The 72,089-nt window shown below is 35.7% G+C and overlaps 1 long non-coding RNA gene and 1 pseudogene across 1 annotated transcript in view; both read left to right on the forward strand.

The window, feature by feature from the left end:
• The first annotated feature begins 5,401 nt into the window (after window positions 1-5,401).
• LOC141419730 (eukaryotic translation initiation factor 2 subunit 3, X-linked-like) lies at window positions 5,402-42,154 on the forward strand (annotated as a pseudogene).
• Window positions 42,155-72,080: 29,926 nt separating this feature from the next.
• LOC109678984 (uncharacterized) overlaps window positions 72,081-72,089 on the forward strand; it is a 23,530-nt gene continuing 23,521 nt past the window's right edge. Inside the window, exon 1 of the long non-coding RNA XR_002211726.2 lies at window positions 72,081-72,089. This exon is cut by the window's right edge and continues 761 nt beyond it. This is a non-coding gene — a long non-coding RNA (uncharacterized lncRNA).

Consider the following 72,089-nt stretch of genomic DNA (forward strand, 5'->3'; position numbering starts at 1 on the left):
GTTGAAGGGGCTGTCTTTTCTCCATCCTATCTTTTTTGGCCCCTTTGTCCAAAATAAGGTTGGCATAGCTGTGTGGATTCATATACGGGTCCTCGGGTCTGTTCCACTTGTCTTCATATCTGTTTTTGTGTCAGTAAAATGCTTTGCTATTGCTCTGTAGTATAGTTTGAAGTTGGATATTGTGATATCTCCAGTTTTTCTCTTTTTGCTCAGTTTTTCCTTGGCTATTCATTGTCTTTTTTGTCTACAAATGAACTTCAGGGAAGATTTTTCAATCTCTGTGATGAATGTCATTGGAATTTTGATGGGAATTGTGTTGAACATGTATTTTACTTTTGGTAGTACAGCCATTTTTACTATGTTGAGTCTGCCAATCCTTGAACATGGGAGATCTTTCTGTCTTCTGTAGTCTTTCTCAATCTCTTTCTTTAGCGGTTTGTGGTACTTCTTGTGGAGGTCATTTACATATTTACATTCAGATTGGCCTGTAGTTCTTGTTTTTAGATTTTTGTCCTTATCCAGTTTTGAGATGAGTGTAATACTGGGTTCATAGAATGAGTTGAGTAGTGTTTCTATTTGGTTTTGTGGAAAAGTTTAAGGAGTGTTGGTATTAGTTCTTTTTCGGAGCTCTGGTAGATTCAGCTGAGAATCTGTCAGGTCCTGGATTTTTGTTTTTTGGGAGGCTATTGTTGCTTCAATTTCATTAGTTGTTACAGATCTGTTTACATTGTTAATATCTTCTTGGTTCAGTTTTGTGTGGTCAAGAGCATCTAGAAATTTGCCCATTTCTGCAAGATTTTCCAATTTATTGCAATATAGTTTCTCATAATAGTGTCTGTTGATTCCTGGATTTCCTTGGTGTTTGTTGTTATCTCCGCTTTTCCATTTCTGATTTTTCTAATTTGGGTCTTTTCCCTCCTCATTTTAGTCAGTTTGCCAGGGGCTTGTCAAACTTGTTTATTTTTTTCAAAGAATCAGTTCTTCATTTCTTTAATAATATCTGCCCTTGGTTTTATTATTTCTCCTCTGCTTGTTTTGCATTTTGATTATTAGTGGTTTTCTAGGAGTTTGAGATGTAGCATTAGGTTGTTTATTTGATATCTTTCTGTCCTTTTAATACGTGCACTCATGGTATAAACTTTGCTCTTAGGACTGCCTTTACTGTGTCCCATAGCTTCTGGTAGGTTGTGTTTTCATTTTCATTACTTTCCAGGAACTTTTTGATTGCCTGTGTTACTTCTACTCTGACTTACAAAGATTGAGCAGTGTGTTATGCAACCTCCACTTATTTTCATGTTTTCTGCTGTTGTTTTTGTTGTTGAGTGATAGTTCAAATTACATTGTAATTCAATTGGACTTAATGAACATCTACTGAATTCTGTAGTCATGGAATGTACAGTCTTCTGAGTATCCCATGGAATTTTCAAAAACTGACTTTAGCCTTTTTTTTTAAAGTAAATTTCAACAAATGCCAAGAAGAAAAAGATGAAGAATTATTTTCGTGCCTCTTGGCAAATCATAACAGAATGAAAGTAGGAAAATACCAGAATTTACAGAACAGTTGGAGATTGACTAATATATTTTCTGAACCATGGGCCAGAGAAGAAATTCAGGGTGGTAGGAAGTAGAAATTCCCAGAATCAAATGGAAATGAAAACACAATCTATGAGGCACAGTAAAAGGAGTAGTAAAAGTTTGTAACTGTGATCATTTACATTAATATTAACAATAGAAGAAATAAAGAGCCAGGCCCCAGTAGCTCATGCCTGTAATTCTAGTTAGTTAGGATGCAGAGAGCAGGAGGATGATCATAGATTGAAGCCAGCCAGAGGCAAATAGTTCATGATATACTGATACCCTATGTTCATTGAACAATAACTCAGGCTGACAGAGTAATTCATGTCATAAGAATGCCTGCCTAGAGAGCATGAGGCCCTGAGTTCAAACCCCAGTGCTGTTAAAAAATAAAAAATAACTGGAAGAATTCATGACCCCTATACCATCACTGTGGAAGATAATTATAAAGGAATCCTACACCCAGACGAGGAAGATAAATGAAACCAGGAAAACATAGGATAAACTAAATCACATTAGGTGAACAGATTACTTAAAAGAAGTAAGCATGATAAAAGCAACAAAATAATATGAAACAATACAGCTTTCAAAATAATTAATTCTAATGGTGTCAAATATTAAAAAGACAAAGAGTGGCTCATTTAATGAAAACCAATACTAGGTCATTTGTAGTTTTCAGGAAACATACCTCACATACAATGAAGAATACTGGCTTATGGTGAAAGAATCGAAATAAGGTCTTCTAAACAAATGGACCATGACAGCAGGTAGAAGTAGCTATACTCATATTTAGAAGGCAGACTTTAAATGAAATTTAGTTAGAAATGACAAATATCAATTCATATTATCAATGGAAACAGTCTACCAAGAGAATACAATAGTGTTAAATGTACGAAAGATTAGCACACCCAATTTTATTAAAAAAACACTACTGGACATAAAATCATCGGTAATACTTAACACAATAATAGTGGTAGACTGCCATAGTCCACAGTTACAAAATAGTCCACTCTTACAAAGATAGTTCATGCAAGTATAATAATAGAAAAGAATTACAGAATCAATCAACGCTATAGACCAAATGACCTAATAAAATATGTGCTGAATATTTCACGCACCAGCGACACAATATACATTGTTCTCAGTAGCCCATGGAACTTTGTCCAAAATACAGTGTTTTAGTACATGAAGCACATGTTATCAAATGTAAGAAATTTGAAATAACCCCTGTATCCTATCAGATAATCATGGCAATAAAAGTGGAACTCAGCAGCAAAAGGGACAACAGAAAATAACCAAAAACTTGGAGCTCTAACCCTGCATTGCCAGTAAGTCATTGAAGAAGTCGGGGAGGAAATGAAAAGTTCCTAGAATCTAATGAAAATGATTTATTAGAGTATGGATAAAGCAAAGGCAATGCTAAGGATAAAGCTTAACTCCATAAGGATCTACATAAAAAGAAAGATCGCAAACAAATAACATAATGACGTATCCCAAGTTCTGAGGAAACCAGGTCCTGACTTCAAAATCCCAGTAGAAAAAATATCAGGGTTGGGAAGGCACCCACTTGTGCTTCATACTACGAGTTTGAGGCCAATCTGGGCTACGAAATGCTGATATTCTAGAAGCTAAAAATAATAAAATGACTATATAATTAAGTCACTATATTTAGTTTAAAGTAGTGTAGAGAACACTTCTTTGTAAATGAATAAAGTAAAAAGAAATTCACATATAATAATTTTGAACTCTAAAGTTAAATGTATGTTGGCACACCATTGGCTCATGGATGCCAATGAGGACTAGTTACTAGTCCTCATGATAGGTAGGATTACAATTTGAGGCCAGCCAGAGTAAATATCTTTGTGAGACCGCATCTACAAAATAATCAGAGCAAAATGGACTGGAGATGTAGCTTAAATAGTGTCTGCTTCATAAGCAGAAAACCCTGAGTTCAAACCCTGTACCGTCAATAAATAAGTAAATAAATCAATTTAAAGGTATCTTACTTTGGAAAAATGAGAGGGAAGTCAATCACAAGAATGTAAAAGTGTATATATACTCACATACAATCTGAAGTCTGTCTTTTTTTTTTTTTTTTTTGCAATACTGGTGTTTGAACTAGGCCTACACCTTGAGCCACTCCACCAGCCCTTTTTTGTGAAGGGTTTTTTCAGGATAGGGTCTCAAAAAGTATTTTCTCTGGTTGGCTTCGAACCACTGTGCTCCTGATCTCTGCCTCCATAGTAGCTAGGATTACAGGTGTGAGCCGGCAGTGCTGGGCTTAGTCTTGGTGTCCTACAACTGAGAGTATGGCAGTGAAGGGTGTTACATAGTATTTGTGGAATGAAAAGTTAATTTTGAAAAATCTTCAGGAATTGTTAGAAGCACAATTTTAGATGCCAGTAGTTTAGCTAAATATTCGATGGCACATTGAATCTAGGGTTTGTGGTAAATAGTTTGTCCCAAACCTAAATCCTTTACAGCAATTGAGACATTTATAAGTACAGGATATTAAGGAATGTTAACGAAGTCAATTCTCATCTTCAGTTATTTGTTCTAACTTCCCAGATTTTTCTCCTTTAAGCATATATTTATAATTAGAAAACTTGAGTAGCAATAAATATCAATCAACAATTTTAAAGAACAGTCTCACACAGGAGACTTCAGCCTAGCTGAAGTACTAGCTGAATTTTAGATCTAATAACATTGAGCAGAGACTGAACTGCCTTGATGAAGTTGTTAAATGAGTACCAAAGCACAGTGAGTGAAGCAGTCTAGTTAGGAATTGTAGCTCTACTGCCTCCTAGCTGAGGGACATTAGCAAGGTTAATGTTTCTTGGATCTAAGTTGTCCATAAAAGGGGAATCTATGTGACTGGTTTATTAGGACTATTAAAATGAATGCTTGAAAATTACATAGACACACTTGTCAGTTACTATCTATTACAACATTCATTTTTAATACAAAAATGAATGTATAGTACTGGATCTGTATGTTTGGAGAAAAACAGTTACTCTTAGGCATGGTTTCATCTCTAAAAAGAGCAAGATTATGTCCATTTACTGGTAATTTTTCCAATAAAGTTTTCTTTTTTGTGATGAGTTTTTTCAAAATAGGGTCTGTGGAACTATCGCCCAGGGTTGGCTTAGAACTGTGATCCTCCTCATCTTTGCCTTCTAAGTAGCTAGGATACAGGCTTGAAGCTACCGGATTGCGGCCAGGAAATCCTTTGTCAGCAGTGTAGTGTCATAAAGGGTAAGGTCCCTCACTTTAAAAATCGCTAAGAACTTTTTCTAGCGCGTAGTCCACCCATTGACGAAATCGCGCGAGAACGCACTCCCTGATGCCGGTTTAGGACCTAGGTCAACATGCAACTTGGTAAGAGCCCCATCACAGCAGGGAGAGGATCTTAACCAATCTTATTGAATTAACAGAAATGAGTAAAATTTTAAAAAAATATACTTTTTTGTGGTATACGTTTAAACTTAGGTCATCACGCTTGTTATGCAGGTGCTCTACCATGTGAACTCCTCCACCAGCCCTAAAAATGAAAATTTTAAATGGACATCACTTTCGCCTGATTTGCCAGGTCAGGTAAGATTCCCAGGTTCCGGGAATCTCTTTTACCAACCCCACAGCTATTCCTACAGGAAATAGCTTCTCCCCTAGCTAGGGCGCATGTGCAAGTGCATCTCCTGCCCACCAGAGACCTGTAAGGGGCTGTTCTTAGTGTTGCCTGTACAAATATCTAAAATATTTATGTCGAATTAATCTTGAAACTTTGTATCATGTTTCCTAGTAAGACTTCTTGCAAGCAGTGTACAAAGGCATGTAGAGAGACTTCAGGGAGTGAGGCGGCAACTTCAGCTTTCATTCGTTTTTGCCGGCCTGAGTCATAGTTGACCTTCCCGTCACCTTTTCCTTCCCCCGCCTATGGGGGCCTGCGCTCAGTCAGGCGGCGGCCGGAGCAATTTCCTTTCCGGCAAGATGGCGGCGGGCGAGAGTGGAGTGACTTTGGGGCAGCCTCACCTTTCTCGGCAGGATCTCCCTTCCTTGGTGAGGTTTCTTTTTAGGAGGGTGTAACGTGAGGGTGCTCCCTGCTAAGAGGGTGGGAAGTCATTGGTAAGAGACATTGCTGGGCTGCCGGAACATAACGAGTGAGAAGGAGCCTTGTAGTCAGGCATCCTAAGCCGGTGGACTCCACTTGGCCAATTTGGGAGCAGATACTGGGTCATAGAGCTTCTTAAAGATCCTCTGCGTGTTAAAGGCAGTTAAGCCTTTAGTCCTTGAATGCCTAGGAAGGGAACGTATTCAGCCTTGCCCCCCCCCTTCACTGCTCCCCCCCCCCCAACCCGGCCTTTTTTTTTTATCTTTTCCTTTCTTTTTGCGGTACTGTGCTTTGAATTCGGCCTACACCTTGATCTACTCCACCAGCCCTTTTTTTATGATGGGTTTTTTGAGATAGGGTCGCACGAGTTACTTGCCCACTCTGGTGTCCTCGATACCCCTTGATCTCTGCCTCCTGAGTAGTTGGGATTACATGCATGAGCCTACAGCGCGGGACAGTCTTGCACTTCCTATAAAAGTTTGAAAACTGACTACAGTAGTTTGGAGCTAATGCTTCTAAAGTTTAGGATTTCAGACTTACGTTTCCTATAGAGTGAAAGTTGTAAAATTTTTTTTGGTAATAGGAGGGTTCTTATCTGTACTAAATTCTGCTTGGAATATAAACACTGTTTTAACTGGATAGACTCCGTGTCAGCAGAGCGAAATAGATGGTGGTGAACTATGCATAGCAAACCTGAAGTCAAAGGGAACTCCTGATTTGTCCCCTGGGAAATTGTTTAAAATGAAGTATTTCATTGCAGGATGTTACCAAGTTGACCCCACTTTCACACTAAGTTATCAGCAGACAAGCCACAATCAATATAGGTAAGAGTAACTGATTGTGTAAAGAGTACTAGAATTATGGCATTTTGATTTCACCGCTCTTTGGGGAATTTTAATCTCTTCTTTGAATTACAGGAAGATCCAGATATTTAAGAAATAAAAATGAAAAGCACTCCTAGATAGATTTGGGAAATGGAAAGAATGTACTCCATTTCTGTTTTCCGGAGTATGTACAATGGGGGTTGAGGGTGTAGCTCAGTGGTGAAGTGACAGAGTGACTGCCTAGCATGGTAGAGGTCCTAGTGCAGTCCTCCACTGCCACCATTACTCTTTACCCCTCCACCCCTTGCGAAAAGATGTGTGTAGATGTGTAAAAAGGCAATGTTATATTTGCATAGGAACGAGTTTAAGGAACAGGTCAAAATGCTTGGTGAGCAGAATATAAGACTAATGTTTGGGGGAATCTTACTTGATGAAGAGGCTTTTCCCTTTTTTTTTTCCTTTGATGGTGCTAGGGTTTGAATCCAGGTCCTTATGCTTTCTAGACATCTACTTTTACACTTGAGACACTCACCTTGTCCCAGATTTTTTATATATATATTTTTTAAATGTTGTTTTGAGACAGGGTCATATGTAGCAGGCTGACTTGGAACTCACGTTCCTTCCGCCTCTGCCACCTGGCTGATAACATAGGTTCTTGTTAAGTATAAATATGTGTAATGCATATATACTATACAAACATAAGTGCTTATATACATACAAATATGTATAAATGTATACATATATAGGCAGTACTAGGAGTTGGACTCAGGACTTTGCAACTTGTGAAGCAAGCACTTTACCACCTGATCTAGCCCTTTTGGCTTGGTTATTTTGATACAGGTTTTTGACTTTATTTTTGGCCAACCTGAACTGAGATCCTCCTATTTATGCCTTCCTCATGGCTGGAATGACAGGTATGTGCTACCATGCCTAGAAACTTCTATCTTTCCAATCTTTAATTCCAGGGTTGTAGGAGTAAAGGTATGAGCCATCAGGCCTACCAGAATAGTTATTTTTCTTAATTTCAGTTCTCATTGCTTCATGAGAGAAGTTACCTTGACTGAGTGAAAATGTTGCATTAGTATTTTTACAAGCAGTAGAACCTATTAAGACACAAAGTTAATAAAAAGTCACAGGAATATATATCTCTCTTAAAAATCATTATTATTAGTTGGAGATTGTTTTCTGGGTTTCTTGAATTTGAGGGTTTTTTGTGTGTGTAACAGGTATTGCTATACATGACATCCAACTTTGAAACTACTGTAAAGTTGCTTAGCCTACAAAATTTTGTGAAGCTTTCACTGAGTGCTTAGTTTAATTGAAACTGATATTTATTTAGATTAACAAGTTGAATAGCTTATATTAGATTTTTGAATAAGGCGTTCAGTGGTATGAAAAGTTGTCTTCTGGCCTGCGTCATACAAGATTTTAAAGAAAAGATATGCTCAGTGGGAGGAAAAGCAAAAAATCCGTATTGGTTGATATATGTATTTACAGTGAGCTGTAACTTTTGTAATTCTGAAGTATTTGTTGTAATTGGAGCATATTATTTTGTTTTTTATAGGTACAATTGGTCATGTTGCTCATGGGAAATCCACAGTTGTAAAAGCTATTTCTGGTGTTCACACTGTTAGATTCAAAAATGAGCTAGAAAGAAATATTACCATTAAGCTTGGATATGCTAACGCCAAGGTAAACAGTGAATTGTGGAACTACAAACAATTTTTTACTTTTAATTCTTGAAAATGCACATAATTTCAGTGTTTCCTTTAAAACTTTCAGATTTATAAACTTGATGACTCAAATTGTCCTCGGCCAGAATGTTATAAGTCTTGTGGAAGTAGTACACCTGATGAGTTTCCTACAGATATCCCAGGGACCAAAGGGAACTTCAGACTAGTCAGGTGATTACTTTTGTGCAAATACACTTTTTTCTTGTTCTAAGTTGTTACATATTTAATGGAGTTGTTAAATGATTATTAATGTAGATTCATCTGACAAAATATGGTTAAGAGACCTTGAACAATATCATTTGTCCAAGCAATGTAACAGTTTATAGTAGATGTTTCATAGCTTTTTAAAAGAAAATGTTGTTATTGCCTATAATAAATGTAATTTGAAAAGCAAACTTAAAAAATCTAGCTTAAGTACATATATTGAAGTTTTTAAAGAATTAATATATAAGATGATTGAAATTGCTAGATCTGATGGTTTCTTTTTCCACACTTCTGTTGTTTGTTTCTTTTGTAGAAGAAGAAAAACACATCCTTAATTAGTTCTTTTTAATGTTTGGGTTTGTTTTCCTATTTTTGGGTTGTGATTGCCTATTCTGTCCTGATTTTTCATAACAGTAACACTAATGTCTACAAGTGATAATGTAGGTGTTAGTATCATCACTAATGCTAGGCACATGCTCTACCAACTGAAGAGTGTTATGTTTTCATTTAATATAATGTCCTTGCACTCTACCCTAGTTACTGTTGTATAGTTTATTGTTATTAAATAGTTCTCTGTCATGTGCTTGTATAAGGAATACTGTAGATTATTTAGACTGATTACAGTTTTGTGCTATTTAAAAATTGCTAAGACTAGTTGGGTACATGTTTCTGCATAGACATACCAAATTTCTGAGGGATATGCAATTAGATGTATAATTGCTGGTTGTATAATTAGTATATGCTTAGGTTTTTTGTTCTTGTTTTTTAAATAAAACATGCCAAACTACTTTTGTAGAGTTGCTATGTCTGTCAAAAATGTATGAATGAGAGATTCAGTTTTTCATTGTTACAAACATTTCAGATTGAAACTATCATAATTTTAGCTCTTCTTTTATGTGTTGCAGTAATCTCACTGTCAATCTTTGTGTTTTTGTTTTCTTGAGATAGAGTATCTGTATGTACCTCAGGCAGGCCTCTATTAATTGTCCTGCCTCAGTCTCCTTTGTGCTGGTATTACATGTGTGCCCCACCAAACCCATCTCTTAGTTATCTTTTTTTTTTAAAGCATGTATTAATTGTACAAAGTCTTTGGTTTTACTGTGGCATTTTTGTGTATATCTTATACTCTGATCATATTTACCTTCCTTCTCCCCTCTTCCTGGTATCATTGTTTCTTGCTTCACTGTCAGTTTGTTTATAGTTTCCTAATAGCCAGTGATGTTCAACTGAATGAAAAACAAAACAACAAGTCAAAATTTATGGGATATAGCTAAGCATACTTAGAAGGAAATTTAAAAGCTTATTTTGAATGGTAAATGTAAAAGCTTTAATTCCCAACTTAAGATATTAGAAAAAGGACAACTAGATGAACCTAAAACAAAAAAAGACAGAATAAATATTAAGAAACTAATGAAATTGAACACAACAATACAGTGGAGGAAATCAGTGAAACTGAAAGTTATTTTTCTCTAGCAGACTGATAGGAAAAAGAAGCCAAATTGCTGTTGTAAAGAATGAAACAATAGTTAATAATTAAAAGGAAAAATAGATTTGTGAACAAATCTGGACAATTAATTAGTTAAATAATTGGATTGAGTTCTCCAAATATTAACATTATCAGATCTTACCTACTATGAAAGAAATTGTTTGTTTTTTTTAAAGGTCTTTAAGTGAGCTCTGAGCCTAAATGGTTTTATTGGATACTTCTACTAAGCATTAAGTAAGAGAACACATACTCTACATAGAAGAAGGAGGGAACACTTACCAGTTTTTCTTGAATATCTTCTATCAAAGCCGGACTAAAATGGAAAGAAAAGTAGAGAGAGATCAATGTGTTATGCAGGTAGACAAAGAATTTTTTACATATTAGCATATATGATCCAGTAATATATACAGTGATTAAATATGCCAACCAAGTGGTTGTTCCAAGGATGCAAGGCTGATTAGAATTTGGAATCATTCAGTATTAATATACCACATAAATACACTATAAAAACATCTTCACATAAATTATTGAACTGTTTATTGAATAGTCATCAAATTCTGGTAACTGGGAATAAAGAGGAATTTCTTCATCTTTATAAAAAACCTGTACAGGAAAACTGCAGTTAACATTAATAGTGAAATACTGAATATTTTCCCTAAACTGGAAACGAAGCAAGGATAACTGCTTGCATTGTTTTTATATGTGATAAGAAAAGGTACTATGTCTTACAGCACAAAAAGGAAATACAAGACAGATTAAAGAGAAGAATTTTGTTTGGCAATGACATGTTTATGTAGAAATTTGGAGAGTATATACAAAGAAAAACTTAGATTTCAGAATATTATAAGATGCAAGATCATAGTTGTATATTAGCAATGAATGCATGGACATGAAAATTAAGTATGCAGTTTTTTAAAAGAAAACTCAAAAATATTAAAGCATGTATAGAATACAGAGAAATCATATTGTGAAAATTAATTCCAGAAGTCAAAAGAAGATTGAAATAGACGCACTGTAGTCATGAATTTGGTAACTGAACTGGACTAAAGATGCTAATGGTCAATTTTTCATGTAGTTAGTATGATTCTTATCAGATTCCATTAAGTGTTTTGTTGTTTTAGTAAGATTACTGTAAAATTTATTTGAAATGTGAGATATAAACTAGAATAGCTAAGTCAGTTATAATAAAAAATAGGTGGACTTGATCTACATGATGTAATTTACATAACTTGCACAAAACTAATACTTTGTAAAGGAAGGACTTAATGGAGAATATAGAGCCCATAGAGAAACCACAAGTATGATTAATTGATCTTCAACAAAGATACAAAAGCAATTCAGTGGAGAAGGATAGACTTTTCAGAAATGTTGCTGGATTTGTTAAATGCCTATAGGCAAAAGAAAAAAGTAATTTTAAACCTCATGTATTATACTCAGACATACTCATTTATAACTGTTTGCTCAGATTTTGAGCATAATGAACTTTGTTCCAAGTTCAAACTTAGGTTAGCCAACCTCACATCAAAAAATTTGAAGGAAAAAAAATGAAAATGTATGTATACTTGTTTTTATTCTTTAAACAACACAGAATAAAAATTATTTACATAACATGTTGTATTATAGGTGGTAGAGTAATGTATGTGGGAGGGTTGTATAGTTTATATAGAGATATTATTCCATTTTAGATAAGGTACTTGAGTATCTTCAGTTATTATATTTCAGAGGAGTTTGGGTTCTGGAAACAATCCTTCATGAATACCAATGAGTGACGGTTAATGTTCAAAATATACATACATTTGAAGATTAACTTTTGGATTAGATGTAACTTAGAAGGAACTGTAGTGTTCTGATATTACTCTAATGGGTGACTCAAAAAGAAAAAAATTGGTATGTTTTCATGAAAGATCAAAACAAAGTTGTCATCTTCAAGAAATACTTGTAAATCACACTGCTAATTAGGGACTGGAATAAACAGAAAATTGACCATTTTCAACATTTTTTTTTCCCGAAACAGCTAATCAGAAAATCGGTTAATAAAATACACATAATTCTTACAGTTATTTAGATTTATCTCTTAAATAAGTGTTACTCCCAGTATGTTCTGTAAAGGATAACCACTTTGAATTTGGCAAATGTTCTTATTTATTTGGAAAACATCTGCAGATAACTAAATTTTAATCTGGGTTTTAATGATTGTCATTTAGTTTAACTAGTAATCTCATTTTAAAATTTCTAAATATATCAAGTTTTTTGTCACTGTTCAAGTTACTTTCAGAGTGATGTAAATATAAAGGTCTTTGATTTGTGAAAGTATTGATTAGTTTTCTTCATTTTTAGACATGTTTCCTTTGTGGACTGTCCTGGCCATGATATTTTGATGGCTACTATGCTGAATGGTGCAGCAGTTATGGACGCTGCTCTTCTTTTGATAGGTAAAAGCATTAGTTCTTTTTGACAAATCAATGTATATCCCAGTCTTAAGATGTAATTTTTAAAAGTGAACCTAGACCTTTAAGGACCCTAGGATTACATAAATTAGAAATTTTCTAAGAATTTACCACAACAATATTCATGCCAGTCAGGGTTATAAAATACTAGGCAAGGTGAACTCTCATCAGAATTTGTATGGTAGCATGCAAGAAATAAAAGTTTTCTAAGGTTTATGGCATATATTTCTTCACTTGTTCATATGAGGTAATATACATTGTTTTATTTAGAAATTTTTGTAAAAAAGTATATTTCTTCAGTGGCTGTGCATTCTATCACAGTATTGACATATGCCTTTATTTATTATATCCCATTCTTCATCTGTGAATGTAAAATCAGGATCTGTTTGAATCTTGGGAAGAATGCATGTCCCTGTGTAAACTGTCAATGATAAATTAGAAGTGCATAGAAAACACTAAAGGATACTGTACTCACAGTTGTGGTTTATGACAGGGAATGAATTCAGATTAAGATCAATTCACAGAAAAAATAAATGCTTAGGTAGTATCTGGGAGTGTTACACATGTGAGGCTTGTGTAGCTTTCTTTTTGTGGAGGCAGAGATTACCTTTTTAGCATTGTGTGACAGTACATATGAATAATTGCCAAGAAGAATAGATGATCTGAATAGAATTTTTAGTGAAATTCCCATTTGATAGGCCCATTGGTTGACTATCTAATTGATAACTTCATAATTGCAAGTCTTCACAGTAAATCCCATGGTTGGTCTTTCTGGCATGACCAGCCTGTACCTGATTTGACAGTGAACCCCAGGCCTAAGTTAGTATACCTCTATCAAGGACGGACATGGTTATCTTTAAGAAGCATAAGGCAAAGGCCAACCCTTTTTGGGGTGGAGAAAGGCAAATGATTAATTTGCCAAGAGTATACTTTTTTAGAAACATGGCACATAAGTACAGTACCAGGCATATTGAACATTAGAAATTGGAGAAGATAATCTTTGGAGCGTAAAGCCAAACATGGTCATCGATGATCCATTCTTCATTAAGTAGTGAGTTATTTAGTTTCCAGATGTTTGCATGTTTTTTGTCTTTACTTTTGTTGTTGAGTTCTACTTTTACTGCATTGTTTTATGTATGGTATAATTTCTATTTTCTTATATTTGCTGAGGCTTGCTTTGTGCCCTAGGATATGATCTATTTTGGAGAAGGTTCAATGTGCTGCTGAGAAGAATGTATATTGTGTAGAAGTTGGATGAAATGTTCTGTAGACAAGTAGGCCCATTTGATCTATTGTACATTTTAGATCCTGGATTTCTTTATTGATCTTTTTGTTTGGATGACCTATCTACTAATGATAATGGGGTGTTAAAGTCTCCCACAACCACTGTGTTGGAGTTAATATGCTTTTAGGTCCTTCAGGGTATGTTTGATGAAATTGGGTGCGTTGATACTGGGTGCATATAGGTTGATAATTATTATTTCCTTTTGGTCTGTTTCCTCTTTTATTAGTATGGAATGTCCTTCTTTATGTCAATTTGATCAATGTAGGTTTGAAGTCTACTTTGTCAGAGATAAGTATTGCTACTCCTGCCTTTTTTCAGGGGCTATGGGCTTGGTAAGTCTTCTTCCAGCCTTTCATCTTAAGCCTGTGCTTACATCTGTTGGTGAGATGGGTCTCCTGTAAGCAACAAATTGTTGGATCTTCCTTTTTAATCCATTTCGTCAAGTGGTGCCTTTTGATGGGGGAATTAAGTCCATTAACATTAAGTGTTAGTACTGCTAGGTATGTGGTGATTCCTGTCATTTAGTTTTCTTTGTTGTTCAAAGGTTTGATTGTGTGTACCTAAGTTGACCTTACTCTCTATACTTTGTTGCTGTTTCTTTTCCTGTAGTTTGGTGCTGCCTGTCCTTTCATGGTTATGTTGCGTTTCACTTTCTGTGTGCAGAATACCTTGAAGAATCTTTTGTAGTGGTCGCTTTGTGGTCACATACTGTTTTAGTGTCTGCTTATCATGGAAGACTTTTAGTGCTCCATCTATTTTGAATGATAGTAAAACATAGTACTTTTAAATGTACTTTTGCTGAAAGTCACAGATTTTCTGCAGTTTCAGTTTTATAGTAAATGAGTTTTGGTACAGCTCTTCAAGTCTTTTTCAAGGTTGTATGTACAATAAACACGCCAGAAAGAGTTGCAATTAACTCAAGACTTACCTTTTTCTACAGAGTCTAGTTTTAAGTTCTCTTGGGCTTTGGCTTTCTCTTATATCAATTTCTCCCTTAGCTGCCTTCATAATGTGAGCTGCTTTTTTTGAGGCAATCAAAAGCCAGAGTCTTGTAACCTAATTTAAAAAAAGGAAATCCCATCGTTTGTATTAATATTGTTTTGGTTTGAAGCCCTCAAGGGCTCACTTAAAATGAGAAATTTCCAAGAAGATGGTAATAATGGAGAACCTCCTTGGTAATTAACTGTGGAAAATAATCACTTAATAAATCACTTAAGTTACTTTATTAAGTAACTTATGGACCAAGAACAGTTGGATGTTCCTGGCTAGAATGAGCCAGAATAATCCCCAAATCTAAATACTGACAGAATATGTTAAGCCTGAGCAAAGCTGTGAGAATACTCTAAGAAACCAAAGTTAATGAGCCCAAGACTGCATTTAGGATTAGTGATGGAGGTTAAAAGACATAAGAGGGATCAAAGAAAACCAAAGGATCAAAGAAAATCAGGCAATGTTTATAAAAAGGAGCACACAAAAACACGTAAGTGTGCTGTCTATGAATTAGCCTTTGATGGTACAGCTAAAGTTCTCATTAGGTGCCAACTAATTTTTATTAACTGCTGTTGGTTTTTTTTTAATTTTTGTTTTTTTATCAATTTAGCTGGTAATGAATCTTGTCCTCAGCCTCAGACTTCTGAACACCTGGCTGCCATAGAAATTATGAAGCTAAAACACATTTTGATTCTGCAGAATAAAATTGATTTGGTAAAAGAAAGTCAGGCAAAAGAACAGTATGAGCAAATCCTTGCATTTGTACAAGGTAAGAAGCCATAATATTTAAGAAATTTTTGGGGCTCAAGGTGTGGCTGAAACAGGAGATCATCTGTTTAGCAACTGTGAAGCCCTTAGTTTAAACAACAGTACTGCCAGAAAAGTGAGAAACATTCAATAGATATTTTTTCCAGATATCTTAAGTAATATGTCATTAAAATGAATTTATGATGGTTTAGTTCTATTTCTCTATATACTGTTTAACATGTTTGTTTTGTATGGCAACTTTGAAATGTTTCTGGATTTGATATACTTTGTAGCTTTCAGCTATAAATGATGTTATATTTTAGAATGATTACCACCACAGATTGTATAGTAAATTGAAACATGTATGTTTGCTTTCTTTTGATTCGAACATTATTTCTTTTCATGAGTATTTCCAGAAGAGGAACTTATAATGTTTTTTTTCATGTTTATGAATAATAATTATTTCATTTGGAAGAAGATGTGATGCATGATATTTCTGACATTTGATTTCTTATTTTACTTGTTAGAAATGCTGTCTTTGAGTTCAGCCTATTAGAGGGTAAATAAAAGAAGTTAGGTTTCTAATACCTTACAATGTGTAGTCAATTCCATTTGTCAATAATTTTGCCTGTTTTTTTTTGGGGGTGGGACTGGGGTTTGAACTAAGGGCTTTATGCTTTCAAAGCAGATGCTTTGCTGCTTGAGCCACACCTTTAGTCCATTTTGCTCTGGTTATTTTGGAGATGGGGAGGGGGTCTCACAAACTTTTTGCCTCAGCAGTCCTCAAACTGAATTCTTCCCAGTGTCAGCCTCCCAAGGAACGAGTATTACAGATATGAGCCACTGGCATCTGACCACCAGCAGTCTTTAATAAACCAATTGAAAAAATTTATTTTTTATTTTTAAAAATAAAAATTTATTTTTAAAAAAAAATCAGTTTTTTTTGATATTTGCTATTTTTTGTTATTTGACATTTTTTGATATTTTAATAAATGAAATGATTTGGAAATTTTTTAAATTAGTGTTGACTAACCTCTGTAACCAACAACCCTCAAATGTCAATTGTTAATTTCTTTTTTTTTAAATAAATTTTTTGTTAGGATATATTCATCTTGGGGGGATTCATAGTGACAATTCGAATTAGACTTATGTTGTACATTATTACATTGCATCCATTGTCTCTCCCCCTCAGGCTCCTTCCCACCCCACTAAAAGCAATTGCAAGAGGTTTTTTAGTTCTGTTTCATAACGGTATATAAAGTCCATTAACCATATACCATCACCTCAATTTCTTTCATTCACCCCCTGCTCTTAGTAGTACCTTTCCCATTTACAGTTTACCTATTTTACAAATCTGTTTTTCATTATTAATATTTAAGTTGATGTTCAAAGAGGTTTCTCAGTGTATGACTATTGTGAGTATACTTTGGTCCATTACTCTTCCTTACCCCTTTACCTCTCACCCCCCCATCTTTCAAAAACTTTAAGTACACATCCTTATATACCCTACCTCCACATTTTATCTTATGTGATGTTACAGAGAATTTTTTAATTAGCAAAGTTTCTCTGCTGATAGTGGCTACATGTATATTATTTTATTCACTTTTATTGGCTTTTTATACATACTGAAAACAACTTTTCTCTTAAATAGAATTCATTTTTAGATGGAAAAAGAGTATTGTGAATTTTTTTAAACAGAATAATTCTGTTAACATGTGGGAATGTTTAGGTAGCTGTTGTATAAAGTTTAACAGCTGTTTTTTATAGCAGATATGAAAAATAATTTGTTAAACTGACATATTGATCCATTTTAACTTTTATCATATAGGTACAGTAGCTGAGGGAGCTCCTATTATTCCAATTTCTGCTCAGCTGAAATATAATATTGAAGTTGTCTGTGAGTATATAGTAAAGAAAATTCCAGTACCTCCTAGAGACTTCACCTCAGAACCCCGGCTTATTGGTAAGGACTTAACATCTTGCCCTTTAGCTGTTGACTTCAACTTTCAATGTTGTTGATTCTTTCTAAAGTTGTTTATTGCATATGCTTGGTTTTTACTGGTATATTGTTACAAAGGAGACCACTCTGAGGAAGAAACCTTGTATTCTCAGGATGCATAGAGTTCATTACTTTTCTGCAGCGGCTGATTCATTTATATCAAATGCTGCTCGGCTTCCTCCAGAGAACTGTCATCTTTCAATAGATTTCACATTTTCATTTTATCGCTTTAGTTAAGGACATTAACTGTTTCTTGCTTTTTTAGGCATGGTTTGCATTTAGGGAGGCATACTTTCACAAGTTCAGGACAACGAAATACTCAGCAATCACATAATGATTTAAACACAGCTGACAATAATGGAGTGATATAGCTTCTCATCAACTGAACTGTAGAATGTGGGGGGAATTTAAAGTTAATTTTTTTTGCTTATTATTTTGACTACACTTTTAATAAATTTATAAAATAAGGCATGCTTACTATATTTTGTTCAGGAAATGATCTTTCTCTTTTACCCAGTTATTAGGTCTTTTGATGTTAATAAGCCTGGCTGTGAGGTTGATGACCTTAAAGGGGGTGTTGCTGGAGGTAGTATTTTAAAAGGAGTATTGAAGGTAAACTGTATTCTAAACTCTTTTTCTTCTTAACCTTCCAAAAAGTTGTGATACAATGAAATCTAAAAAGTCACTTTCTTAAGGAAAGTACCTTGCTTTCTGTTGTCTTTTAAATGGAATATGTCTTTTGTTTGGTAGGTTTCTTATAGGTAAATATTTAAATTTGGGAGTTGTAACTTAAAAATCTGTTCTTGACTTCACGTTAAACGGAGAACCGAGGAGGCCCCCGGGGCCGCCAGTGGCCGGCGCCCATACGGCGTGGGAAGACGCGGACCAGGAGAACTCTGAGCAAACAAAGCCTGTGGGACCAGGTGAGTGCTAAGCTCACCCCAGAGATCTGCATAAATAACGCCGCCAGCTACAGGCGGAGAGCAGCAGGCAGGCAAGCCACAGTTGCAGATACCACTCTCAGAACTGCCTCCAGACGCTTTTTTTTTCTTTTTCTCCCTACCTTTGATGAGAGAACAACCGAATTACACCTGCAAGCCGAAAAACTTACTGAAATTGTATTGCATTTGAACTGGGGACACTTGGTGGGACTTTTTTTTTTTTTTTTATATTCTGTGTGTGTGTGAGTGTAGTTTTGTTCTACTTTATGCATCCCCTTTGATGAGACAACTACAGAACAACATCTGAGGCACCAACTCCAGGACTGGAAACTGAGACGGACATCCAAATTATTAAGACTGAAATTGCATTGCATATAAACGTGGAAGTTTTTTGGTTTTTTGTTTTTTGTTTTTGTTTTTTTTTTTTAATTTTCTATTTTCCATTTTATTTTAATTCATTTTTATAAATAGATATTACTTTCATATACTTATTTTTTATTTTTTATCTTTGATTTTCAATCCTCTCTCTGTCACTCTATTGTCTGTTCAGCTTACTGTCGATTAGTACACTAACACTCCCTGTTTATATCTTTGAAACTCTCTTGTCTGATACCTTGTTCTGCTTTCTCCCTCTTGTCTGTATATTTGTTTTCCCCTTCTCTTTAACTTCTTGCTTTCCATCTCAGCTCACTCTTCCATTCTCAATATTACCATTGTTATTATTACAAGCTAGAAAATACTTAATTACACACAGTACAGGGACAGTAACAACACCAAGGACAATGACAGGAAGACAGAAAAAACAAGGAAACCAGTTTCCCCACAGCAAAAAATTAGTACAGGAACCAGAGGGGAATGAAGAGAACAGAAACTCAGAGCCAGACTCCAACAAAATGAAGATAAACTATGCCAAAGGACCCAATGAAGCCTACAAGAATAATTTAAAAGAAGACATACTAAACTGGGCAGTCTTAACTCTCTCACTTTTGACTAGAGTACAAGAAAAATCAAATCAATTACTCATAAATACTTGTGATATGATTAATTTAATTTTTTCTTAAGCAAAGAGGGTAAATTAAAAGAATCAGCTTGCTTCTTCCCACACTGTAGTGACAAGATTAAAAATTAAATTTATACATATTTCATTTCTCCATAATAAAGCCTTTTTTTAAAAGAAAAAAAAAAAATAAAAGAAGACATACTACAAGTACTCAATGAGAATTTTATAGAGATGATACTGGATAGGGTCAACCAAAATGTACAGGAGACACTCAAGAAATTCCAAGACAATAAAAATAGAGAATTTGAAAAAGCAAAAGAAGAAATAAAGGAAACCATAGAAGCACTGTATAAACACCAAAGTGAAAGAGAGAACACAATGAATAAATGGATAAATGAACTCAGGACAAAAATAGACAACAATAAAGAAGAAAACAGCCAGGATATGGAAAACCTCAGAAAAAAGAACGAAACAGAACTGCAAAACAAAACGGAAGGCCAATCCAGCAGAATAGAACAAACAGAAGACAGAATCTCAGAACTTGAAGATGAAATGGTAATTAAAGGAAAAACTGAAGAACTATTAATTAAACAACTCAAGACCTGTGAAAAGAAAATGCAAGAACTCACTGACTCCATCAAAAGACCAAACTTGAGAATCATGGGCATCGAAGAAGGAGAAGAGGTGCAAGCCAAGGGAATGCGTAATATATTCAACAAAATTATAACGGAAAATTTCCCAAATCTAGAGAAAGATATTCCCATACAAATGCAAGAGGCCTCCAGGACACCAAACAGACCAGATCAAAATAGAACTACTCCACGACATATCATCATTAAAACAACAAGTTCAGAAACTAAGGAAAGAATATTGAAGGCTGCAAGAGAGAAAAAACAAGTAACATACAAAGGTAAACCCATCAAAATCACAGCAGACCTCAACAGAAACATTAAAAGCAAGAAGAGCGTGGGGTGAGATCTTCCGGGCACTGAATGAAAATAACTTCAACCCCAGGATACTCTACCCAGCAAAGCTATCATTCAAAATAGATGGAGCAATAAAAGTCTTCCATGATAAGCAGAAACTAAAACAATATGTGACCACAAAGCCACCATTACAAAAGATTCTGCAAGGGATCCTGCACACAGAAAGTGACACCCAACTTAACCATGAAAAGGCAGGCAGCACCAAACCACAGGATAAGAAAAAGCAAGACAGTAGAGAGTAACATCAAGTTATTAGGTACACACAATCAAACCCTCAAACAACTAAGATAACTAAATGGCAGGAATCACCACATACCTATCAGTACTAACACTTAATGTTAATGGACTTAATTCACCCATCAAAAGACACCGTTTGACAAAATGGATTAAAAAAGAAGATCCAACAATTTGTTGCTTACAGGAGACTCATCTCACCGACAGAAATAAGCATATGCTTAGGATGAAAGGCTGGAAGATTTACCAAGCCAATGGCCCCCGAAAACAAGCAGGAGTAGCAATACTTATCTCTGACAAAGTAGACTTCAAACCTACATTGATCAAACGAGATAAAGAAGGACATTCCATACTAATAAAAGGGGAAATAGACCAAAAGGAAATAATAATCATCAATCTGTACGCACCCAATGTCAACGCACCCAATTTCATCAAACATACCCTGAAAGACCTAAAAGCATATATAAACGCCAACACAGTGGTTGTGGGAGACTTTAACACTCCATTATCATCAATAGATAGGTCATCCAAACAAAAACTCAATAAAGAAATCCAAGATCTAAAATATGCAATAGACCAACTGGACCTAGTAGATGTCTACAGAACATTTCATCCAACCTCTACACAATATACATTCTTCTCAGCAGCCCATGGAACCTTCTCCAAAATAGATCATATCCTAGGGCACAAAGCAAGCCTCAGCAAATATAAGAAAATAGAAATAATACCGTGCATACTATCTGACCACAATGCAGTAAAAGTAGAACTCAACAACAAAAGTAAAGACAAAAAACATGCAAACAGCTGGAAACTAAATAACTCATTACTTAATGAAGAATGGATCATCGATGCAATAAAAGAGGAAATTAAAAAGTTCCTAGAAGTCAATGAAAATGAAAACACAACCTACCGGAACCTATGGGACACAGCTAAGGCAGTCTTGAGAGGAAAGTTTATAGCCATGAGTGCATATATTAAAAAGATTGAAAGTTCCCAAATCAATGACCTAATGATACATCTCAAACTCCTAGAAAAACAAGAACAAGCAAATCCCAAAACAAATAGAAGGAGAGAAATAATAAAAATAAGAGCTGAAATCAACGAAATAGAAACCAAAAAAACCATACAAAGAATTAATGAAACAAAAAGTTGGTTCTTTGAAAAAATAAACAAGATCGATAGACCCCTGGCAAACCTGACTAAAATGAGGAGAGAAAAAACCCAAATTAGTAGAATCAGGAATGCAAAAGGGGAGATAACAACAAACACCATGGAAGTCCAGGAAATCATCAGAGACTACTTTGAGAACCTATATTCAAATAAATTTGAAAATCTAAAAGAAATGGACAGATTTCTAGATACATATGATCATCCAAAACTGAACCAAGAGGAAATTAATCACCTGAATAGACCTATAACACAAAATGAAATTGAAGCAGCAATCAAGAGTCTCCCCAAAAAGAAAAGTCCAGGACCTGATGGATTCTCTGCTGAATTCTATCAGACCTTTAAAGAAGAACTGATACCAACCCTCCTTAAACTGTTCCATGAAATAGAAAGGGAAGGAAAACTGCCAAACACATTTTATGAAGCCAGTATTACACTTATCCCAAAACCAGGCAAAGACACCTCCAAAAAGGAGAAGTATAGGCCAATCTCCTTAATGAACATTGATGCAAAAATCCTCAACAAAATAATGGCAAATCGAATTCAGCAACACATCAAAAAGATTATCCACCACGACCAGGTAGGCTTCATCCCAGGGATGCAGGGGTGGTTCAACATACGAAAATCAATAAACGTAATAAACCACATTAACAGAAGCAAAGACAAAAACCACTTGATCATCTCAATAGATGCAGAAAAAGCCTTTGATAAGATCCAACATCATTTCATGATAAAAGCTCTAAGAAAACTAGGAATAGAAGGAAAGTTCCTCAACATTATAAAAGCTATATATGACAAACCTACAGCCAGCATTATACTTAACGGAGAAAAATTAAAACCATTCCCTCTAAAATCAGGAACCAGACAAGGATGCCCACTATCTCCACTCCTATTCAACATAGTACTGGAATTCCTAGCCAGAGCAATTAGGCAAGAAGAAGGAATAAAAGGAATACAAATAGGTAAAGAAACTGTCAAAATATCCCTATTTGCAGACGACATGATCCTATACCTTAAAGACCCAAAAAACTCTACTCAGAAGCTTCTAGACATCATCAATAGCTATAGCAAAGTAGCAGGATATAAAATCAACATAGAAAAATCATTAGCATTTCTATACACTAACAATGAGCAAATGGAAAAAGAATGTATGAAAACAATTCCATTTACAATAGCCTCAAAAAAAATCAAATACCTAGGTGTAAACCTAACAAAAGACGTGAAAGACCTCTACAAGGAAAACTATACACTTCTGAAGAAAGAGATTGAGGAAGACTATAGAAAGTGGAGAGATCTCCCATGCTCATGGATTGGTAGAATCAACATAGTAAAAATGTCTATACTCCCAAAAGTAATCTACATGTTTAATGCAATTCCCATCAAAATTCCAATGACATTCATCAAAGAGATTGAAAAATCTACTGTTAAATTTATATGGAAACACAAGAGGCCACGAATAGCCAAGGCAATACTCAGTCAAAAGAACAATGCAGGAGGTATCACAATACCTGACTTCAAACTATATTACAAAGCAATAACAATAAAAACAGCATGGTACTGGCACAAAAACAGACATGAAGACCAGTGGAACAGAATAGAGGATCCAGATATGAAGCCACACAACTATGAGCAACTTATCTTTGACAAAGGAGCTAAAAATATACGATGGAGAAATAGCAGCCTCTTCAATAAAAACTGCTGGGAAAACTGGTTAGCAGTCTGCAAAAAACTGAAACTAGATCCATGTATATCACCCTATACCAAGATTAACTCAAAATGGATCAAGGATCTTAATATCAGACCCCAAACTCTTAAGTTGATACAAGAAAGAGTAGGAAATACTCTGGAGTTAGTAGGTATAGGTAAGAACTTTCTCAATGAAACCCCAGCAGCACAGCAACTAAGAGATAGCATAGATAAATGGGACCTCATAAAACTAAAAAGCTTCTGTTCATCAAAAGAAATGGTCTCTAAACTGAAGAGAACACCCACAGAGTGGGAGAAAATATTTGCCAATTATACATCAGACAAAGGACTGATAACCAGAATATACAGGGAACTTAAAAAACTAAATTCTCCCAAAACTAATGAACCAATAAAGAAATGGGCATGTGAACTAAACAGAACTTTCTCAAAAGAAGAAATTCAAATGGCCAGAAAACACATGAAAAAATGCTCACCATCTCTAGCAATAAAGGAAATGCAAATTAAAACCACACTAAGATTCCACCTCACCCCTGTTAGAATAGCCATCATCAGCAACACCACCAACAACAGGTGTTGGCGAGGATGCGGGGAAAAAGGAACCCTCTTACACTGTTGGTGGGAATGTAGACTAGTACAACCACTCTGGAAAAAAATTTGGAGGCTACTTAAAAAGCTGGACATCGATCTACCATTTGATCCAGCAATACCACTCTTGGGGATATACCCAAAAGACTGTTACTCCAGAGGCACCTGCACATCCATGTTTATTGCGGCACTATTCACAATAGCCAAGTTATGGAAACAGCCAAGATGCCCCAGCACAGACGAATGGATTAAGAAAATGTGGTATCTATACACAATGGAATTTTATGCAGCCATGAAGAAGAACGAAATGTTATCATTCGCTGGTAAATGGATGGAATTGGAGAACATCATTCTGAGTGAGGTTAGCCTGGCTCAAAAGACCAAAAATCGTATGTTCTCCCTCATATGTGGACATTAGATCAAGGGCAAACACAACAAGGGGATTGGACAATGAGCACATGATAAAAGCTAGAGCACACAAGGGAGGGGTGAGGATAGGTAAGACGCCTAAAAAACTAGCTAGCATTTGTTGCCCTTAATGCAGAGAAACTAAAGCAGATACCTTAAAGCAACTGAGGCCAATAGGAAAAGGGGACCAGGAACTAGAGAAAAGGTTAGATTAAAAAGAATTAACCTAGAAGGTAACACCCACGCACAGGAAATCAATGTGAGTCAATGCCCTGTATAGCTATCCTTACCTCAACCAGCAAAACCCTTGTTCCTTCCTATTATTGCTTATACTCTCTCTACAACAAAATTAGAGATAAGGGCAAAATAGTTTCTGCTGGGTATTGAGGGGGGGAGCGGGAGGGGGTGGAGTGGGTGGTAAGGGAGGGGGTTGGGGAAGGGGGATAAATAAACCAAGCCTTGTATGCACATATGAATAATAAAAGAAAAATGAAAAAAAAAAAATCTGTTCTTATTTTTACTCTTGCCCAATAGTGTTTGAGACTGCAAATAAAAGTGCTTTTTTCAGTTTAGTACTCTACCTCGTTAAGACTGTTTAGATTTAAATAGTCATTGGGATCCCACAAATGTGAGGTGTTTTTTTTATGTTGCAGGTTGGACAGGAGGTAGAAGTCAGACCTGGCATTGTTTCCAAAGATAGTGAAGGAAAACTGATGTGTAAACCAATTTTCTCCAAAATTGTATCACTTTTTGCAGAACACAATGATCTTCAGTATGCTGCTCCAGGGGGTCTTTTTGGTAAAAATTTTACTCTTATCCATAAACTTTTATTACTGGTTTTATGTTATCTTTTCTGGCAACTGAGTTATTTATAATTCGATATTTTAATTCAATATGAAAAAGTGGAGTAGGCGTATATACATGTTCTTGAGTTGTTGATTTTACATTATATGATGATTATGTTCCTAAGAAAATGCATTCATAAAAAAAGAATGCATTTTGGTTTTATGTATAACTTTTAAGCAATAATCTAGTATGTGATTTAGCATTTAAAATATGTCACTGTAATCTGTAGTTTTTAGTTGATCAGTTTGTTGTACACATTGTAATATGATGTACATTTTTGCAGTTTCTCAAAAATAGCTAAATGAGATATATTTATATTGAAGCTGACAGTACAAATAATTTCTGTTGGTATTGCTGAAGTAATTTGTGGAGTTTTTAGTCTTTTTCTATTCAGTGCATGACACTGTACGGGAATGGCAAGATTTTGTGAGTTTTTATTGATTTTTACCTTTGAATTAAAGAAGAAAATGTTGGATTAAAACAAGTTTGTTTATGGTGTTGGGTGTTGTATTTATATATTTCTTTGATTACCTTAAAAATATCATCTCATGGAGGCATTCTGGGTTCTGTGTTTTCTTGTGAGAAATTTGTTAATCTTATTAAAATCTACCTTGTCCGTGAGACAACAATTTGATTATGATATATTTCTGTAGATTTCTTTGTGTCTATCCTACTTAGAGTTTGCTGAGCTTTTTGAATGTGTAGCTTGTGTTGTTTTCTATCCCCCTACCCCACCCACAAATCACCATCCCTTCTTTTTCTTTTTTAAATCAAATCAGGGCTGGATTTGGTGACTCCCATCTGAAATCCCAGCTTGTGGAGAGGCAGAGATTGGGAAGATTGTAGTTCAAAGCCAGCTTAGGCTAAAAGTCAGCAAGACCCCATATCAGTCCACAAAGCAGTGAAGTGGGGTCTGTCTGTGGTTCTAACTACATAGGGGACTGAAAGTTGGATCACCATGGCCTAGGCCAGCCCTGTACAAATGTGGTAGACTCTACATGAAAAATAGCTAAAGCAAAAAGGGCTCCATTGGTAGAATGCTTGCAAGTTTGAGGTCTGAATTTAACTCCCAGTTCTACTTCCCCCAACGATAAATAAATAATTTTGGGACTGTGTTTGGGGCCATTTTCTCTAAGACTTATTTTACTTGTATTGATGTATTTGGTAGTGTCCTGTAGATCTCTGAAGCTCTGATCATTCTCTTTTTCTTTTTGTTACTCATACTACATAATCTCACTGTTTTCTTCAGATTTGCTGATTATTCTTCCTCCTGCTGTTGAATAACTCTGGCACATTTTTTATCTGAGATATTACATACTTCAACTCTGGAATGCCTGGTTTTTCTTGTACTTTCTGTTTCTTAATGTTCACTGTTTGGTGAGACATCATTGTCATACTTTGCTTTAGTTCAAATGTGAGGTTTTTTTTTGAGTCCTTTGAGTACATTTAAAATATATTGAGTTGGTCTTTGGTAATTCTAGATCTAGTTTTTCAGGGATGGTTATTTTTAAAATTGCTTTGATTTGATAACATGGACTATATTTCTCCCTTGCATGTTTCATTATTTTCTGTTGACAACATTTTAAGTAATGTAGCATAATGACTAATTACAGGTTCTCTCTACTCCTGAGGAGTTACTGTGTCCCTCTGGTAGTTGGTTAGTGACATTTTTGAACTGACATCTGTATTGTTTTCATGTTGGTCACTGTATATTCTTGGTTGGGTTAATCTTCAAGCTAGGATTAAGAGAGTTTTCTTAATATCTAGAGCTAATGAGTCTCATTCCTGGCTGAATGTCGTGGTGTGTTTTCAGTACCCATCCAGGCAGTTCACGTTTGTCTTAGCGTTTATTTTTAGCTTGTCATAATGTTAACGTTAGGAGAATTTCAGGCCTTCTCTCCTTGCACACTCACATAGTCTTCTACATTTGCACGAGTATGTCAGTTCCCATTGACATCTTATTTGAAAGTTAATTCCTTTTTGATTATTGTGTTGTCTCAACACTCATTCTCTAGTTTTATTCTTACTACTTTCAGTTATTTGCATGAATTCACCTTCAAAAAAGATCTTTCAGACATACTTGAAAAAGCATATAGTTAGCCTTGAAAGTGGGAACCTGGGAATGAAGCTTTAAATGATTTCTAGAAATAACTTCCTTCAGTTGCTCTCAAGTCTGCTGGTTTTCATCACAAAAAAATGTATGTTCAGTTTTTAGTGATGACATTGATCTCACGGACAGTTCTCGGACTAGTTCAAGTGAAAACTGTCATAGACCTCATTGTTGATACTAAGATTAAGACATTTTCCTAAAATGAGCACTTTTCTCACATCACTTTAAGCCTTTGGTTAATTTTCAGACTTTTGAGAAGGTAGAACTTGCTTGGGCGGTAGCTCAGGCTGTCCTGATTTGACTAAAACGTTTATCTTTTCATGCATTTTAATGTATAAAATGTAGGAATATGTATGTCTTATATTTCATATCAGGAGTTGGGACAAAAGTTGACCCAACATTATGCCGAGCTGACAGAATGGTTGGACAAGTTCTTGGTACAGTTGGAGCGTTACCTGAAATATTTACCGAATTGGAAATTTCCTTCTTCCTACTTAGACGGCTCCTAGGTGTACGTACAGAAGGAGACAAAAAAGCTGCAAAGGTAAGAACTTCCTATTTCAAAACCACAAACAGTATTGTTCCATGATGTAACCAGTTTTGTATTTCATTCTTTTTTTATAGTTAAAGTGGAAAATTCAATTAAAGGAAATTGAATAAAAAAATTTCTATAAGGCAACCAGCCATAATTAAATATAAATGTTTTAAAAAGAAGTATGAATGGCATGTGTATATTTTTTCCTAAGATGTAGTGTGAGAGATGGGAAATTATCAAACCCCTTTACATTTCTGTATGTTAATGTAGTTATGGTTATCAGATTTTTTAAACTGTACAAGTGAAGTGGGTTATCTTGGTTTTGACTAAAAGTTCTCTAAGATACTGTAATCTTGAGGATCAGTAAATATCAGTAATAAATTCTGTAGTGTCATTCGTTCTCTGGTGTGACTCTGTTTTTGTGCCAGTACCATGCTGTTTTTATTGTTATTGCTTTGTAATATAGTTTGAAGTCAGGTATTGCCTTGGCTATTCGTGGCTTCCTGTGTTTCCATATAAATTTCACAGTAGATTTTTTGATCTCTTTAATGAATGTCATTGGAATTTTGATGGGAATTGCATTAAACATGTAGATTACTTTGGGAGTGTCAACATTTTGACTATGTTGTTTCTACCAATCCATGAGCATGGGAGATCTCTCCACTTTCTATAGTCTTCCTCCATCTCTTTCTTCAGAAGTGTATAGTTTTCCTTGTAGAGGTCTTTCACATCTTTTGTTAGGTTTACACCTAGGTATTTGATTTTTTTTGAGGCTAATGTAAATGGAATTGGTTTCATACATTCTTTTTCAGTTTGCTCATTGTTAGTGTATAGAAATGCTAATGATTTTTCTGTGTTCATTTTATATCCTGCTACCTTGCTATAGATGATGTCTAGAAGCTTCTGAGTAGTATTCCTTCTATTTGTATTCCTTTTATTCCTTCTTTTTGCCTAATTGCTCTGGCTAGGAATTCCAGTATTATGTTGAATAGGAGTGGAGATAGTGGGCATCCTTGTCTGGTTCCTGATTTTAGAGAGAATGGTTTCAGTTTTTCTCCGTTAAGTATAATGCTGGCTGTAGGTTTGTCATATGGCTTTTATAATGTTGAGGTATTTCCTTCTGTTCCTAGTTTTCTTAGAGCTTTTATCATGAAATGGTGTTGGATCTTATCAAAGGCTTTTTCTGCATCTATTGAGATGATCAAGTGGTTTTTGTCTTTGCTTCTGTTAATGTGGTTTGTTACATTTATTAAATTTCGTGTGTTGAACCACCCCTGCATCCCTGGGATGAAACCTACTTGGTAGTGGTAAATAATCTTTTTGATGTGTTGTTGAATTCGGTTTGCCATTATTTTGTTGAGGATTTTGGCGTCAGTGTTCATTAAGGAGATTGGCCTATAGTTCTCCTTTCTGGAGGTGTCTTTGCCTGGTTTTGGGATAAGTGTAATACTGGCTTCATAAAATGTGTTTGGCAGTTTTCCTTCCCTTTCTATTTCGTGGAACAGTTTAAGGAGGGTTGGTATCAGTTCTTCTTTAACGGTCTGATAGAATTCAGCAGAGAATCCATCAGGTCTTGGACTTTTCTTTTTGGGGAGACTCTTGATTGCTGCTTCAATTTCATTTTTTGTTATATGTCTGTTCAGGTGTTTAATTTCCTCTTGGTTCAGTTTTGGATGATCGTATGTATCTAGAAATCTGTCCATTTCTTTAAAATTTTCAAATTTATTTGAATATAGCTTCTCAAAGTAGTCTCTGATGATTTCCTGGACTTCCATGGTGTTTCTTGTTATCTCCCCTTTTGCATTCCTGATTCTACTAATTTGGATTTTTTCTAACCTCATTTTAGTCAGGTTTCCCAGGGGTCTATCAATCTTGTTTATTTTTTCAAAGAACCAACTTTTGTTTCATTCATTCTTTGTATGGTTTTTTTTTGGTTTCTATTTCATTAATTTCAGCTCTTATTTTTATTATTTCTCTTCTTCTATTTGTTTTGGGATTTGCTTGTTCTTGTTTTTCTAGGAGTTTGAGATGTATCATGAGGTCATTGATTTGGGATCTTTCAGTCTTTTTAATATATGCACTCATGGCTATAAACTTTCCTCTCAGGACTGCCTTAGCTGTGTCCCATAGGTTCCAGTAGGTTGTGTTTTCATTTTCATTAACTTCCAGGAACTTTTAATTTCCTCTTTTATTTCATCGATGATCCGTTCTTCATTAAGTAATGAGTTATTTAGTTTCCAGCTGTTTGCATATTATTTGTCTTTACTTTTGTTGTTGAGTTCTACTTTTACTGCATTGTGATCAGATGGTATGCATGGTATAATTTCGGTTTTTTATATTTGCTGAGACTTGCTTTGTGCCGTAGGATATGATCTATTTTGGAGAAGGTTCAGTGGGCTGCTGAGAAGAATGTATATTGTGTAGAAGTTGAATGAAATGTTCTGTAGACATCAACTAGGTCCATTTGATCTATTGTTTATTTTAGATCTAGGATTTCTTTATTGATTTTTCGTTTGGATGACCTATCTATTGATGATAATGGGGTGTTAAAGTCTCCCACAACCACTGTGTTGGCGTTTATATATGCTTTTAGGTCTTTCATGGTATGTTTGATGAAATTGGGTGTGTTGACATTGGGTGCATACAGGTTGATAATTACTATTTCCTTTTGGTCTATTTCCCCTTTTATTAGTATGGAATGTCCTTTATCTTGTTTGATCAATGTTGGTTTGAAGTCTACTTTGTCAGAGTTAAGTATTGCTACTCCTGCCTGTTTTGGGGGGGCCATTGTCTTGGTAAATCTTCTTCCAGCCTTTCATCCTAAGCCTATGCTTATTTCTGTTGATGAGATGGGTCTCCTGTAAGCAACAAATTGTTGGGGCTTCCTTTTTAATCCAATTCGTCAATTGGTACCTTTTGATGGGTGAATTAAATCCATTAACAATAAACGTTAGTACTGATAGGTATGTGGTGATTCCTGTCATTTAGTTTTCTTAGTTGATTGAAGGTTTGATTGTGTGTAACTAAGTTGAGGTTACACTCTACTGTCTTGCTTTTTCTTTTCCTGTGGTTTGGTGCTGCCTGTCTTTTCATAGTTAAGTTGGGTTTCACTTTTATGTGCAGAATCCCTTGCAGAATCTTCTGTAGTGGTGGTTTTGTGGTCACATATTGTTTTAGTTTCTGCTTATCATGGAAGACTTTTAGTGCTCCATCTATTTTGAATGATAGTTTTGCTGGGTAGAGTATCCTGGGGTTGAAGTTATTTTCATTCAGTGCCAGGAAGATCTCACCTTATGCCCTTCTTGCTTTTAATGTTTCTGTTGAGAAGTCTGCTGTGATTTTCATGGGTTTAACTTTGTATGTTTGTTGTTTTTTCTTTCTTACAGCGTTCAATATTTTTTCCTTAGTTTCTGAACTTGTTGTTTTAATGATGATATGTCGTGGGGTGGTTCTATTTTGATCTGGTCTGTTTGGTGTCCTGGAGGCCTCTTGCATCTGTATGGGAATACCTTTCTCTAGATTTGGGAAATTTTCCGTTATTATTTCGTTGGATATATTACGCATTCCCTTAGCTTGCACCTCTTCTTCTTTGATGCCCATGATTCTCATGTTTGGTCTTTTGATGGAGTCGGTGAGTTCTTGCATTTTCTTTTCACAGGTCTTGAGTTGTTTAATTAATAGTTCTTCAGGTTTTCCTTTAATTACCATTTCATCTTCAAGTTCTGAGATTTGTCTTCTGTTTGTTCCATTCTGCTGGATTGGCCTTCCGTTTTGTTTTGCAGTTCTGTTTCGTTCTTTTTTCTGAGGTTTTCCATATCCTGGGTGGTTTCCTCTTTAATGTTGTCAGTTTTTGTCCTGAGTTCATTTATCTGTTTATTCATCGTGTTCTCTGTTTCACTTTGGTGTTTATACAGTGCTTCTGTGGTTTCCTTTATTTCTTGTTTTCTTTTTCAAATTCTCTATTTTTGTTGTCTTGGAATTTCCTGAGTGTCTCCTGTACATTTTGGTTGACCCTATCCAGTATCATCTCTATAAAATTCTCATTGAGTACCTGTAGTATGTTTTTTTAAAATTATTCTTGTGGGCTTCATTGTGTCCTTTGGCATAGTTTATCTTCATTTTGCTGGAGTCTGGTTCTGAGTATCTGTTTTCTTCATTCCCCTCTGGTTCCTGTACTGATTTTTTGCTGTGTGGAAACTGGTTTCCTTGTTTTTTCTGTCTTCCTGTCATTGTCTTTGGTGTTGTTACTGTCCCTGTACTGTGTGCAATTAAGTATTTTCTAGCTTTCAGTAATATCAATGGTAATATTTAGAATCGAAGTGTGAGCTAGATGGAAAGCAAGAAGTTAAAGAAATGGGAAAAACAAATACACAGACTGGAAGGAGAAAACAGAACAAGGTTTAGACAAGAAGGTTTCAAAGGTATAAACAGGGAGCTTTAGTGTACTAATCGACAGTAAGCTGAATAGGCATTAGAGAGAGGATTGAAAATCAAAAATAAAAAAAATAAAGAATAAAAATAAAAAATAAATGAAAGAAAAATCTACATAGGAAAATATATTAAAATAAAATGAAAAAATAGAAAACTTAAAAAAAACAAAAGACCAAAAAACCTCTAAGTTCAAATGCAGTTCAAATTCAGTCTTAATAATTTTGGTGTCCGTCTCAGTCTCCAGTCCTGGAGTTGGTGCCTCCGATGTTGTTCTGTAGTTGTCTCGTCAAAGGGGACGCATAAAGTAGAAGAAAAGTACACACACATGCACAGAAAAAACCCCACCAAGTGTCCCAAGTTCAAATGCAATACAGTTTCAGTAGTAAGTTTTTCAGCTTGCAGGTGTAATTCAGTTGTTCTCTAATCAAAGGTGGGGAGACAAAGAAAAAAGAACGGTATCTGAGGCTGTGGCTTGCCTGCCTACTGCTGTCAGTCTGCTGTAGCTGGCGGCGTTATTTATGCAGATCTCAGGGGTGAGCTTAGCACTCACCTGGCCCTGCAGGCTTTGTTTACTCAGAGTTCTCCTGTGCACGGGCCTCTGCTACAAGCTTTCCCCTTTAGAAGCACACTGGGAAAGGTGACACTGCTCTTGCTTTCTCAGGCCTGCATGTTTATTTACAGTTCACTGGGAAGTGGGTCTTCCCCCCTCTCCTGTGGAGTTTTCCTCCCTCCTCCACTCTCACAAGCTTTCCTGCTCCTGGTTGCTGGGTACACGCCCCCACTCCTGCCAGAGGCTCTCCGGCCTTCCCAGCTTGTTTATTTACAGTCCCAGGAAGGATTCCCTTCCCCCAATCTTCGGTGCTCAGTGTGCCCCACCCTCTTTCCCATGTGTCTTTATTGCTGTTATTGCTTATTACTCAGTTTCTCTTTTTTCCCCAGGTGGAGGTCAGTCTGTCCAGGGGGCTATGCTGCTCTGGCCCAGGCTTGTCTGTGGGAGTACCGCAGTACCGCGAAGCTCACCTGGTCTGCGTCTTCCCAAGCCGTCCTGGTGCCCCGCCCCCTTTTTTATTTTAATTAATTAATTTTTTTTATTATTCTTATGTGCATACAATGCTTGGGTCATTTCTTCCCCTTGCTCACACCCCCTCCCTTACCACCCACTCTGCCCCCTCCCTCTCCCTGCCACTTCCTCGATTCCTGGCAGAAACTAATTTGCCCTTATATCTAACTTTGTTGAAGAGAGAGTGTAAGCAATAATTGGAAAGAACATGGATTTTTTGCTAGTTCAGATAAGGATAGCTGTACAGGGAGTTGACTCACGTTAATTTCCTGTGCATGTGTGTTACCTTCTAGGTAAATTCTTTTTGATCTAACCTTTTCTCTAGTTCCTGGTCCCCTTCTGTTGGCCTCAGTTGCTTTTAAGACATCTGCTTTAGTTTCTCTGCATTGAGGGCAACAAATGCTAACTAATTTTTTAGGTGTCAGTAAGCTCTATTCTTAATAGCAGTGTTTGACAAATTTTGTTTACTTTTTAATTCAACCATTTTTTTTTTGATACAGTTTTCCTTATTTTACTAGGTACAAAAGTTGTCGAAGAATGAAGTACTTATGGTGAACATTGGATCCTTGTCTACAGGAGGCAGGGTTAGTGCAGTCAAGGCTGATTTGGGTAAAATAGTTCTCACTAACCCTGTGTGCACTGAAGTAGGAGAAAAAATTGCCCTAAGCAGACGAGTTGAGAAACACTGGCGGTAAGTTTATCAGTTTTGCCAACTGTCTAAAAGAAAACTATTTTTATGTGTGACATAGTTTTTGATTGTCTAAACTCAACTTTTCCTTGAATTTAGTAGTCTTCCATTTTTAATGTCAGGTATATATTTAGTGAGTATTAAGTCTATGTACATTGCTGTTCAACCATTAACCCCATAACTCTTGAGAATTCAAAAATCTTTAAAAAATGAAAATCTGCTCATTAGATAATAACTTCATTCTCCTTACAGTCAACCATTTTCCTTTCTTGTTTCCTCCCTTCCTCCATTCATTCCTGTACGTTAATTTGAACTCAGGGCCTTGTGTTTGCTAGGCAGGCATGCTACCATTTCAGCTACTTTCCTACTCCCTTGCATTTTCTATGTATGAAGTTTATTACACTAATTATGTTTACTTCAAGAAGTAAAGTACAAAATATTTTTTTGCTACAAATGTTTCCATATAAGTACCTCTCCCAAGAATGTCTTTTATTCTTTAGATATATATGCAGGAGTGGAATTGTATTGTTTCATGATTCCAGTTTTAATTTTTTGAAGAACTACTTGCTGTGTGTATCCATTTTGATTTGTCTCAATGTATTTTCTAATTTTTGTTTGATTTCTTATTTGAGTAATTGTCAAAGGTTTGTGGATTTTGTAGACTTTCTAGTTGCCCTTCTGTTGATTTCTGTTTTCTTCACATTATAATCAGAAGTATAAATGGAAATTGTATGATTTCAGTCATTTAAAATATATTACTTGATTTGTGATTCTACGAACGTTTCATAGTAGAGAATGTTTTGGTGGCACTGGGGTTTGAACTCAGGGCTTCATGCTTGCTTCAGAGGTGCTCTTTCAGTTGGGCCACTCCTCCATCCCTGGAGAATGTTTTGTAGGTACTTGTAAAAAATGTACAACTGCTGTTCATTAGAGTATTTTGATAGAATTTTTTAAATCTAGTTGGTGTCTGATGTTCAGATCTTTTGTTTCATTATGGATTTTGTTTTCTTACTGTTTTATTGATTACAAAAGTTAACATTTAGGTCTCTTGTTGTAGAGGAATTTATTACTGTTATTTTATGTCGCTGTTTCCATCACATACTTAAGAGCTGTATGTTCAGTGTATATTATGTTTGTAATGTTACATGTTCCTGGTAAATTAGCATTACACAAAATTCATTGTCTCGGAGAAATTTTTGTATTAAAGTCTATTTTGTCTGATAGTTGAATAGTTATTGTGCTCTCTTTGACTACTATTTTCAGTACATACATTTTTCTATGCTATTTTTTTTTTTTTGTGGTACTGGAGTTTGAACTCAGGGCCTTGCATTTGCTAGATGGGTGCTCTACAGCCACTCTGTACCCTTGTTTTGTGGTTTTTTTTTTTTTTTGAGATAGGGTTTCCTGAACTATTTGCTTGAGGCTGGCTTCAAACTGCAATCTTCCTGATCTGTGCCTCTTAAATAACTAGAATTATAGGAGAGAGCCATCAGCACCTACTTCTATCCTTTCATTTTTGATCTCTGTGTTTACATCTAAATTGAGTATCATAAAGTGTATAATTGTTTTCTGTTTTAAGTTTGTTCAGATAATTGTTTTCATTGGGGAATTTAATGCATTGATAGTTAAATCAAGTACTTATATGAAGGCCCTTTCTGTTGCCATTTTGTCATTCTGTATGAGGTATATTATAACTGTTTTTCTCCTTATTTCTTCTTTTACTGTCTTGTTTACCTGATTTTGTTCGTAGATATACTTTGATGTCTTCATCTTCCCTTTTGTGTATATTTTATAAATAACATAGAATGTGATATAATACCTGTGTAACTAAAAGTAGGTATTAAATTTGACACTTTAAAATTTAAATAGTAAGTGTTATATGTAAGCACTTTAAAATTATAAAAACCTATTTTAGAGTGAAAACTTCAAGGGAATGCTGATGTGGCTTGGTGTATGGCGTTTGTGTATCATTTGTGAGGCCCAGAGTTTAAATCTCCAACATTGCAAAAAAAAAAAAGAAAAAGGAAGGTCAATGTCAAATAAAACTTCTTTCACAAAAACTACTCTTTCACTTTTCCCACCCATTATGTTACTGATATATTTTTTTAACATAGATTTATAATTATAATTTATAGTTTTGTTTACAAAAAAATTAAAAGTAGGATTTTAATGATCCTGAATATACTATCTTTTCTATTTCCTGTGCATTTACTTTTTCTTTTGTTTTTGTTTTTGTTTCTGTTTTTGTTTTGTCTTGAGATGCTAGGGTTTGAATCCAGGATCCCTCGTACATGCCCTGTAGGCAATCAAACTACTACTTAGCTACATTCTTAGCACTTGGTTTTTTTCTTTTTTTCTTTTTTAAGGAGATGGGGTGTTTATATGTTACCCAGGTTGCCTTTGAACTTGAGTTCCTCGTACCTCACCTCCTTCTGAAGGAGTCCTTTTTTAGCATTTCTCCAGGCAGGCCTACTGATATCGAAACTCCTGTCAGCTTTCATTTATCTGTGAAAATCTTAATTTCTCCTTCATTTTTGCAAGACAGTTTATCAAATAATGAACTCTGTTTCCTTTTCCCCCTGCACCCTTTTTCAGTACTTTAAATATTTCACTGTTCTGCCTTCTGGTTCCTCCTGAAAGAACCAGAAGAACCAAAAGGCAGCAGAGGATCCATTTTATATATGAATCATATTTCTTTTGCTGCTTTAAGAATTTTTCTCTAGTTCCATAATTTGGACAGTAATTATGCGTCTTAACATTGGTTTCTGAGTTTTTTGTGTTTTTAATTCTTTGAGCTTTTTTATATGTGTATATATATATGTATGTATACATATATACATATATATATACATATATACATATATACATATATATGTATACATTCAAATAAGTACCTATTCCTTTTTCTGTCTTTTCCTCAGTAATTCCAATAATTCATGTTGTACAGTTTGATGTATTAAAAGTTCTTTAGGCATTATTCATTTGTCTTTGTGTTTTCCTTTCTTTGTTCCTTGATAATTTCAAATGACTTATCTTTAAGTTTGCTGGTTCTGTCTAGTCAGGCTTTCCATAAGGCCTTATAGTAAAAATTTCAACTCAGCCAGTATATTTTTATCTCCAGAATATCTTTTATGTATATATAACTATATATGCAGAATGTATATACATTAATTTGTATATGTAACTATATAATATACAATTATAACATAAAACATTGTATTTAATATAAAATTACAATGTGTGATTATATTGTAATTGTATACATTATATGTAATACATAATTCTGTGTGTATAGTGTGTTATATTATTTCTGTCTCGATATTATTTTGCTCATTATTGATAATACTGTTTTGTTTTATTTTTAATTTTTGGTTACATGATCTCCTTTAATCTTAGAGCACTCTTACGAGAATTCTTTTATATTCTCTGAGTCCTGTGTTTCTGGAAATTTATTTTTGGTTTGCTTTGGTTTCTGGAAATTTATTCTATTTATATAAGTGGATTTTATTTCTCTGTTTATTTTTATGCTTGCAGTTTTTGTTATAAGGAGAAGCTGCTTCTGCTAGTCATTACAAGTCTGGCTTTGTGCAAAGAATTTCAGTAATTAAGCATGCATGACATGACTTCATTTCTTTTATTATTCATATGTGCATACAAGGCTTGGTTCATTCATTTTCAGTATCCTTGTTTTTTTTTAAGTTTTATTGTTTTATTATCCATATGTGCATACAAGGCTTGGTTCATTTCTCCCCCCTGCCCCCACCCCCTCCCTTACCACCCACTCCGCCCCCTCCCTCTCCCCCCCCCCAAAACCCAGCAGAAACTATTTTGCTCTTATTTCTAATTTTGTTGTAGACAGAGTATAAGCAATAATAGGAAGGAACAAGGGTTTTTGCTGGTTGAGATAAGGATAGCTATACAGGGCATTGACTCACATTGATTTCCTGTGCGTGGGTGTTACCTTCTAGGTTAATTCTTTTTGATCTAACCTTTTCTCTAGTACCTGGTCCCCTTTTCCTATTGGCCTCAGTTGCTTTAAGTTATCTGCTTTAGTTTCTCTGCGTTAAGGGCAACAAATGCTAGCTAGTTTTTTAGGTGTCTTACCTATCCTCACCCCTCCCTTGTGTGCTCTCGCTTTTATCATGTGCTCATAGTCCAGTCCCCTTGTTGTGTTTGTCCTTGATCTAATGTCCACATACGAGGCAGAACATACGATTTTTGGTTTTTTGAGCCAGGCTAACCTCACTCAGAATGATGTTCTCCAATTCCATCCATTTACAAGCAAATGATAACATTTTGTTGTTCTTCATGGCTGCATAAAATTCCATTGTGTATAGATACCACATTTTCTTGATCCATTCGTCAGTAGTTGGGCATCTTGGCTGTTTCCATAACTTTGCTATTGCGAATAGTGCTGCATGTATGATGTTCTTAAGCCAGAAGTCTTTGACTCTAGCCACAGGATCTCTGTAGCTCTCATGTTTGCAGTTGTGCCACTGCCTTTAGTAGCCTTCAGTGTGATATCTGAACTCTGCCATAGCTCTTGTCAGAGCACTAAGTCAAACAATGCAGAAATTAGTGCTTTGGGCATTACCCAGCCAATCCAAAATTTTGAAAATGAATTCACACTCTTGTATCTCAAGAGAGGTTGAGGATTGCTTGACTTCCATTGTATACCTCACACCTAGGAAGTGGTGGAGATCCCTCTCCAGGAAAGGTAAAGAAAATGCCACGATATTCCTACCATTTTGAGTGGGGTTTTTTTCCTTACTTGGGCACTTGGTAGGTTGCTATAGATTTTTGAAGTTCATAAATTTCCCACAAAGCTACTTTAGTTGGTTTACTGTTGGTTATTTGATATTTCTGAAGAGGGAACAAAGTCTGAGATACTTTTAACTTTTCCAATTTGCTGACTTCTCCTCCCTCATAAGCTTTAGAATTGTATATTTTATCTGTTGTTAGTTTTGTTTTGTTTTGCTAAATGACCCACACAGCCTAGACTAGAGCAGATTTTGAAGGTCTCTCTCCCTTTAAGAATAACCTGAGACTGCCACAGTGGTTCAAGTTGTAAGTGCCTTCTTACCAAGTGTGAAATTTTTTGAGTTCCAATCCCAAATGCCATTCAAAAAATAAAAAAGGTAATCTTTGTCCTAGGATTCCATTTCTATCACTCACTTCCCATGTGCCCTAAAGACTAATCTGGTTGTGGAAAGTAATGATCTTCTATTTCTTTACTTACTTTATTTTCCTTTGAAACTATTATATCTTCCGGGGTATTCTCAAAGTGAGGAAAGCACTTCACATTTTTCAAGCAGAAAGGAATGGATTAAAATTTTAAAATTAGGTTAGAGTATTTTGTGGATGGCATGATTCTTTAAATCTAGTTGGCATGTTCTTACTTATTCTGTGTAGGTACACATAATGTTTTAGAAGAATATGATTATATGAATTGCAGCAGCTTTTTTTTTTTGTTTTTATATTTGTTTTGCAAAGGATTACAGGGCCTTAGGAATATTAGGCAAGAGCTCTATCTCTCCAGCTCATTTGCTTTTCTTATTTATGCTGGACAGAATGCGTGTATAAAGCTGTAGCAATCTAAGGAGGTAATAGGGGCTTTTATTTTAGGGGAGCATATTTGAATTTAAAATTGGGCAAATAAAACCAATTATGTCATGATTATTTGTCAGTGCTAATGAGATGGATTTAAAATTTATGACTTCTTCTATTTTCATTTTTCAGTTTAATTGGTTGGGGCCAGATAAGAAGAGGAGTCACCATCAAGCCAACAGTAGATGATGAATGAAGAATCACATTTAATAATACATCTGGATGAAGCCAGAATTTCTCTTAGGAACACTAGGAATATATTTTTAAAGCAAAACTAGAGAATTTTACAGCTCATTACATTAGTAGAAGCTGTCAGTCAGATCATTCTCATTTTTGTTAGGAAAATTTAATGTCTACTATTTAAATAGTATGGCCTCTAGTAAATACCAAGTTTGATGTGTTGATGGATTTAATCTTCATTTTAGCAGACATGATTATTGCTAAAAATTTTCATGATTTACCAAATAGCTTTGAAATGAAAATGGATGTTAAAACCAGCTTTTGCTGTATTGCACATATAACTGAACTTGCATGAAATAAAATTTTTCTTCTTGTTTTTTCATGCTTTGTTTTTGAACATTGCCAGACTTGCAGGACTACTGTACCAGTAGAACTTGAGGCTCCATTTTGCCTCATATTTTGTGGTGTTTTATCTTTAAGATGAAAAGCATTACTTGGTTTAAATAATACTGTATTTTGAGCATGAGAGCTCATTTACATGAACAAACTTTTTGGGAACTTTGCTTATTCTGTTCTTCGGAAGTTCAATATAATTCTATTACCCTTTTTCTGAGTGTCCTGCACTTGCATCTCATTGATGAATTCTAAAGTCCAACAGTCTTCCCTATTGCAGACATTTTTACACCGTAAGCTTCTAAATAAGTAAGGATGTTTTCAGGCCTTATTTTACATTTTATCTTAAAATGTAGTGCTATTATATAATTGATAGATTTTTTTTAATACTAAGATTTTCTTGTATCAATTAAAGGTATTTTTGTCTCTTCTTACAGTTATTTGGATTATTAAGAGTTGAAACAATAGACATAGAAGGCAAAAAGCAATAGTTACAGAAGTTAAAGCTATAGAAGACTGATAAATAAGCAACATTACAATTATATTTATTTTTTTTAGTCTGCAAATATTGCTTGATTATGGATTCACAATTGACTTATTTGGTAATACGACATAGATTTAAAGTATTAGATGAATATTTTGAAATATTGATTACATTATGAAAATAATCTATTAACATTAACAGTGAAGGCTTTTGGGGGTCTTAGGGATCACATATTTCTTTAATGTTACCAAACAATTATGCATGTAATTTTAATAGGAGTTCATAAATATCCTATTAAGGATACATATAATTAATCGTTTCATAATGTATTCATACAGAAAAGAACACATTTTATAGTATAAATGCAGTTGTTCCTTTCTTTTTTACAAAAGAATTCCAGCAATCCTATCTGTTCCTGAAAGCACTACTACTGTTATTAAGTATATTGAGAATTTACCTTATTCTTGTCACTCTTGTCTTACTGATGTATAGTACTTTGTCCAAAAAACCCAATGAACTAGGGATCATTATTTTTGTTTTATCTTGATGAAACTTAGGCCCAAATTGTAGGAAATTTTTCCTACTCTTACAACTAGTAGGTAACAGAACTGGAGTTGAAGAGCTGCCTTACTTTCTCAGGACTTTGAGGGTTTTTTTTGTTGTTTATTTATTTGCATGTGCTACATTGTTTGCTTCATTTCTTCACCCTTCCCCCCTCCCTCATTCTTTCCCCCCACACCCCACTCTTACCCTCCTCCCCTCCACAGTTTCAGGCAGGTCCCATTTGCCCTTATCACTGATTTTGTTGAAGAAAGGACATATGCATAATAAGAAAGACAAAGTGTTTTGGTAGTTGAGTTAAGGATAGTTGTACAGAAAGATTCCTACTTTTGCTTTCATGTACCCATATGTTACAACCCATGTTGCTTTAACTCTAACTGATCTTTGCCTTGGTTCCTGATCCCCTGTTCTTGATAACCTGTCCTTTAAGCTTTCTGTATTAGTTCTGATGGAGCAGGCACATCAAACGCGTTCATGTTTTGGGTTTCCTACCTATTCCTATATCTCCTGTATGTGCTCTTCCCTTGTCATGTGATGCAAGGCCAGCAGCATTGCTGCATTTGCCCTAGATCTAAAGTCCGCTTATGAGGGAGAACATATGATTTTTGGTTTTCTGGGCCTGGCTGACCTCATTCTGAATGATGTTCTCCAGTTCTGTCCATTTACCTCAAGTGATAAGATTTCATTTTTCTTCATGGCTGAATAAGATTCCTTTGTGTACAAGTACCACATTTTTTGATTCATTCACAAGCAGTGTGGCATTTTGGCTGTTTCCATAACTTGGCTATTGTGAATAGTGCTGCAATAAACATGGGTATGCAGATGCCTCTGGAGTAACCTGTGTTGCATTTCTTTGGGTATATCCCCAGGTGTGGGATAGTTGGATCATATGGCAGTTCTATGTTTAGATTTTTAGTAAGTCTCCAAATTTTTTTCCAGAGTGGTTGCACCAGCTTGCATTCCCACCAGCAGTGGAGTAGGGTTCATTTTATTCCACATCCTTGCCAGCACTTAGGGGTGGTGTTTTGGATGATGGCTATTCTAATAGGGGTGAGGTGGAATCTTAGTGTGGTTTTGATTTGCATTTTCAGGACTTCGAGTTCTTGAGAGCAATGTTTTATATGACCTAGACGGTTAAAGGTTTGTACTTTTTTCTTTGCATGACTTATTGATAGCTCCTCTATATAAAGGAAAATCATTCTTGTTTCTTTCCTTCCCCTCCCAACCCCCACCCGCTCAGACTGGCCTTAAACTCAGATTCTCCTGCCTTAGCCTCCCAAGTGCTGGGATAATAGATGTGTGCCATGATACCAACTGGAAATGGTGAAAATAGTGTTTTGAAAGATACCTTGTGTTTGTCTTTCGTGCCTCATTTCCGGTATAGCTAAAAGCAGTGTTTAAAGTTCAGCTGTATACCACTTAGAAATGACCCTAAGATAGTTTAATCAGCGTGACTGTGATTTCATGTAGTAGTGAAAAATAAGTAATAGATAAAAGGTACTGATATTTATTTGGCTTCCTAGCATGCAATGTATTTTACCAAAAGAGCCCTATGTATTTTGTTTGGGTTTTATATGTTACAAACATAAAAATCTAAAATGATACAGATTTCATATCTGGTAAGGGTAAGAGTGAAGTTGAAAAATAACACTTACTAGCCACACTCACACTGGAGTTGAAAACTAAAAAATGCATATTTTAATACATGCATTTTTTTATGCTGAATGTGCCTAAGATCTATTTAACAGTTGTATTCTTTTACAGACTAAACTTGCGGTTTGTACAGACATTAATTGAATATTCTTAAATTATCCAACAGAGAGGGATAGAAATATTTTCTTCCTATAAAAAATGTATGTTTGTGAATGTAATACAGTCTACATACAAAATTTGATGTACAGTTGTCTTTTGGTATCCCTACGGACTTGGTTTCAAAATGCGTACACATTTAACATACATGTTCCAGAATTTGTGAATGGTTAAATTTCATGTGATAATATGGCATATACTATTTACATATAGCCTGTTTGCATTTCCCTTTACTCTCTGTCTCCTTCACATACTGCCCCCTCCTTGTGTTTTTTGTTTTTTTGAGTCGGAGTCTCATGATACAGTCCAGTCTGGCCAGGAAGCTACAGTGCAGCCAGGCTAGCTTAGAAACTGAGATCCCCTTTTTTCCACTTTCAGAAAACTGGGATTATAGGCATTTTTTACCATGTCTGGTCTACCATGCATATTTTGTTTTGACATTCAGTACTGGAGTTGAACTCAGAGCCTTATACTTGGTACATTTGTGTTTTCCTTGTAGACCCACATGCCCACCCTTTTTGCTTTAGTATTTTTCTGATAGTGTTGTTTTTACCCCTAACCAGATCAAACTACCATAGTCCTACCTCATCTCCCACATAGCTGGGATCACAAGTGTTTGCCACTATACCTCCTTTGTTCTTTGAAATAGGCTCTTGTTGACTTTTTTTCCCAGGCTTCTGTCAAACCATACTCTTCACCATCTCTGCCAACAGGGTAGCTAGAATTATACCTAGAGGCTACTGACTAGATAATTAAAAAAACTTTTTTTCAGTCTTATGATTGGTTTAGTTTGGATACAGAAAATACAGAGAGGGCTAAGTACATTAATTGGAGGAAAAGGATCAGGAGTAATGTTTGTAAGTTAAATGATTATAGTGATTAAACTTAGGTTAAATTTCTGCTTTAAGAATTTTTTTCAGGTGATTGTTTTTTAAATGCAATTAATTATTTGCTGTTACCTAGCATTTTATTGCTGGAATAACAGCAGTATTACTGCCTTTTTGGAATTTGTTAGCATTTTTTGAGGGATGCTAAACTGTCTTAGTCTTGTTTGAATATGAGGGTTATGCTGACTTTGTAGACTAGGTAGAGGAGCTGTCAACAATTTGAATAAGTTTATTTGCAGTTAGCATTATTTCCTGCTTAACCTATTTAGAAGAATTCATGAGTGAAGGCATCTGAACCTTGTGGTTTTGAAGGGTTCTCCTCCTTTTTGTTCTTTAATGAGTGTGTGTATATTTGTGTGTATGCACACTCTACCTTGCCCTCTTGTGGAAATGGTTTGAGTTTAACGTCTTTCAAAAATGTGCCTATTTCTTGTAAGTTGTGAATTGTGGTAGTTGTTTATGATATTCTTTCATTCTACCTTTGATATCAGATTGTAGTGATGTAACCTGTTTCACTGTTGGTATTAGTAATTTGTATCTTTAATTTTTTTTTAGTGCTTCATTCCTTTTATTGCTTAATAATGTGTCTTGTTATAGTTATGCCACATTGTTTGATTCATTTATCATTTTGTGGACGTGTGGGTTGATTTTCCTTGTAAGTTACTGTCAGTAATTCTTGCTATATTTATATACATATCTGAGTGGATTGGTATTTTAATATCTTGAATAGGTATGCAGAAGTGGAAATCCTTAGACATACGGTTATTATATATAGTCATTTCAGGAACTGCCAGACTATGTAATTCTGCTGTATCATTTTATACTCCAGCAGTTTATGAAAATATTGATTTCTCTTTATCCTTTCTTACATTTTTTTGATCTGATGTTTGTGATACACCTTTGGTTCTAGTTTTCCTTTTCTTAATTAGCAATAATATCAAGTATTTTTAATATGCCTGTTGATCATGGGTATGTCTTTGGGAACTAGATTTCTTTCACATTGTTTTTAAATTGTTTTAATGAATTGTCATATTTCAAATGTATGATTTGCAAATATTTTCTTCCACTCTAAAGGATGATTTCACTTTATTTTTTATTTTTAAATTTTACTACTGAGTTATCTTACATTAATATGAGGAAATTTCATTGTGATAATTCTGTTCATGCATACAGTTTCACCTCTAATATATTTACATTCCTTTTTTTCCTCTACCCACCTTTTTCAAACAGTGTTGGATGGGGTTCACTTTGTTTTCTTCATATGTACATATGTTGCATACTTGAATAGCTTTTACCCTTGAATACTCTTTGCCCCTCTCCCTTCCTGGTGGCCTTTCTCCACAGTCTTCTAAATGCATTCATGTCCCATTATTATTATTATTATTAATACTAGCCTTCATAATTTTAGGTCGAGATTCCACAAATAAGGAGAAACATACTATATTTGTCCTTTTGAACTTGGCTTACCTTGCTCAGCATAATGATCTATTTCATCCAGTTTTCTCAAATGATATAATTCATCTTTTTTTTTTAAACTGAGTATTACTCTGTGTGTGTGTGTTTGTGTATTTATTGGTTTTTGTTCACCTTACCTGTTTTTCAAGTTTGACTTTTGTGAAGAGAGCTGTAATAAACATGGGTTGCAAGTGTCTTTTTTATATTACTTTAACTCTTTCAGATATATACTCATGAGTGGTATGGTGGGTCATAAGGTAAGTCTACTTTTAGTTTTTTGAGGACTTTCCATTCTGGTTTCCATAGGAGTCACACCATTTTATATATAAGTATATATATATTTCCACCAAACTGTGTCTGATGTTTTTCCCGCTTCCCCCATCCCCGTTAGCATTTGTTTTTCATTATCTTGATGAATGCCAATCTGATGGGTTAAGATACAGAATGTTTAGTGTAGTTTTGATTTATATTTCCTTTGTCGCTAAGGAATTTGATCATTGTTTTGTGTATTTATTAGCCATTTGTTCTGAGAACTGTCTATTCAGGTTGTTTGCTAGGTTATTGATTGAATTATTTATTCTTTTGCTATTTATAGTTCTTCAACTCTTTATGTGTTAGTAGATACTAATCCCTTATGTGTTGAGTAGCTGGTGAAAATTTTCTCCCATTCTGTGTTTCTGGATTCTGGTAACTTTGTTTATTAAAGATGTCATTTTCTTTATATTTTTTTGGTGGCGCTGGGGTTTGAACTTGGGGTCTCACACTTGTGAGACTGGGGCTCTTACTGCTTGAGCCAATTTGCTACGCCTGTGGTAAGTTTCTTTTGATGTGCAGAAACTTTGAAACTTTCCCATTTGTCATTTGTTGGTCTTATTTCCTGCACAACTGGAGTCCTGTTCAGAAAATAATTACCTAGACCTATATGTGTGTGTGTGTTTATGTTTTACCTCAAAATGAGGGCTTCATACATGGTAGGTTAGCACTCTTATCAATGTACTACACTTACGCTTCATCTTAGCTGTTTTTAATTGTACTGAACAGTTTTAAATATTAATGATAATTGTGTCGCCATTTTTCCAGCTTCTATTTCCACATCTCATTTTTTGTCACACAACAAACTTAAGAAAAATAAATTTTTTTGGTGGTCCTAGAGTTTGAACTCAGGACCTTGAGCTTGCTAGGATGGTGCTCTCTACCATCTGAGCCACAACTCTAGTTTAAAATATGATTTTAGATACTTTAAACCTTGTTGAACATTATTAGTTTGGGTTTTTTTTCCTCTCCTTATTTTATCATTTTTATATTTTATCATTTTTATATTTATTTAATATGTGCTTCCTCCCCATTTCAGAGCAGAACTTGTTCAGCTCTCTTCTCCGAGTATGTTGAAGAGAAAACATCAGAGACAGTAAGAAAAGACGTAATTTTTGCTAGTTCGGGATAAAGATAACAGTTTCCTAGCATTGCTTCCATACACATTGGTTTGTCTCTGTCACACATGTTTGCTGCTTCCTGGTCCCCTTCCCATAGTGGGCTCTGCAAATTTAAGAGTGCTTTATTCACTCCTCAACAGGGAGTACATCAGCCACATTCAAGTTTAGGTTTCCTTCCCTTTTCCTCTTTTTCCCATGGGTGTATTCGCCTTAGTGTGTGACCCACATCTAATAATGTTACTGCATTTGTTTTAGGTCTGTAATCCTTATATGAGGGAGAACATGTGATTGTGGCCTTCTGAGCCTGACTAACTTCACTTAAGATGATGCTTTGAATTTCCATCCATTTACTTGCAAATGACAAAATTTCATTCTTTTTGGCTGAGTAAAATTCAGTTGTGTATAAATACTACATTTTCTTCATCCATTTGTCAGTTGTGGGGTGTCTTGGCTGTTTCCAATAGCTTATCTAATATAAATAGTGCTGAAATAATCATGGGCTTTTGTAATAACTTGCATCCCATTCCTTCAGGTATATCCTGAGGAGTGGTATTGGTGGATCATATGACAGATCAATATTCAGTTTTTAAAGAAGCCACCATACTTTTTTCTAAAGTGGTTATAGTAGCTCACCAGCAGTATATGAATGTTCCTTTTTCCCTGCATTCTTGCCAGCATTTGTTGTTGGTGTTCTTGTTGATAGCCGCTCTAATCCGTAAGGTAGAATCTCAGTGTGGTTTCGATTTGCATTTCCTTATGACCAGGGATGGTAAGCATTTTTTCATATGTTTTTTTGACCATCTGGATTTCTTCTTTAGAAAAAGTTTTGTTAAGTTCAGTTGCCCACAACTTTATTGGTTCATTAATTTAAGGGGAGTTTAATTTTTTGAGCTGTCTGTATATTCTGGTTATCAGTATAGATAACCAGATCTGTACTGATCTGATTGTATCAGTACAGATACAATCAGATGTATAAATAGCAGATATTTTTTCCCACACTGTAAATGGTCTCTTTAATTTAGAGACCACTTCTTTTGTTGTGCAGAAACTTTTTAATTTCATGTTGTCCCATTTTCCATCCTTTTTCTTAGTTGCTGGGCTGTTGGAGTTCTAGTGAGGATGTGTTTGTTTATACCTATTGTTTCCAGGGCATTCCCTACTCTTTTCTGTGGTAATTTCAGAGTTTTGCATCTGCTATTAAGGTCCTTAATGCACTTTGAGTTCATACTAGTGCAGGGATGGATCTAGTTTCAGTTTTCTGCAGGCAGATTGCCACTTTTCCCAGTAGCATTTGTTCAAGAAGCTATCTTTTCTCCATTGTATGTTTTTGGCATCTTTGTACAAAATAAGGTGAGCATAGCTGTGTGGATTCATATCCAGGTCCTCAGTTCTGTTCCACTGGTCTTCATATCTGTTTTACTGCCAGTACCATGCTGTTTTTATTGCTAGACTCTGTTGTATAGTTTGAAGTTGGTTATTGAGATACCTCCATCATTGCTCTGTTAGCTCAATACTGCCTTGGCTATTCATGCATGATCTTTTGTGTCTCCAAATTAACTTTAGGGTAGATTTTTCAGTCTCTATGATGAATGTCATTGGAATTTTGATGGTAATTGCGTTGAACATGCAGATTGCTTTTGGTAGTATAACCATTTTTCTATGTTGGGTCTGCCACTCCATAAGCATAGAAGATCTTTCCATCTTTTGTAGTCTTCCTTGCTCTCTTTCTTCAGTGGTGTGTAATTCTCCTTGTAGAGGCTATTTACATCCTTTGTTTCGTTTACTGAATGTGTTTGATTTTTTATTTTTTTGAGGCTAGTGTAAATGGAATTCTTTTCCTGTGTTCTTCCTTAAGTTTGTTTGTTGGTGATGTGTAGAAAGGTTATACTGATTTTTGTAAGTTGAGTTTGTATCCTGGTACATTGCTGAAGCTGTGTATGGTGTCTAGGAGGTTTTGGGTGGAATATTTTGGGTCTTTTGAGTTATAGGATTATGTCATCTGCAAATAGAGATATTTTGACTGTTTCCTTACCTATTTGTATTTCTTTTATTTCTTCTTCTTGTCTTATTACTGTGGCTAGGATTTCCAGGACTGTGTTGAATAGGAATGGGGAAAAGTGGTCATTGTCTTGTTCCTGACTTCAGGGTAAATGGTTTCAGTTTTTCCCCATTAAGTATGAGGTATATGTTTGTCATGTGTAGTCTTTATAATATTGAAGTACATTCCTTCTATTCCTGCTTTTTGTAAAGCTTTGGTCATGAAGTAGTGTTTAATCTTTTTGCTACTGGGGTTTGAACACAGGGCCTCATGCTTGCTAGGCTCTACCACTTGAGCTACTCTTCCAGCCATTTTCTGTGTTGGGTATTTTTGGAATGGTTTTTACATATGTAAAATTAATGCTGTTGGAGGAGTTCTCACCAGTGACATTTTGTGTACTATTGTTCATGAATTTAGTCATTTAACCAATCTTTATTAGCTTTTTCCATGAAAGTACTTGAGACTACTAGTTCAGTTGGGTAAACCCTACACTTGCCTTGGTTTTGTTTTTTTTTTAAAGACTTCAGTGGATTCCTTAGGATTTTCTACATATACAGTCATGCCAACTTTCTTTATCATTTTATTTCTTTCAAATCTGAATGGCTCTTCTTTTTCGTTGCCTACTTTCTAGAATGTTTTTCTTTCAGGTTGCCTAGAACTTCTAGTACAATGCTGATAGAACTAATAAGAGTAAATAGCTTTTCCTTACTATTATGACAAAAGTATTTTACCATTAATAATAATAATATTGGGGTTATTTTTGTTCGTTTTGCATTGTTTTGTGTAGACGTTCTTTTCTATCTTGAGGAAGTTTGCTTTTATTTAACTTTTTTTGTGGTGCTGGTGTTTGAATTCAGGGCCTACATCTTGAAGCACCTTACCTTGAAATAGGGTCTCATGGAGTGTCTACCTAGGCTGGCTTTGAGCCTTGATCCTCTTGATCTCTGCCTCTTGAGCTAGGATTACAGCTATGATCCAGTGGCACCCAGTGTGCTTTTTTTCTTCATCATATATTTTGTTGAGTGGGTGTTAGTTTTTGTCTTAAGTTTCTTCTGCTGTGTTCAGATGGTCATGTAGACAGGGTTTTGAAAAATGTTCTATTTGTAATAATGCTAGAAGTTCAGATTTAAGGCTCAGGACATTTGGTTCCTCATGAAATCTCTTCTTGGGTTACAGGTGGCACTCTTGATGTGTGTCACATGGTCTTTCGTTTGTGTAAGTGTCATCCTGATATCTCTTTGTTTAGATTTCTTCTTACAAGACTATTAGTTCAGTTGGGTAAAGGACCATCCTATTATCCTTTTTTGACTGAAGGTTGTTTTTAGTGATTAATTTCCTAACATGAGCATATACTAAGGTATTAGTTAGTAGGGCTTCAAAATATAAATTTAGGCTTGGAGATACACAGATATTACACAGATACTCAACCAACCTTTCATCCTACTTGGTCATGTTTAATTTTTTTTTTTAATGTTTATTTATGTTGGCTAGTATTTTTAAGTTCCTTTTCATAGGGGTTGTATGTATCCTTCCTGTGATGTCTTTGTGGTTTTAGTATGGTCTCAAATGAGTAAGACGAGTTCTTTGACCTACATGCTGAAAGCTTGTGAAGGATTGGGTTTACATCTTTAAATGTGTCTGGTGAATTGATGAAGCCAAATATATATATTGTTAAAACAGATCTCCTAAACTCCTTGGAATTTCCTGAATAATATGAATGTCTTTTGCCATTGTCTGTCTATCTGTCCGTCCATCCATCCATGCATCTGTCTGTCTGTCTGTCTGTCTATCTATCTGTCTATCTAAGCTATCTGATCTAATCTTTCTAACTACATATCTCTCTTTAGTGATACCTGGATTTGTATTTAGGCCTCACTCTACAAATTGAGCACCACCTGCATTTTTATCTTTAGTTTATTTTTAGATGTAGTTTCTTGCTTGTGCCAAGGCTGGCCTTGGACCATGACCTTCCTACCTGTATCTTCTTCCCTTGTAGCTGCAATTGCAAAAGTGAGTCACCACATGAAACTTATTTGTTGGGATGGGGTTTTTGGTAACTTTTTGCCTGTCCTTAAAACAGTATCCTCATGAACCCCATTTCCTGAGTTGCCATCTTTTACTGTTTTTAACAAGCCTCTTTCTGTCTCAGGTGAGTTTATAGTATTGAGATGACTGAGCCTCTGTGTAGTGTGAGGAATGGTCAGATCACCAGAAAAACCAAGTGATTAGAGAGTTGGAAAGTTAAATCCCATGCACTGACCTTTGGGATCTGGATTGAGTTCTATAAAAACTCTTTAATAGAATGAGACCTTGAGTATTTCCAGGTTATATAGACATTGACGTGTTTGGATGGGTAGCATGTGAGGAGAGGGCAGTGCTTGATTCTAAAAATCTCTTTCATTTGACTGTTCTTGAGTTGCATCTTTTATATATATAGTAAACCAAAAAACATTTGTTTTCTTGGGTTCCCTTCTTGCCATTTTAGCAAATTACTTGACTTGAAGGAAGAGTTTTGGAAAATAGTTTATAGCCAATCTGACACAAGTATAAATACACAAACTCAAATATAGAACATGTTCATATAACAATGGACCTATTCTATGGAACTCTGGAAAGAGGGAAAATAAAAGAGAATATCATCAGTAATATTGTAAAACATGAAATGTGGCGGTAGATGATATAAGTATGTCTATTAAGAGCTATTAAAAATGGGTGTGGGAGGTAAAGGATTAAGGGCGAATGAATAATGGATGGAGTTGAATGGTCCAAAGTAAAGTATGCCCACAGTGGGTATATACTGAGACACCCCTTTGAACATCCATTTAAATATTAATAACAAAAAATTATAAAATAGGTAGAATGTATGTGAGTGGTACTAATGGGAGGGGCGGGGTAATAAAGGAGATTTAAGTTGACAGTATATGGGATAGATGGCCTTCAAAAGTGTATATGAAACAGAACTAAGATACCTCTTGCAGTTTTGACAGTGATAAACAATAAGGTTGATATAAGTAATGTACAATGTAAGTCTATTTGGAATTGTCATTATGAATCCCTCCCGTACAATGAATATATCCTAATAAAAAATTTAAGTGTGTCTGAATTTACAACTGGTGTCCGAAGAAGAATTTTTTGTTCCTTTATTTCAAAGTTGTTTTTTCTTTTTCCTTTTTAGGTGCTGGGTTTTGAACTCAGCAGTCATGCATGCTAAGCACCTGCTTGAAACAGACATATTTATCCATAAGGTTTGACAGAAACTCTATACAGTTACTGATAGATTTAATTATTGAATATCATCTGGTGGTCAGAGAGTTGAGGAACTGATTATTGGTGTTAGAAAACACTCCAGATAGATATGTTCAGGTATTTTGTTTCTTTTTAAGTACATTCTAGTAATGTATGGCTTTCTAGAACTTGTTGAATGTATTTAAATGTTTTCTGATTTGTTGTTTCTCTAGAGTTGGTAGTAATAGTCATTCTTTTTCTAGAAATTTAAGATTTTTCACTTGTTCTTGGAGAATTTAGTTAAAAGATGGCCAGCCTTGTTTTAAAACAAAAAGTTTTTGGTCTCATTAGTTTTCTCTGTTTCCCTGTTCTCAAATTTTATTTACGTCCACTCTAATGTGTACTTTTTTCCTGTTAGTTTTTTTCCACCCAGTGTCATTAGGTAATTTGAAATTCTCTTTCTTACTCTAGACATTTATAGGTACACATGCTTTGTTTTGGCTGTCCTTGATAAGTTCTAGCATTATTCATCATCTGATAAGTATTTTCTGATACCCCTTTAGATTTCCTCTTTTGACAGGTTTTCTTTTTCATTGTTGCTTTTCACTTTTCACAATTTACAAATTCTTAAATTTTTTTTTCTGTTGGCTTCAAGTTTCATTGCACTCAAAATAATGCAATGCTTTTATCCTTTTAAATTTATTGAGGTTTTGATTTGCTTTATTTTATGCTCTAGCATATCATCTATCCTAGAGTGTTGTATATGCACATGGTAATCATGCTGTCACTTTTGGCATCTATGTCTACAGGTATCGGTTCTAGTTGTTTAATGTATCTTTGATATTTTCTACTGTATTTGTCTAGGTCGTACAAAAAGAGAGTACAACAAACATTCACCCTTGTTACATTCTTCATTTTACCTTTTCTCTTCCACTGGGGTCCTCCCTTTAACATAACCTGCTTTACATGCCTGCTCTCAATTGTTTTTAACTGTGTGTACATTGTTCCATTGGGATTTAGCCTTGGTACTTTATCTGTAAGTACATTGTTCATAAATCAGTTTAACCCCTCTACTACCCTTCCTTTCTTTTTCCCCCCACCCCATATTATTCAGCAGTTTTCAGTGTGTTTCATGTGTCTTGTGCCTACACAGATACTATGTAGTTCATTATTATTCACTATCATTTTTTTTCTTGTTTTCCTCCTCCCCTAGACTCCTTTAACAGTCCCACTTTTGGACATGTTCTGTATATATTTACATTTCTGTCTATATATAATAATGCCTGAATATGTAAGTAACTCATCTCCAATATAACTAGGGCTTGAGGTCTGACTCAAATAGTAGACTGCCTACTTTGCAACTCAAAGCACTGAGTTTAAAACCCAGTACCACCATAAGTTAACTTAATCACATATCTTAAGGAAAACAGACTGTCATATCGACATATTTCATATTCATTACCACTGATCATAATAATAGAGCAGATTACAACCCCTCAAATGAGTTTTAACTTTTACCTTTTTCTATCATCAGCTCTAGCAAGGGGACTTGTATAAACCTCAGAGTTTTTAGCAGCTGTCAATAGCAAATCATCTGTAGAATATCTCACAACTTTCAACAATATTTTTTTAGTTTCCACCCCATTTCTGTTTGTTTTTTAAAAAACAACTAAAATATTTTGCATATTTAAAATTTATACCATATTATCAGATACCTATATAGATAGTAAAATGACAACTATAGTGAACCAAAATAACAAATCTATCACCTCACAGTTACTATGACTACTTACAAGAACAGTTAAAATCTGCTGGTTTAAACTTTCTCATGATATAATTTTATTACCTAGAAAAAAAAGAGAAGGAAAAGGAGGAGGAAGAAGAAAGAAGGAGGAGAATTTTATTTGCTGATGAAATCATCTTATATATAAAAAACCTTAAAGATTCCACCAAAAAAACTTACAACTGGTAAAACAAATATACAATGATGGTCCTAAAATACTGTATTGGCTGGTAATATCATAGTCAACTGAATATTTATAAGTACAGTCTATATAGTTTTGCATAATGGCAAAACTGTTTAACAAAGCATTTCTCCAAGAACATGTCCCAATTATGATTCCTGGAATCATAATTGTTATATGATTATGCTATTAATGAACCATACAAAGCAGGAATTTAGAAAATGATTTCATTTTCAACAGCAGTAGTGAACAAAAATAAAAAAATTAACCAAAAATATAAATAACCTACATACTGGAAATTATAGAATACTAATGAAAAAAGCTGGAGGAAATACAAATAAGTAAAAGATACACTGTGCTCATAGATTAAAAAAATAGTATTGTTAAAATGTACATACTATCAGAAGCAATATACAGATCAATGCAAATTCCTGTTTCATTTTCACAGAAATAGTAAAACCAGAAAAAAGCTAAAAACATTTAATTTCCTGATTTTGAAATATGTAATGAAACTGCAATCAGAAAAATATGATATTGGTATAAACCTAATGATGCACTTTAAGCTTCTAGGGTGAGATCTTCCAGGCACTGAATGAGAATAACTTCAACCCCAGGATACTCAACCCAGCAAAACTATCATTCAAAATAGATGGAGCAATAAAAGTCTTCCATGATAAGCAGAAACTGAAACAATATATGACCACAAAGCCACACTACAAAAGATTCTTTAAGGGATTCTGCACACAAAAAGTGGAAGCCAACATACCATGAAAAGACAGGCAGCACCAAACAACAGGAAAAGAAAAAGCAAGAAAGCAGAGAGTAACCTCAACTTAGGTACACAAATCAAACCTTCAAACAACTAAGACAACTAAATGACAGGAATCACCACATAACTATCAGTACTAACACTTAATGGACATAATTCACCCATCAAAAGACACCATTTGACGAAATGGATTAAAAAGGAAGATCCAACAATTTGTTGCTTACAGGAGACCCATCTCACTGATAGAAATAAACATAGGCTTAGGATGAAAGGCTGGAAGATTTACCAAGCCAATAGGCAGTAATAGCAATACTTATCTCTGACAAAGTACACTTCAAACCTACATTGATCAAACAAGATAAAGAAGGACATTCCATACTAATAAAAGGAGAAATAGACCAAAAGGAAATAATTATTAAACTATATGCACCCAATGTCAATGCACCCAATTTCATCAAACATACCCTGAAGGACTTAAAGGCATACGAAAATCAATAAACGTAATAAACCACATTAACAGAAGCAAAGACAAAAACTAGTTGATCATCTCCATAGATGCAGAAAAAGCCTTTGATAAGATCCAACACGATTTCATAATAAAAGCTCTAAGAAAACTAGGAATAGAAGGAAATTACCCAACATTATAAATGCTATATATGACAAACCTACAGCCAGCATTATACTTAATGGAGAAAAACTGAAACCATTCCCTCTAAAATCAGGAACCAGACAAGGATGCCCACTATCTCCACTCCTATTCAACATAGTACTCGAATTCCTAGCCAGAGCAATTAGGCAAGAAGAAGAAACAAAAGGAATACAAATAGGTAAAGAAACTGTCAAAATATCCCTATTTGCAGATGATATGATCCAATACCTTAAAGACCCAAAGAACTCTACTCAGAAGCTTCTAGACATCATCAATAGCTATAGCAAAGTAGCAGGATATAAAATCAACATAGAAAAATCATTAGCATTTCTATACGTGAATAATGAACAAACTGAAAAAGAATATATGAAAAGAATTCCATTTACAATAGCCTCAAAAAAAATCAAATACCTAGGTGTAAACCTAACAAAAGATGTGAAAGACCTCTACAAGGAAAACTATAAACTTCTGAAGAAAGAGATTGAGGAAGACTATAGAAAGTGGAGAAATCTCCCATGCTCAGGGATTGGTAGAATCAACATAGTAAAAATGTCGATACTCCTCAAAGTAATCTACATGTTTAATGCAATTCCTATCAATATTCCAATGACAGTTATTAATGGAGGCCAATTAAGTTATATTTTGGTGTTCTTTGTAGGATGTTTATTGTCTTGTCATTCACTTCCCAAATTCCATAGCACATCTGCCTCTTCCTTTTACATTGCACAGCCTTTTATTTTATAATCAGTTTCTTGTGGAAAAATACAAAATTTGCCATCAGCCATTATTAAGTATAAAGTCCAGTATGGTTAATTGTACTCAAATTATTGTGAAATCTCCAGAATTGTTTCATCTCGCAAATTAAACTCCTGCCATTAAGCAATTTACCATTCCTTCCTCCCTCAAATTCTGGTAACCATCATTTTACTTTTTATGTCAACTTGAGTACTGCTCTTTGTCTACAACTTTCTTTCCCTCCCTCACCCCCTTTTCTGACCTAGTATGTTTCCCCATTCAGTATGTTTCTTTTTTATGACCAAAGTATTTCACTTAACATAAAGTCTTTAAGATTGATCATAGGGTTTTCTTTCTTTTAAAAGGTATAATGTTTCATTGTATATATAAAACATTTCCTTTACACATCTACCAAGGGACATTTGAATTGTCTTCACTTCTTGCCTGTTAGCTACTGTCAACATGGGTTTGTAAATATCTCTTCTACATTTTACTTGTTCTAGTTTCTTTTTTTGTGGGTATTACAAAATCCTTGGTCAAGTAATTTATAAAGAATTCAGGTTTATTTAGATCATGTTTTTGAAGAATGTGAATCCAAGATCATAGTGCCTACATCTACCCAGCATCTGGTGAGGTGAGGACCTTCTTTCTACATGGTAACATGGCAGAAAATTTCACATAAGACAGAATAAGTCAAAGTGAACTGCTTTTATAACATTGAGTCTCTAAGCAACCCAGATATTTATGAATCTATGAATTCTGAGAAGATAGCACCTGTGATCCTATTTAACCTCCTAGTGGTGCTACATCCAAATACCCATCATATATAATTTTGGGATTTAGTTTTTAGCACAGGAGTTCTTAGGGACAAATATTCACACCTTAGCAGTACCTAAAGTTGAATTGCTGAATCTGATAATTTTGTTTTCAATTTTTTGAGGAAAGATTACTGATCCTTTCTGAAATTAGTTGTGTAGTTTTAAGTGCAACTTTGTACTTTTTTTCCCCCATATCTACTTATTTTAGCATCGTTTATTGAAGGTATTATTATCCTTTATTCCTTTTCCCAATTAGTTATGTCATGACTGTCAGAAATAAGTTGACTGTACATTTGTTTGTAGTTTTTCAATTCTATTGTGTTGACCTGTATAATTTTATTTTGCCCACCACCCCCCACTTTTTGGTGGTACTGAGGCTTAAACTTAGGTCGTAATTCTTGCTACGCAATTGCTCTACTGCTTGAGCCACTCTACCAGCCCTTGTTTTGTGTTGGGTATTTTTGAGATAGGGTTTGTGAAATGTTTCTCCAGACTAGCTTTGAACAGTGATCTTTCTAATCTTTGCTTCCCAAGGAACTAGAATTGCAGGTGTTGTGAGCCACCAGTTCCAAACCTTTGTCATTTTTTATTAGTGAAGTTTTATCGTACTTGAGTTGGGAAGTTTGGGTCCTTCAACTTTATTACTTTTTCAAAAATGTTTATTTTATGTGTCTTGTATTTTTATATGAAATTTAGAATGCCTTTTTTGTTTTTCAAAATGATACAAATTGTATTAAGTCTTTTGGTTTCTGTTGGAATTACTAGTTGATTATTATCTGAATTGCTTGGGACAAGTATTTCTGATTTTGGATTTTTAGTCTTGAAATACTTGCCTGTGTATGATGAAATTAACTTGTTTCATATACACTTTACATACATCCTTGAAGATTATTTTATACAGTATTTTTAGTTTCACTTGTTTTTTGTGGTTCTGGGGTCTATACCTTGATCCACTCCACCAGCCTTTTTTATTTGTGAAGAGTTTTTTTGAGATAGGGTCCTGTAAGTTACTTGCTCAGGACTGGCTTCAAACCAGGATCTTTCTGCTTTCTTCCTCTGAGAAGCTAGATTACAGGCATGAGCCACTAGTGCCTGACTCCTCTATGTTTTGACTGTGATCTATCACATGAGGTCAGGTATGGATCTTCCACTTATAGTCTGTTACTGCTTAGAAATTTTTGGATTTTGGATTTCTGGTTTTCAGTTCAGGAGTGTTTGATACACATAATTATTTTGATAATACAGTTTCAGTCCATGAACTGTCTTTCCATTATATACATCTTAATTTCCTTCAAAATTTTGTTGATTTTAGGGTACAACTCTAGAACCTTTGTTACTAAATTTATTTCTATGCATATCAATTTTTTGTACTGCAAATAGAATTACTAGTTTTTGGTTTTATGTTAGAAGTGTATAGAAATGTAACTGACAGTTGTATGTTTTTTCCTTTGCTTCATTATTGAATTAATTTACTAGATCCCATGTACATTTGTCCCTGGTCATCTGAAAGGAATTTATTCTAAGATCCTTGCAAGCATTAAAATCTGTAGATGCTCAAGTCATTTATATAAAATAGTGTATTATTTATATATAAGCTACACACATCCTTTCCTATGCTTTAAATCATTTCTAGATTTACTTGATACAAGGTATACATACTGTTTATATGGAAAGACAAGAAAAAAATGTGTATGTCCAATAGCAGATGTGATTTTTTTCTTTTTCTTTTCTTTCTTTTTGGTTGTGTTTTGTTTGTAACATCTGGTTTTACAATAGCGCAGTGTGGCCTGGAAATAGGCCAGATTTCTTGTCTTAGCCTCTCAGGTGCCAAGATTACAAGCATGCATTTCCATGCCTGTTTCTTGCAATTTGGGGGTGGTGGTAGTGATACTGGTATTTGAATTCAGGACCTTGAACTTGGTATTCAGGCATACTTCCATTGGGTTGGCCTTGAAGAGAAAGAGGAGATCATTAGGATTTTCTTCTGATCTGTCATTCCCAAATGGTCATGATTTCAGACTTGAGACACTATGCCAGGTTTGGATATTTTCAATTTGTGTTTCAATCCTGTGATATAGAACTTACAGGTGTGGAGGGCCAACAGTACAAAATAAATTAAAGATTGTTAATTAAGTGATAAAACAACTTAAGTTTGCTACAAGATCAAGGTGTTAATAGATAAGGAAAGTAACTGATTCTGTTATATGAAATATAAAGGTTACATAGTCTACTGTATACTGGTAGTTAAGCTTTGCCAGCTATTCATAGTAAGAGAAATTTTACATAGCTTGCATTCCACATCCAATACAAAAGCCCTGAATTACCTTAAAAAATACTATATGATGAATTGTAAGGAAGATATAAGAAACATAATTGGGCACAAGAGGAACAGCAAACTTTGTTAAAACTGGCTGAACATTTGACTGAATTGTGTTAAAGTTCTGTGGTAGAATTCATGAATCGTGAGATTGGATATTGGGTGAGGGTATTTTTTAGCAATGTTTTGAGGGTACCATGTAGGTTCTTTTTGCTGCATACAGTAAAACATGAGGCACTAAAGATGAAATGAACAGTGGTCAGCTTTCTGAGGTATATTGGATAGAACTGTGGAGTTGCAAATAAGAAAAGGGAAAAATGACTCTTAAGGGTGGTTCACAAGTGACAGGCTACTATTGCTACTCATTAGTTTTCCCAGTATCTGCGGAATGGTGTTGCCTCTCACTGGTTGAATAGGTACAGTTGCTGACATAGCTAAATACTTGAGGCGAGGCCAGCATCCTTACAGACTTGTAAGTAGTCTTGCTCACCTGATGAGCAGAGATAGAACATTGAGCCTTTATACTGTTCTGCTAGATTTTAGACTTGATTGGCACCTATTACTTCATTCTTCTGTTTCTCCTCTTTAGAGTGGACATGACCATTCTATTTCTGCTTTTCATTGTTTTCTAGAAACAGCTAATTGGTTCATTGGTTCATTGTTGAAGAATTTTGCCTTAGGTTGGGTTGTACTTCACCCATATCTGATGTAGATGGTTTACAGTTAGATAAGATTTTGGATTTAAGAGTTGATATAGTCATTATTTAAGACTTCTGGGAATAATGATGTGAATCCATTTTAGCATGTGAGAAAAGACTTGAATGTGAATAAGCTATAGAGTAGTTCTATGGATTGAAATAAGCACCCAAGTAACATGTGGAAACCAGCAATCTGTGTGCCTATGCCTCAGATTGGGGATGGGATCTTCAAAGAAATAATTAAGGTAAGCCAAAACTGGTCGTTTATGCCTATAATCCTAGCCAATCAGGAAGTTTATGGTTCATAGCCAGTTGACAGTGTGGGCAAATAGTTTTCTCATGACCCTATCTCAAAAAAAACCCAAAAACATCACAAAAGATATGGTGGAGTGCCTCAAGAGTTCAAACTCCAGTACCCCCCCACCCCCACACCCTTCATTTTGGACCCTTAGAATTGTGAAAAATAAATTTCTAATATTTGAGTGTCTTATTGTGGCAGCTCTTGTAATGTAATACATTTAGTTCAGTAAAACTCTTACAGACTTTCCAGAGAATGTTAATGTTTTAAATTTTTGGTATAGAAACAAATGCTGTAATATCAAAGTGTTTATTCTAAATCTGTTTCATTGTTTATTTCTGTCAGTAATGTGAAAAAAAATTCAATACCTATTTTTGTTTTTTACTTTTATCTTCCTTAGGAAAAAGAAAGAGTTGGAGATTATTTACCTCAGTGGTAGAGTGCATGTCTATTGTGTGAGGCTTTGGATTACATTCCTAGCACAAAAAGAAGAAAGGAAGGAAGAGAGTTATTTTGTGTTCGTAGTCTATACTTCTGGAATGTTTTCTCCACCTCATTATAAATTTGTAATTTATAATGTGCTTTATTGTGCTTCTTTTAGAAGTTGAAAATGATGGAATTTTTTTTTCACTTTGCCATTTGTTTGTAGTTTCCTCTGAGTCAAGCACCACATACATATTTGGTGCCTTTGTCTAAAATTCTGTAGGCCCTTTAACCAATTATACAACATAAAAATTACAAAACCAACATAGTATATAATCTTTCACATGAAAGATTATTTAAAAATCGGGTAAAATGCTTAGTTCTGTCTTTCTGGTAGTCTTGGTTATAATGAAGGCCCCAAAATAACATTGTTAAAGTGTGATTTGTATTTTGCTATAATATCAGTTTCTCATCTCTTTTTCGTGGAAATGTTATGACATTCTTTTTCTTCTTTCTCCTTTATTGTTGTGCTGGATGGGAGTACATTGTGTTTATAAAGAACAATGTTATCAACTATATCACACTTGAATTCACCCCTTTCAGTGCTCCCCTTTCCCCCATCTCTTGTCACTTCATTTAATTTTTTTTCTTTATTCATTTATTCATATGTGCATACATTGTTTGGGCCATTTATCCCCCCATCCCCTTCATTTAATTTTTATATGAGTATTACATATTAACAACGCATATTTATGGTAAAAATTAGTTTATTCATACCCTGCAATTCTTTATTACCATTTATAAATGGAGTTGAAATACAAATCACTTTAAGAAACACTTTGTGTGATAACAGTTGACTTCACTTGCACAGTCATATATAAAATGTTTTTGAATTTTTAATAAAGGTTTTTCCTAACATAATAATTAGTCCTTTTTATTGTCTTTTAATTTAGGATTGCTTTTTAAAAAAATAATTACTATTTAATTTTTAGCAATATTGGGGTCTGAACTGAAGGCCTCCCCCTTGCAAAGCAAGTGTTTCACAACGTCCCCCAGCCTTTTTTTGCTTTAGTAGAATCTTCTATTTTGCCTGTATCTGGCCTTAATCAAGATTCTCCTATCTACAACTCTAGTTTCATAGGGATTACAGATACTTACCATTACAAGCAGTAATGAGTTTGTTGAGATAGGGCCTAACTATTGGGGTCTCAACTTTACCCATGCTGTCCTTGAACATTTGCCTTCTTAGTCTCTGCCTTTCAAGTAGTTGGGATTACAGAGTGCAACCATGTCTGGCTTCAATTTACTTTTAACTGACACATAAAACAAAAATTGTACATATTAATTGGTACCCATAAAATGGGAACTGTCTTGTTTTCATACATGTTTACATTGTATAATGTTTAAATTAGGTTAACATCCTTTTCCTTTCCTAATGAAAACCTAAAAATCTTATGCATGAGAGACAATGAAAAGTAGCTTTTCCAGTATTTGTCTATATTAAACTGCCCATGACCTCTCTTTACTTCTTGGAGATTCTTACTATATTGCCACAGCTGGCCTCCAAGTCACCTTTCCAGTAACTGGGATTACAGCCATGCACTTCCATGGCTGATCTTTTAAATTAGAAAGTCAAGCTTTTCCTTTTTACTCTTTGGCCATATTTTTCAAAAATGCTTTATAAAAGGGTATCACTGATATTTTTGATAATCATGGAAGAACTAACAAGTATGCTGACAATGTTCTTTTCTGCCATGCTGCTTAAAAGGGAAGGATAATGTAAGACCTCAAATTATACCATTAAACAGGTTTTTGGAAAGTAACTGAGTATTATCAATATCTTGAAACTCTTGGTTGTATTTTAAGTTAGTCCTTTTTTGCTTTAAAGACATTTTTATCTGTGAAATACATTTTATTGGATCATAGCCTGATGGACTTTTCCAAAACAATAAAACCATGTCGTTTCAGCATTTTTTTTTCATTTTTCTTTTATTATTCATATGTGCATACAAGGCTTGGTTCATTTCTCCCCCCTGCCCCCACCTCCTCCCTTACCACCCACTCCACCCCCTCCCGCTCCCCCCCTCAATACCCAGCAGAAACTATTTTGCCCTTATCTCTAATTTTGTTGTAGAGAGAGTATAAGCAATAATAGGAAGGAACAAGGGGTTTTGCTGGTTGAGATAAGGATAGCTATACAGGGCATTGACTCACATTGATTTCCTGTGCGTGGGTGTTACCTTCTAGGTTAATTCTTTTTGATCTAACCTTTTCTCTAGTTCCTGGTCCCCTTTTCCTATTGGCCTCAGTTGCTTTAAGGTATCTGCTTTCGTTTCTCTGCATTAAGGGCAACAAATGCTAGCTAGTTTTTTAGGTGTCTTACCTATCCTCACCCCTCCCTTGTGTGGTCTCGCTTTTATCATGTGCTCATAGTCCAATCCCCTTGTTGTGTTTGCCCTTGATCTAATGTCCACATATGAGGGAGAACATACGATTTTTGGTCTTTTGAGCCAGGCTAACCTCACTCAGAATGATGTTCTCCAATTCCATCCATTTACCAGCGAATGATAACATTTCGTTCTTCTTCATGGCTGCATAAAATTCCATTGTGTATAGATACTACATTTTCTTAATCCATTCGTCAGTGCTGGGACATCTTGGCTGTTTCCATAACTTGGCTATTGTGAATAGTGCCGCAATAAACATGGATGTGCAGGTGCCTCTGGAGTAACAGTCTTTTGGGTATATCCCCAAGAGTGGTATTGCTGGATCAAATGGTAGATCGATGTCCATCTTTTTAAGTAGCCTCCAAATTTTTTTCCAGAGTGGTTGTACTAGTCTACATTCCCACCAACAGTGTAAAAGGGTTCCTTTTTCCCCGCATCCTCGCCAACACCTGTTGTTGGTGGTGTTGCTGATGATGGCTATTCTAACAGGGGTGAGGTGGAATCTTAGTGTGGTTTTAATTTGCATTTCCTTTATTGCTAGAGATGGTGAGCATTTTTTCATGTGTTTTCTGGCCATTTGAATTTCTTCTTTTGAGAAAGTTCTGTTTAGTTCACATGCCCATTTCTTTATAGGTTCATTAGTTTTGGGAGAATTTAGTTTTTTAAGTTCCCTGTATATTCTGGTTATCAGTCCTTTGTCTGATGTATAATTGGCAAATATTTTCTCCCACTCTGTGGGTGTTCTCTTCAGTTTAGAGACCATTTCTTTTGATGAACAGAAGCTTTTTAGTTTTATGAGGTCCCATTTATCTATGCTATCTCTTAGTTGCTGTGCTGCTGGGGTTTCATTGAGAAAGTTCTTACCTATACCTACTAACTCCAGAGTAGTTCCTACTCTTTCTTGTATCAACTTAAGAGTTTGGGGTCTGATATTAAGATCCTTGATCCATTTTGAGTTAATCTTGGTATAGGGTGATATACATGGATCTAGTTTCAGTTTTTTGCAGACTGCTAACCAGTTTTCCCAGCAGTTTTTGTTGAAGAGGCTGCTATTTCTCCATCGTATATTTTTAGCTCCTTTGTCAAAGATAAGTTGCTCATAGTTGTGTGGCTTCATATCTGGATCCTCTATTCTGTTCCACTGGTTTTCATGTCTGTTTTTGTGCCAGTACCATGCTGTTTTTATTGTTATTGCTTTGTAATATAGTTTGAAGTCAGGTATTGTGATACCTCCTGCATTGTTCTTTTGACTGAGTATTGCCTTGGCTATTCGTGGCCTCTTGTGTTTCCATATAAATTTCACAGTAGATTTTTCAATCTCTTTAATGAATGTCATTGGAATTTTGATGGGAATTGCATTAAACATGTAGATTACTTTGGGGAGTATCGACATTTTTACTATGTTGATTCTACCAATCCATGAGCATGGGAGATCTCTCCACTTTCTATAGTCTTCCTCAATCTCTTTCTTCAGAAGTGTATAGTTTTCCTTGTAGAGGTCTTTCACATCTTTTGTTAGGTTTACACCTAGGTATTTGATTTTTTTTGAGGCTATTGTAAATGGAATTGTTTTCATACATTCTTTTTCCGTTTGCTCATTGTTAGTGTATAGAAATGCTAATGATTTTTCTATGTTGATTTTATATCCTGCTACTTTGCTATAGCTATTGATGATGTCTAGAAGCTTCTGAGTAGAGTTTTTTGGGTCTTTAAGGTATAGGATCATGTCGTCTGCAAATAGGGATATTTTGACAGTTTCTTTACCTATTTGTATTCCTTTTATTCCTTCTTCTTGCCTAATTGCTCTGGCTAGGAATTCCAGTACTATGTTGAATAGGAGTGGAGATAGTGGGCATCCTTGTCTGGTTCCTGATTTTAGAGGGAACGGTTTTAATTTTTCTCCGTTAAGTATAATGCTGGCTGTAGGTTTGTCATATATAGCTTTTATAATGTTGAGGAACTTTCCTTCTATTCCTAGTTTTCTTAGAGCTTTTATCATGAAATGATGTTGGATCTTATCAAAGGCTTTTTCTGCATCTATTGAGATGATCAAGTGGTTTTTGTCTTTGCTTCTGTTAATGTGGTTTATTACGTTTATTGATTTTCGTATGTTGAACCACCCCTGCATCCCTGGGATGAAGCCTACCTGGTCGTGGTGGATAATCTTTTTGATGTGTTGCTGAATTCGATTTGCCATTATTTTGTTGAGGATTTTTGCATCAATGTTCATTAAGGAGATTGGCCTATACTTCTCCTTTTTGGAGGTGTCTTTGCCTGGTTTTGGGATAAGTGTAATACTGGCTTCATAAAATGTGTTTGGCAGTTTTCCTTCCCTTTCTATTTCATGGAACAGTTTAAGGAGGGTTGGTATCAGTTCTTCTTTAACGGTCTGATAGAATTCAGCAGAGAATCCATCAGGTCCTGGACTTTTCTTTTTGGGGAGACTCTTGATTGCTGCTTCAATTTCATTTTGTGTTATAGGTCTATTCAGGTGATTAATTTCCTCTTGGTTCAGTTTTGGATGATCATATGTATCTAGAAATCTGTCCATTTCTTTTAGATTTTCAAATTTATTTGAATATAGGTTCTCAAAGTAGTCTCTGATGATTTCCTGGACTTCCATGGTGTTTGTTGTTATCTCCCCTTTTGCATTCCTGATTCTACTAATTTGGGTTTTTTCTCTCCTCATTTTAGTCAGGTTTGCCAGGGGTCTATCGATCTTGTTTATTTTTTCAAAGAACCAACTTTTTGTTTCATTAATTCTTTGTATGGTTTTTTTGGTTTCTATTTCGTTGATTTCAGCTCTTATTTTTATTATTTCTCTCCTTCTATTTGTTTTGGGATTTGCTTGTTCTTGTTTTTCTAGGAGTTTGAGATGTATCATTAGGTCGTTGATTTGGGATCTTTCAATCTTTTTAATATATGCACTCATGGCTATAAACTTTCCTCTCAAGACTGCCTTAGCTGTGTCCCATAGGTTCCGGTAGGTTGTGTTTTCATTTTCATTGACTTCTAGGAACTTTTTAATTTCCTCTTTTATTGCATCGATGATCCATTCTTCATTAAGTAATGAGTTATTTAGTTTCCAGCTGTTTGCATGTTTTTTGTCTTTACTTTTGTTGTTGAGTTCTACTTTTACTGCATTGTGGTCAGATAGTATGCATGGTATTATTTCTATTTTCTTATATTTGCTGAGGCTTGCTTTGTGCCCTAGGATATGATCTATTTTGGAGAAGGTTCCATGGGCTGCTGAGAAGAATGTATATTGTGTAGAGGTTGGATGAAATGTTCTGTAGACATCTACTAGGTCCACTTGATCTATTGCATATTTTAGATCTTGGATTTCTTTATTGAGTTTTTGTTTGGATGACCTATCTACTGATGATAATGGAGTGTTAACGTCTCCCACAACCACTGTGTTGGCGTTTATATATGCTATTAGGACTTTTAGGGTATGTTTGATGAAATTGGGTGCGTTGACATTGGGTGCGTACAGATTGATGATTAGTATTTCCTTTTGGTCTATTTCCCCTTTTATTAGTATGGAATGTCCTTCTTTGTCTCGTTTGATCAATGTAGGTTTGAAGTCTACTTTGTCAGAGATAAGTATTGCTACTCCTGCTTGTTTTCGGGGGCCATTGGCTTGGTAAATCTTCTTCCAGCCTTTCATCCTAAGCATATGCTTATTTCTGTCGGTGAGATGAGTCTCCTGTAAGCAACAAATTGTTGGATCTTCTTTTTTAATCCATTTTGTCAAACAGTGTCTTTTGATGGGTGAATTAAGTCCATTAACATTAAGTGTTAGTACTGATAGGTATGTGGTGATTCCTGCCATTTAGTTATCTTAGTTGTTTGAAGGTTTGATTGTGTGTACCTAACTTGATGTTACTCTCTACTGTCTTGCTTTTTCTTATCCTGTGGTTTGGTGCTGCCTGCCTTTTCATGGTTAAGTTGGGTGTCACTTTCTGTGTGCAGGATCCCTTGCAGAATCTTTTGTAATGGTGGCTTTGTGGTCACATATTGTTTTAGTTTCTGCTTATCATGGAAGACTTTTATTGCTCCATCTATTTTGAATGATAGCTTTGCTGGGTAGAGTATCCTGGGGTTGAAGTTATTTTCATTCAGTGCCCGGAAGATCTCACCCCACGCTCTTATTGCTTTTAATGTTTCTGTTGAGAAGTCTGCTGTGATTTTGATGGGTTTACCTTTGTATGTTACTTGTTTTTTCTCTCTTGCAGCCTTCAATATTCTTTCCTTAGTTTCTGAACTTGTTGTTTTAATGATGATATGTCGTGGAGTAGTTCTATTTTGATCTGGTCTGTTTGGTGTCCTGGAGGCCTCTTGCATTTGTATGGGAATATCTTTCTCTAGATTTGGGAAATTTTCCGTTATTATTTCGTTGAATATATTACGCATTCCCTTCGCTTGCACCTCTTCTCCTTCTTCAATGCCCATAATTCTCAAGTATGGTCTTTTGATGGAGTCAGTGAGTTCTTGCATTTTCTTTTCACAGGTCTTGAGTTGTTTAATTAATAGTTCTTCGGTTTTTCCTTTAATTACCATTTCATCTTCAAGTTCTGAGATTCTGTCTTCTGTTTGTTCTATTCTGCTGGATTGGCCTTCCGTTTTGTTTTGCAGTTCTGTTTCGTTCTTTTTTCTGAGGTTTTCCATATCCTGGCTGTTTTCTTCTTTATTGTTATCTATTTTTGTCCTGAGTTCATTTATCCATTTATTCATTGTGTTCTCTCTTTCACTTTGGTGTTTATACAGTGCTTCTATGGTTTCCTTTATTTCTTCTTTTGCTTTTTCAAATTCTCTATTTTTATTGTCTTGGAATTTCTTGAGTGTCTCCTGTACATTTTGGTTGACCCTATCCAGTATCATCTCTATAAAATTCTCATTGAGTACTTGTAGTATGTCTTCTTTTAAATTATTCTTGTAGGCTTCATTGGGTCCTTTGGCATAGTTTATCTTCATTTTGTTGGAGTCTGGCTCTGAGTTTCTGTTCTCTTCATTCCCCTCTGGTTCCTGTACTAATTTTTTGCTGTGGGGAAACTGGTTTCCTTGTTTTTTCTGTCTTCCTGTCATTGTCCTTGGTGTTGTTACTGTCCCTGTACTGTGTGTAATTAAGTATTTTCTAGCTTGTAATAATAACAATGGTAATATTGAGAATGGAAGAGTGAGCTGGGATGGAAAGCAAGAAGTTAAAGAAAAGGGGAAAACAAATATACAGACAAGAGGGAGAAAGCAGAACAAGGTATCAGACAAGAGAGTTTCAAAGGTATAAACAGGGAGTGTTAGTGTACTAATCGACAGTAAGCTGAACAGACAATAGAGAGACAGAGAGAGGATTGAAAATCAAAGATAAAAAAAATAAAAAATAAGTATATGAAAGTAATATCTATTTATAAAAATGAATTAAAATAAAATGGAAAATAGGAAATTAAAAAAAAAAAAAACAAAAAACAAAAAACTTCCAAGTTTATATGCAATGCAATTTCAGTCTTAATAATTTGGATGTCCGTCTTAATCTCCAGTCCTGGAGTTGGTGCCTCAGATGTTGTTCTGTAGTTGTCTCATCAAAGGGGATGCATAAAGTAGAACAAAACTACACTCACACACACACAGAAGAAAAAAAAAAAAAAAAAGCCCCACCAAGTGTCCCCAGTTCAAATGCAATACAGTTTCAGTAAGTTTTTCGGCTTGCAGGTGTAATTCTGTTGTTCTCTCATCAAAGGTAGGGAGAAAAAGAAAAAAAAGCGTCTGGAGGCAGTTCTGAGAGTGGTATCTGCAACTGTGGTTTGCCTGCCTGCTGCTCTCAGCCTGTAGCTGGCGGCGTTATTTATGCAGATCTCTGGGGTGAGCTTAGCACTCACCTGGTCCCACAGGCTTTGTTTGCTCAGAGTTCTCCTGTGCAAAGCTACAGGCTTTCCCCTTTCCAAGCACTGGGAAAGGTGACACTGCCCCGCGTTGTCAGGCCTGCGTGTTTATTTACAGTTCACGTGGGAAGTGGGTCTTCCCTCTTCTCACAAGCGTCCCCGCTCCTGGTTGCTGGGCGTGCCCCGCTCCCGCCAGAGCCTCTCCGTCCCGCCCGGCTCGTTTATTTACAGTCCCGGGAAGGATTCCCTTCCCCCAATCTTCAGCGCTCAGGGCGCCCCACCCTCTTTCCAGCGTGTCTTAACTGTTCTTATTGCTTAGTACTCAGTTTCTCTTTTTTTCCCGGGTGGAGGTCAGTGTGTCCAGGGGGCTATGCTGCTCTGGCCCAGGCTTGTCTGTGGGGCTACCGCGGTACCGCGAAGCTCACCTGGTCCGCGTCTTCCCAAGCCGTATGGGCGCCGGCCACTGGCGGCCCGGGGGCCTCCTCGGCTCTCCGTTTAACGTGAAGTGGAGATTCTCTGCGCCGGCTGGAGATGTGGAGGGGTCAAAGTTATGCCTTTTCTCGGTGATTATGCCTGCAAAGTGTGTCTCCAGCGTCTCTCCAAGATTTCACTATAGGAGGCTCGCTTTCTGCTTCCTCCCTCTAGCCGCCATCTTGGAATTCTCTCGTTTCAGCATTTTAAAGAAAGAATTAACTCGACAAAAAATAAAAAATTTCTTAAGTCATATAGTACATTTTCAATGATTTCTTCCAACTTTGGTTTTCCTTTTCTAAAGACTTTCTAAAAGTACGACTTTAAGTTACCTAATTTTATTTCAAAAACAAGTATGGTAGAAAATTCTGTATTTATAAATATGACTCATTATATACGTTTAAAATACTTTCTAACATTCATATCTACTACTTAAATGTAGCAGAATGTAACACCACACCATTTTTACTTTTTATTGCTAGCAACTGTCAAGTGTAGTTTGGATCTCGACTATGAAAGATAAAAGTATTTAGGCCAGTCATAGTATCTCTGGTCTGTAAAACTCAGCAGTAAGGAGACTAAGACAAGGAGGATCGCCAAATTGATACTAACTTGGGCCTGCATGGACAGACCGTCTCAAAAAAAAAAATTAGTGAAAATGCAAGGCATAAGATTTTGAAAGTGTCTAATCAAATCACATTTCTGTTACCAAAGATGACTTCGACATAAGATTGTAATAAAATCCACGTTTTACTTGCTACATTTGTTAAGGAATATGGAATATACGTTTTCCTCATCGGGCTCTCAGACTGAAACTTAAAACTTTTCTTTTTTTATTTTATTATTCATATGTGCATACCAGGCTTGGTTCATTTCTCCCCCCTGCCCCGACCCCCTCCCTTACCACCCACTCCGCCCCCTCCCTCTCCCCCCCTCAATACCCCGCAGAAACTGTTTTGCCCTTATCTCTAATTTTGTTGTAGAGAGAGTATAAGCAATAATAGGAAGGAACAAGGGGTTTTGCTGGTTGAGATAAGGATGGCTATACAGGGCATTGACTCACATTGATTTCCTGTGGATGGGTGTTACCTTCTAGGTTAATTCTTTTTGATCTAACCTTTTCTCTAGTTCCTGGTCCCCTTTTCCTATTGGCCTCAGTTGCTTTAAGGTATCTACTTTAGTGAAACTTAAAACTTTAAACTTAGTATACTTTGAATAACCCATCTCTCCTTGCTCCATTTTTATTTCAAAGATTACTTGATGTTGAGTGAAGCTTGGGACGGCAAAAGTTGCTAAGTATTTCCCAAGCTCAGAAATGAAGAGAACTCATATAATTGTAGGGAGGGAGGAAAACCTGTAAAACTTCTGGAGCTGGTAACTAGGCCAAGACCCGCACGGAAATGTGGTAGGTGTTTGGGTAACCAGACCCTTGGGTCCAGACCCAAGACCATTGTGCGTAGCCTGCGCGGGTTCGGTCTCCTCGCGGGCTTCTATGGCGAAGGAGGCGGCTAGGTGTGTGGTGGACGAACAGCAGCGCGGAGGAGGAAAAGACGTTGTGAGTCAGGTCGGCCGTGCTTTCGCCGCACCTTGCCCAGTGGGTGCCTCTGCCCATCTACCCTTCCGCATTTTCCTGGGTCTCTCCCGGGCGGTGACGTGACGTGCTGACGGCGGGCCCATGCCGCGGAGCTGGGCCGCTTTTTGTCAGCTCCGAGCTCGGCCCCTCCTCCCGCCCCACCACCGGAGTCCGGCCCAGTGCTCCAGAGAAAGGCCGGCCTGAAGCACCCGCTACCGTTGCTGATCGCCCTTCTGCTAGACTGGTGACTTCCTGTTGCCGCGACGGCCGTGTGTCCCAGTGCGCGCAAGGCGGTCTAGTCAGCGGCCCGTAAAGACAACCTCCCATGCTAGGCCGGACTGCATGGCACGCGACGCCGAGCAGGCCCTGGGCAGGCCGCAGTTAGGCCCGGAAAGGTGCTCGGATGCTCTAAGTGGCGGTGGAGGCGCGTTCGGTAAGCGGGCGGGGGCTGGGATTGGATTGCCCTGCTGTCCCGGAGGCGGCCGCCTGATCGCGGGTCGGCTCCGTGACCAACCTGTGGCACCACACGGGGGGAGGCCTGGCCAGGAACCTAAGTCCACAACGTGAAGTGAAGGCCGCAGGCCTGCCGGGCAGATTTTCGTTATGTAAATATGGGGGAGGGAGGGGAGGGGAGACAAGATGGCGGCCACTTGGCGCCTGGTGCGGGGGTGTGGCGAGGTCGCAGGGGTGTGGGGGGGTCGGTATGATGGCTGACTTGTTTGCCGGGAGGGGGAGCCGGGATTTTGAATGCTATTTGGACAGAAAAATACCACTACAGCCCGTTAGAGGGGGTGGGAGAGCAGCCTGCGGCGTCGTCGCCTTAACTGTCCGGCACCAGAGTTTTGGCGCGGCGTCGTGTATGCGCCTAGGGGCGTGTTTG

The sequence above is a fragment of the Castor canadensis genome, chromosome X (assembly GCF_047511655.1).
Source record: "Castor canadensis chromosome X, mCasCan1.hap1v2, whole genome shotgun sequence".
NCBI classification, from domain to species: Eukaryota; Metazoa; Chordata; class Mammalia; order Rodentia; family Castoridae; genus Castor; species Castor canadensis.